Below are 62,645 nucleotides of genomic sequence, written 5' to 3'. Positions count from 1 at the left end.
CTGAGGATATAATAATGTTTTATGTGTCACATCCTCCACGAAAATACCGTATACAGGTACATTAAAAATAAAACTTATAAAAAAAATGAATAAAAATGAATCAATGGTAGTCATAATTAGAGTGTTGGTGCAGCGTTAATGATTAAGGTTACTACGGGAATGCGTCTTGAAAATTATAAAAAAAATAATTTTTTCTTTAGTACCGATAAATATAAATGTTTTCTATAAACTTTATATTAAGTTATATATTCAAGCGAGCACTCCACGTAATATTTTATGCAATGATATGATACGTTTAGTTAATATTTTCTTTTAATGTTGCTATCATTGCACTGCAAAAGTGATTTAAAATATTTCAAAGTAGTCAGGCACATGACTTAAAACTTGATAGATTTTTACATGGTGCAACTGATTCATATAGCAGAAGTTTAATTGGTCCCTAATTGCATCATATTAAAGGACTATTACAAAGAACGCTACGTCAATGAGAAAAAAACAACATTTTTTTATGTTCATCCATTATATAATCATAAAGATTTATATAATCATTCTTAAATAATTACACATGTATAGCCAATTTTGTTTTGTAATTATCTGTTAAAAAGACTCTTCATTCTTAGCCTACTGATATTTTTTACTTTCTGGGTGGAGGGTGGAATGTAAATATGCCATCATCTAGAGTGTCTTTTGTATTTCTCCCAGGACACATTCATTGTTTCAGTGAGTATATCAACATCCGGGAAAACATTCTGGACACATGTGCCACTTTAAATGTCTTGCAATTTTAATTGTCATTTAGCATCTAGATTTAGTGATAGATAAATCACTCCTCCATTACCTTGAAAGGAAGAATCATGTTTATTATATCTTCTAGCATAGTAGACATATTCTAGTATTTTCTCGGGTCTGGCATACATAGCATTTTTATTTTTAGGCCTGCTTTCGATTCAACTACTTTGAATACAGTTGCAAGTACATAAGCCATAGAAAATAATATAAAAATGCTAAATTCATTTTTTTCTCTCGCTTTTTCCTTTTCTAATTAAGACCTTTTTAGTAATATGATAGAAAAAACTGTCGAAACAGGTGGAGATATCTGCCATTATGGAAGCTGTGTAAATCAGGAAACATTTACCCTTAAGTCTTCAGATTTTCTTGTCGGCACTTATAGCCTTTTTATCTTTTATCTTCTAATCACGACTTGTAATTAAAAAGGTTTTTTATACACCGCACGAAAGTAAAGACACATTCAGTATACATTGCAATAGATAAAGCTTCCCATATTAAGATTTACATAAACATAAGACAATCCTGTTGTTGTTCTGCTTCTATTGCAGCTGCCTTTTATATTTGTTAAAATGGACTATATCACTATTGAACGATCTTTTTTATATATTTCAAACAGAGATATCGACTGTATAGAATTAGTTACAAAAAATATTGTGAGGTATTTAAAAACAGTAGTCGACTGACTGTATGAAACTTTGAAAACATTTATCAATTGATTAAACGATCCTTTCTTCTGTAACAAGTTATGATATAAGATTAGACCATAATTCACCATGCATTTGGCAAGACTATATGTAAGTCATACGTCTAAGATGGTAAGTTTATAGAAATATTCAATTAGTTGATGTATCTGTCACGAATTTATCATTTCACTTTACGTAAGACACGACTTGTATAACGGATTTTGTAGGTATGTCAGTTACCTCCTCATTCGTGAAGTTTGATAAATGGATAGATGCCTAGAATAACTAAAGATGTCTCGATATTTCTTTCTGTATTAAATACAAGAGTTTATAATCATTTTTACTAGTTATGTCATCACAGTCCTATCTGGTATTTCCAAAGGTAAATGAAAACTGCTGTAAAGACATGTTTACAGACATATACCTTTGAATGAATGTTTTCTTACTTTGACATTCAAATTGTGTACAAAGTTTCATTTAAGAAGAGTACTCAGATTTCTTAGTCTAAATTACATTTAATCAATATAATTATGATTATGTAAAACGTTTTTTTAGACGCTGGAAGGAGATTCAAGTTTATGGCATTGAAATATTTTCTCTAAAGGGTAATGACTTTAAGCGTTTGCTAGCAATTCAATTAGCTTAATGATGGTTACAATTTATGAAGTTGTTAGAAGCTTTAGGAGATTAAATAATAGATGTTTTAACATCTCTTTTAAAATATTTGATTGGACGAAGGCTGATTAAAATTGTTCTAGACTAAAACTGTTTTAGCTCGCTGAATCAACATTGAACTTTGATGTTAATGCAGTGATTATAGCACAAACATACATGTACATGTATCATTTAAAACGATCGGATGACAACGCAGTTACCTTGTATAAATGGTTTAGCCTTTGTAACACCAGTATCGTATCAATCCTTGCAATCTTGTTTAGTCTATATCTGTGTATTCTGGCAAGGTCGTTTACTATTTCATAGCTCATTAGTTGTCCCTACCGCCTCCGTGGTCGAGGGGTTACAGTCGATGACTTCTAATCCAGTTACCTCTCTGGCGTGGGTTCGATCCCAGGGAGATGCTTTGGTAGTTTAGCACGGAGGAAGGTAGTCTAGTACTGGTGTATCTCTCCAGGAACAATGGTTATGAGACTACCCGCCTATATGACTGAAATACTGCTGGGAAAAGTCGTAAAATGAAACAAACAAATAAACAAAATTGGAATTCCTTAAACGTAGAATGAACTATTCGGTGTTGAAGCTGGTGTAAATCGGCATGATAAAAGTTAATCGTTGTTAAGTTAAAGAGCTTGTAATTGCATGATTATTTTATTTTTTAGTCTATACAAATACATTAAAGTAGATTTGCTTACGAAATTGTTTGTAACTATTACGAATTTCGAACTTATTGTACTGCCGTAGAAGTGCATACACTATACAGCCACTTCTAGGTACCCAACTATGCATTTTAGGCTGTTTAAGAAAGTGATAGGTTTTAACCTCTTTTCGTTGATTTTCTTTAAAATTTAATTTTCATTTTTAACTAAAATACGTTTAATCACAAACCATTTAATAAATATTTATGTTATGATTTAAAAGGTGGTTATTTTCAAACGATATATTAGGACAAAGATTTAAGCAAACTTCATTTAGCATTACTATCATTGAATCGTTCGAATGATCCACTGCCGTTCACTTGAATTAATGGTAGTGTATACAATTACTGAGCACATAGCATAGCTGATTAATAAACTCTTAGACAATCTTGTTAAATATAGCTATATTCAAGGCTAATCGTATTACCTTCCATATGACTGATATGCCTGTTGTGAAATAAATATGAAATTGCTAGTCTCTGACCTTCTCCTTTACTGACCAAAATTCAATATATTTTACCTAGACAGCAGAAGTAGCATAAATTATAATAATTCAGTTATCAGATGTTTGGACTGTTAAATGATATGTTTATAATATGATAAGAACACATATTTGGTCATGCCATCGGTTATTAATTGTCACTTAACTTATGTAACCAATATTGAATTTCTAGTTGCTTTGTTTATGCTTATGAACTTGCTTTTTTTAGGAATTCAGTGCAGCTGTACTACGATGTGAGTTGGGTATATTGAAAGGATTTGAAAACAGCAACATTAAGTTGATGCCTTGGAGAAAACAGCTGTTATATTTGCTCCATTACTTACTCTATAAGTCGACCCAAGAGGCATGGCATATACCGCACTTTATATTGTTAGAAGGCTTATTTGTTATCAATTGTATTACGATACAAATGACAAAACAACAGGAGTTCATAATAAAACTTTGAAACTTCACGTAACTGTATTTTAGATCATTAATTGCAGCATACAGTTACAAGTCATAAAGAAAACTAACAATGAAGTATTATGTTTTCTGTTAACACAATGTGTTTCTCAATCTATTCAAATGCAATTTAGAATTTCAAGTGTTAGTTTGGCTGTAAGTATGAATGCCTTATCTTATACATTGAAGATATTATTAGGACAATGTCATTATACGGCTTTTCATTGGGAGAGTCTCTCATATGCAGTTTTGCAATTTTCTGGTTGCTAGGTATTTAATGCCGCGCCTAATTACGCCATTCTCTTCATAATGACCTTAAGTTTTACTGCCTTGTTTTATTAGATCAGCATGGAAAATGTCAGCCGACAACACTGAACCAGAAAATGATTAAGCTTATTAATCTAAGATCATACTATTGTTCTATGACTTGACTGCGTGTTGTTAAATTTCTACAAGTCTCTGAAAAAAAGTTTTATGATGAACAGATTTTACAAAATATCCTTTTGTTTTTGCAAAGACAACAATACTTATGGTTACGCATTTGCCCATGAAGCCATTGATTTTTCGATTGATGGCAATGTATAATGAATAATATTCATTTCCCACACTTTGAGCGCTGAATCCATTCTTATCATGATGATTCTGCATTCAACGAATATATAAAAACGTTGATTTGCTTGTTTAGACAAATGTGTAGCAATGTATTAGATAACTGTATTTAGCGATGTATAAACATATTCATAGTTTTCATATTAACATAACTGCAAATATACGTAGACAAAGGTATATGTTAATTCCATACTTTTCAGGCTGACTTTTCCATCATACAAAACTGTGCATGCCTTATAGAACATTACAGCTTTTTTAATGAATGGAGAACGTGGGTGCCTCTCCGCTCATTACTGCTGGCACACACGGACACAGGAGTAAAACATCTGACGCCCCGTAAGAAATAGTCCAATGTTCCCTAGCAGATTTCAAATTTACAGTCAACAACCATATCCACTCGGCCATGGACGCCCTTTTATTTCCATTACCATTTTTTTATAAAGAAATTATTTCTATATATAGCATTATTATAGTTTTCCCTGCTACAAATATAATGACTAAGAATTACAACGTTGTTTGGATAATTTAACCTTTATATCATTCAAGCGTTAAATTTCTTTAATATATTTAGGGATGCCCTCTTGTAATTAGAAAATATGGCTTTTCAATCTTAAATTATCTTACTGGAATACGAGACAAATTCAAAATGAACTTGGATTCTTTCATCCGACACTTCTTCATATTATTGATTGAAAATTGAGATATCAGCTCTATGTAACCTTTTTAACGCTGCAGGTAACGTCGTTTAAGTTATTTTGTTACTTTTATTTTAAAAGGATAGTGTGTATGTTTGTATGATATAATGTAAAACATGTACATCAAGAACTGTAACATAGGTTTGCAAACATACAAGAATTGCAAATAGTCTGTATTTGCTCAAAGAATATAATAAAATTGGTGAAACATAAGGCAGTCACACTTACTTTGAAAGCTTGGCATGCTGAAATATGTGTAAAGGGAACAGCTTTTTTTCTTTAGAAAAACTGAAGTGTATCTGAATAATGTTCAATTTCATATAAACGAGTATTTTTATATGTATTTTTTTTTCAAATAAAAGTTAACAAGCTGTAACTAGACTAGCAACACCATTCGTTTTGTGACCATTGTATTGTATTATAGACTAATATGCTGAATACTCATAAATAAAGAATGTCGTCAATTGACCTGCATTCGGTTAATTTTGCTATCCCTCAAATAAATATTTTCAGAAAAAGACATATTAAAATATAATATGTTCTGATTCAAGCAGAAATTTCAGGTCGAGAACGATAAAGTGCACTTTGCAATGTTGTCTAAGAACATGCCCTCTCAACCCGAACCTGCAATATTTTCAATTTTGTCGTTTTGAAGCTCTTTAGGGATTCCGTTTCTTTATATTTTTATTTACATTTACACCATTTATTTCTAATGGCATTTTGCTTGAAAAATATAACAATTGTCCCCTATTACAACCATTCTTACAAATGCATTATCAAAATAATGTATGCAAATTTACCTAAATTTATTTCAATTATCAGTTGGCTACAGAAGTCTCCAAATTTACGAATTTGGCCTTTTTATTAGCAATTTTTGCATTAAGATCAGTCACTAGTACTTTGTGTACTCGTGTAACTGCATATGTTTTGCGACACAAAACCGTTACTGTAACCTTTTATATTATATTGTGTAAATAGTATTGCTGCACATGACCGGCCTGTTTATTATTAAAAATTAATGCGAATATTCTTATAATAAACTTAAGGGTTCGCCACCAAAGTAACTGTCTATGTCAATAGATAAAATAACTTGGTCAAACATGAGCTATAATTAAAATGCTATGTTTAACAATTTAAAGTTATTTCCATAGAAAAGAAAAATGTTCAAGTACTGATCGAACTAAAACGCAATCCAAACCATTTTATATGTGAAATTGTGTTATTCCTCTTGCAATATTCTAGAAATGAGTAAAAAAACACTGTTAGTTGTCTTAGGATTTTATGTAATGAAATGATTACAGGCTCAACATATTTTTGAAACTTTTTCATTTATAAAATGGATCCACAGCTGTAGGTAGTTATTCTGTTTCGTTTACTTGTTTGAAAGAAAATGATATACATTATGTAAGATATTGTTATAACATCTGGAATTCTTTAGCATTTTTGCATTTTACCACATTAAGCATCAGTACAAAATAATCTTCAAATATTCCCTTATATAATATTATACAAGTGAGCCATGATAAATGATGTGGCTTTCACAGATGGCAAAATGACAGAGGCTCACTATTAATAATTGTTTTATTACATGAATAGAAACAATTTTATACATTACTAAAATACAAAGCCTATGTAAGGAAATAAAAAACCGAAATTTTTGTTTTCATTTAATCGCGGGGAAGCAGACCCACCGTAAACAAGATGACGTCAAACGTTCAACGACTATTCCAACATTGCACAGTCGAAAGTAATTCACGTTAATACAAATCATTGCGGTGCTAATTATCATAGTAAAGTATTGATACTTTAATCAAGCGATGATACTTAAAGAGCAAAAGCAACAAGTATTATTTGATGCGCACGCATGATTTAAGATATAAAAACCAGGAACATATGAATATTATGATTGGTTTCCCTATTTGCAAATTCATTGACAAATATATGCGTGTTTATTCTTAATCAATTGTCTATTTATCAAAGTACAAACACATACCAAAGCTTCTATCCATTTAAAACCTATTTATTTATACAGAAACCATGTACTATTTGATTCCAAAAAAAATCATTTACACTATCAACTTTGATAATCACTTTAGTTCATTTATGATTAATATTGTTGTTTTCTTTTTCAATAGCTCGATTCAAAAAATGGATATTGTTTGACCATGATACTTTAATGAAACAGAAACATGTATCCGGATAATATATCATAAACATATACCCGGATTGATATATCATTCACATATATCCGGATAATATATCATAAACATATACCCGTATAGATATATCATAAACATATATCCGGATTGATATATGATAAGGCGTTTATTAGTTATATTTTTATTGTCGTACAAATAGGATAAAGACAGTACGTCGCCTTACTTCCAGAGTGTCGTAACTCCAATTTTGAAAAAATGAGTCTTTGGTATCAAAATGTTCGTAATTGTTTGCTGGTAAGAACAACATCACTCTGGTTCTTGCCTGTAACGATATATTGAATAGGTCAGAGTGCTGTAAGTCCAAAAATTGTGATACAAATAACGTCCATAATATCGTAACTTCTGAACCAATAGTTTGTTAAGATTCCAGTCACGTGAAGCTGTTTTGACAAAATGGCAGATTTTTCAAGGTAACAGGAATGACATTTTGCGTTTTATATTTCTTTATAACATGTAAGTGTTTTGCTTTAAATGTTTTCTAACTATCTACAGATTAATATTTTATTGAACTGTTTCAAATCTTAAAAAGAAATAATAACTACTCTTAACCCTTGACCTAAATTCAAAGCACCGTGCTGTGCTATGAAATTCGGATAGCTTGAAAATCGGATAAATTGAAACAAATTTTCAAAATTCACAAGTATCAGCTGTCTTTATAACTTGATATGTGATTGATTTTATGTTTGATTGATCAATGTTACCTTGTACATACTAGTATCCAGATTAAATATGTACAATAAGTTTTAGCATAAGATTGTTTATACTTTTAACTTACAAACAAAACTCATCAAATGGACAACATACTACTGCCATTCTTAAATTTTGTACAATGTTTTCTTTAACTATATAAGACACATTACTTTACTAGCGCTGAGTGATACGAATAGAATTTACACATAACTTTACCACTCATAACTGATGTTAAATTAGGTTGTGTTTGCTTCATGTTTATTTCATAATTCATAATTTCATAATTTTCATAATTTCATAATTCTGCACTTTCATATAACGATCACAAAAATATCAAGAGTTTTGCTGTCCAAGGCATTATGCAATCCAGAGAGGTTAACAATACCCACTATCATATTTAAAGAAAGACAAAACACTTTTAAAATGGCAGAAGTGTTCATTCCTATATCACTCGTTAGTGTTCTTAAAACAGTACGTCCAAACGTTAAAGACTATATGGTGGGTTAAAGTTGACAATATCCCTATAACAAAAGTTTAAAAGCTGAGAGTTGTCTCACAGGCACGAGTATCGGACATGGGAAGAAAAATATGACCAGATTGATGAAATAACCCGTGTTCATCTTCAAAAGTGTCAAAAACCAAAAAAAAATGTAAATAATGACCCCCTTTAAAAATATACTATAATTAAAGAGAAGGCCGGAAACTCCAGATTCGAGTCAACGAGCAAGGGATTCATTTACCGGGCCGTTATAAAAACAATTGGCCAGACAATTAAAACAATTTTTTTTTCACTATTTCACGTTTGTATTAAGCTTTTAAGCTTCCAAATGAGGCCGACCCAAAGTCTCTAGCCCTTCCCGTTCGTGAAATATCTATCAGGAAACGAGCGAATTCGTGCTTAAAATCCTTGGTAGACAAAATTGCGGCACAACGATTCGGTACGTAAACATAGACCAATACATGTTTGTCATTTGAGTACGGGTCAAAATCACTAAATAATATTACTAAATTCATTAAATGAGACCGCTCACAACTGTCAGTAGCATCTGATACACACGAAATTCGAGTTTCAAACATTAAAACGGTCTTTCAATCGCTTCCTACGCCATTAGGCATCCTTGTGTGAAACGTTGCGGTTTTGTTGCTATTGGCCAATCAGAAGACTCGTTACAAAATATCGAACAGCTGATTGACAATGGCGTACAACGAAATCTAATAACCGTGGAAATGTTTGAAGTTCGAATTCCGCATGTATCAGATGTTACTGACGACTGTGATTGGTCCAACTTTATGTATTTAATAATATTAGTCAGTAAATTCAAGTGATTTTGACCCGTACTCAGCTGACAAACATGTATTAGTCTATGTTTGCGTACCGAATCGTTGTACCGCAATTTTGTCTACCAAACATTTTTAGCACGAATTCGCTCGTTTCCTGATAGATATTTCACGAACGGGAAGGGCTAGAGACTTGTGGTCGGTCTCATTTGGAAGCTTAATACAAAGTTAACTTGAAATAGTAATAAAAAAGTTTGTTTTAATTATCTGGCCAATTGTTTTCATAACGGCCCGTGAAATGAATCCCTTGCTCGTTGGCTCGAATCTGGAGTTTCCGGCCTTCTCTTTAATTATAGTATATTTTTAAAGGGGGTCATTATTTACATTTTTTTTTTGGTTTTTGACACTTTTGAAGATGAACACGGGTTATTTTATCAATCTGGTCATATTTTTTCTTCCCAGGTCCGATACTCGTGCCTGGGAGTTGTCTCAGCTGCACCATTTAGAGTTGAATAAGAGACGTCATTTGCACAACAAATATATAAACAGAATGCCACCCTTTTGACCTACTCAGCTATTTTGCATTACAAATCAAAAGGGTGTCAGTCCATACCTTTTTGCCAACATAATCATTTTCAGTCTTATACTAAAATTTATTATGTAATTGAAACATGCAAAACAAAATTAATCTAAGTTTCTAAGTTAAAAATAATTCTAGTACATCTACTTCCAACTCGTAATGTAATACTACCTGTAATTATCAAGTGATTTGAACCTTTGAACTGAAAATTATCCTTTACCAAAAGTATTTTTAAAAAGAAAAAAAGACATGCTTGGTTAAAAATTTTCATTCGATTGAATCGTAGAACAAACGATTTTGTGAAAAAATTTTACAAAGTCTAAAGACCATATAAAACATTAAGGAATCTTTAAATTGCCATATTTGTTTCATCAAACGTTTGTTGAAGTAAAATAGAATAAATATTTGACTGAAACTCTTAGATATTGAGCATTGCTTTTATACGAATGAGTTATTGGTGTAAACAGTTCAGTTAAAAACATTAAAAGCAAACGTTTACTTAATTTTTATTGTATGTTAGAAATTGTTTGAACAGAAGTTGTATGACACTTTATATATAAATACATGTAGTAATTGAAGAACAGTAGTTCATTGAAACACCATATTAAGATCTGTAGCATCTTTGAAAATTTGTGAGCTTTGAGTTGCGTTTTTATATTCATCTTTTTTTTAACAAAACATTTAGTAATGCTGTTCTTAGAAAAGTAAAATACATAGGTTTATTCTTTTTTATGTTACAGAGAAAGGAACACATTGTTGATGTTCTTTTTCAAAGTTTAAGCAGTAATATCTTTCAAACATTTTTGTGTGTTTTGTAAGTCAAATTGTGTTCAACATGCTGTTTGTCTGCAATGATATAATAAACGAAACCAAAAGTAAATCTGAATTCCAAATATTTTATAGTGAACAATCTTAATGTGAAAATAGCATATCATATGATAAAAGTTTTGGTAAATGTCAATACAATGACGATGTTTCTGAATTTTGTTTTCAGTTTGTTTAACTAAATGTGATACATAACAAAATCAGAAATATCTTATTTTTTTGTTCTTTTGCAAGGCTCATATTTCATGTAAATGGACATAAGATAATGAAGCCCGAGTTCAATTTAAACCTTAAAATGCCTGTTCGTGGCTATACACACTTCACCGCATTGTCTTGATTTCTATTATTGACTTTTAAGACTAAATTTACGGTTTTGATCCTGATGACATTCTATGCTCTGTGGTGCCTAAATAAATGTGGATCCAGACTATTCTTTTAAAGCACCCAATTTCTAGTTACGTCTAAATTTAATTTAATTTCAGTATAAAACAGCAAAATAGTCATTATTTCACACTGGTTACTCCTAAATGTAATGATATTTAGGGTCACATTGCTGTAGCTTATTACAGCATTCTGGTTCTTGTATTTTTTTCAATAAAATATATTTTTCAGTGATTTTTCATTTTTTAATTTAATTTTTAAAAAATCTATCTACAGGTACTTCTTTGTAATTAAAAGTGTAAAAGTTAAAATAATTCTACAAACTATGATATATTTTATATAAAAATTGGTTGAGTAAGTGTAAAGATATAGCCTGTTAAAACTTTGAAGTCGATTTTCTCAAAATGGTAAAAATACGACTTACATCAATATAGAATTAAGGCGACGAGTAGTTTATTTACCTAATGCATACGTAGTAAAAATAACATGATCAGTTGGTAGATAACACATGGGGATAGTATTACATGGCCACGCCATAGGTATTATGTACGCACTCAAAAGTCATGAAGTGTGGTCACAATATTTTTACGTGCGAACGCTTACTTTATACAAATCACTGCCGCGTAAACACTCACGTGCGCAAGCAAAACATACCGGGTGACAATGTAATACATCTTGCGTAGCATTGTTAAAGCTATAACGTGCAGGCAGAATAACTTTTCATATGGTCCCGTAATACTATCGCGCTTGCAAGGAGCAGATTAAATATTTTCTTACTTCTTTCTATTCAACTGTCATTCGTATTATTGAAAATGGATATTTAAAGTTGACTTATTGACTGGATTATATATTTACTTTGATAAAAACATAATCGATCAACATTGAGAGTTTATTACAATGTCACAATGTCAAGACGATTAGAGTAAACGTCTGACAAGATGAATCGATTACCGCTTATAAAAACCGTTAAATATGTACCAAAATACATATACAATTGACAAAGACTTCCCATAAATCAATATTATATGTTACATAATTAGGTACATAATTCTACGAGAGGAATACGATGAAAATATCTTCGGTATTGTTTATATACACAAATTGCCTTGTTTTGTTTACAATTGTCATATATTCACCAAATAAGAATATGGAACCAGAACGATTTTTTATCAACGGACATGCTAAAATTTGATCAGTGTGATTCTACAAAAATTTATATCAAATGGCAGATAGATTAGAAGTGTAAGTTTGTATAATGAAATCTATTAAATGTTTTGTTTTGTAACTAAAAAAAAAACCCACAAGGATTCGAATTAAATGTCTTCATCAGGTAAACTTGTTTACAAGAAATGACGACAACGTCATAAGACGTTAAGGATAACGATGGCAAGGTATAATTATACATAGTTTGGCGTACTAATGCAATGTATAGGACCATAATAGATTGGAACAGTGTAATATCGAGATATATTTTATAAAACATTATACCATTTTTAAGATAAACATAAGTTAAAACTACTTTAATTTCCTGTTAGCTATGTTCTTTTTTGAATAATTTAACAATATTGTGCAAACCATAGGGTTACAATACATAATAGAAAATGAATGTCATTATATCACTTGTAAAATAAGAGTGATTTTTTCTGGTTGTTCTAGTTTAACTTCACCAAAGCACGATTGCAGCTGTTGTCGAACATCGTATAATATATCTGCCACACTGGTATTGCGGGTGATGTAAGAATTCCAAGCAAACCGTTTTGTTGCATTTCTCGATAGACAGGTCGTGCAAACCTGTACAATAACCATTCGACCTGCAAGGTATAACATATAGAAAAGGTTTATGTGACCAAATTGACAAAGAAATGTATTACAGTTACATCATTAATATATAGTTTTCTCTAAAATACTGATATCACAATCATTGCCAAAAGAAATAATATCATGATAATAATAACAGAACGGTGTGACTTTCTGTTGTTTTTTTTAATTAAAATAAAGTTTCTTATTCTCATTCAAAACAACACCAAAAGCTGTTATCATTTTCAGCTAAAACGTTTTGATTTATTTTACTAATCGAATTTTTATGCTGGTATTTAAAGGATTTAAGTGAAATAGAACTAAACCTGAAGGCTCCTAGCCTCTCCATATCTACACTCAGTAGCAAAGTGCTCGCAGTTGTAGGACAATAAATTATATCTATGGCTGCCAACTTTCATCCTTGCTCGCATAACGATATCTGTTTTATCTAAATGCCTAAATGTAAAACAGTATAAACATTTTTTTAATTAAATGAAATGTTGAAACTTAATCAAGTGCAATTAATTTCTATAAATTTTATATATCATAATACCATCCTGGTTAACAATAACTTTTAATCCGTTTGAAAAAAATATTTGAAGGTAGAAAAATAATTAAAAGATTATTAAAAGTGAGTTTTTCCTTTCTTTTCGTAAAATGTAGACTGTGAATGTTCAATACAAAATGCTTACTTAAGTTGTTTGTCAAGGTCATTGTGTCGATAAGTCTTTGAATCTCCTGCGACAGTTCTTATATCGTCTATTCGGACATACCCTTCACCACCTATGTTGGCTTTGTTATTACTTTTTCCCGTAATATCATCAGCATTCGATAACAAATGAATGACATTTCCATCACCTTAAAACAGATATTGTAAATCGCATGATACTTTCTATCTTATGTTAGTTTTATCAGGTTTGGTTTACATGTACATTTGCTGGAGAAAGGACGTTTGTTATCGACGGAAATAGTCATTTGTTTAGTTGGGATCACCTATCCTCTGTCTAATCGATGATATATCCTTTTTTGTTCACAAAATGTAACATATTAACATTCAACGTGACATTTCGATAACAATCACAATCAGATCCTATCTTAACAATTAACCTGTATTTGAAGTCCTGAAAAAAAACGTATCAAATGAATATCGTACTCCGTCTAGTAACGTAAAAGACTAAATTCAAATGAAAACAAGAGCCAGTTAAACCGAGTGATCCTCCACAAGTAGGTTTTTGACACAGAAATGTATGTATACCTTTTGTAGTTTCAGATTGACAATGCAAAGTAAGTGTTCTTTGCACTGCACGTCTACTCAACGAGATCTATCTACCTTCAAAGTTTCTTGTTGATACTTCTGGTAGTTTCATAGTTATGTCCCGGACAAAGTTTAGTGTAAAATTGAAAAAGGGCAATAACTCAAAAAAGGCAAGACAGAGTAACGGTTATTTTGCATTGCATATCTACGTAATGAGATTTATCTACCTACAAAGTTTCAGGTTGATATCTCTTACACTTTCAGAGTTATGTCCGGGACAAAGATCAAAGACGAAGAAGAATAACGAAGGCCAATAACTCCAAATAATAGGCAAGGCATAGTTATGGTTCCTTTGCGCAGCGCAACTACCCAACGAGACCTATCTACCTACAAAGATTCTTGTTCATATATTTTATACTTTTGGAGCTTTGTTCTGAACAATGTTGAAAGTGTCACAATGAACAAAGGGTAATTAACTTCAAAATTAAGGAAAACAGAATGACGGTTCTTTTTCATTGTATTTTTATTTAATAAGATCGTTCTACCTACAAATTTTCTTGTTGATACTCCCCATGGTCTAACAGCTATGCCCAATCAAAGTGAAACAAAGGAACAAAGGACAATTACTCAAAAATTAGGCAAAGCAGAGTTAGGGTTTTTTGCACTGCGCTATTACCCAATGTAATCTATCTACCTAGAAATGTTCATGATGATATCTCTAATTGCTCTGCGCCCACAGGCTCGGTGCTATTTGTGTTTACTTTTTTGTCCATAGGCTCGGATTTTATCAATTAATCCCTTCGATTTACAGCTAGAAATTGCTCTGCGCCCACAGGCTCGGTGCTATTTGTGTTTACTTTTTTTGTCCATAGGCTCGGATTTTATCAATTAATCCCTTCGATTTATAGCTAGAAATAAATACGGATTCAATAACTCATTCCGATTATTATATTGGTCCCCCCTTCGGTGATTCGCAGCATGTCATATTAATGAATGAGAAGCAGAAAGCAGTTCTGCTGTACATAAATTCGAAAGCTATAAAAAGCTATGAATGTTCTGATTTTTGACACTTAGGTTATGAATTTGTTATTTCCCTTTTTAGTTGTACATGAAATTATAATTTGTTACATTTTGAATTACATTTACACAAAGCAAATCAATTAGACTATTAGTGATTGAATTTGTCAATATAAAGAAGATGTCAGGCATAAGACTTTAATAATTTTGCTTTTGATAATTATTCTTTATATATATTTATGAAACTAAATGTTTCATACTAACGTGTTGATATATTGGTTATTTTGAAATAATTATAACTTTAGTATATAAGGTAATATTTCATTGACATCATTGGTAATGCACGAAGGTAAATTATCAACACTGTGTGCTTGGTGACATGTCCGGGGTCCGTACTCGATAGCAACAGCTGTATGGGCGGATGGACCCTCATTAAGCATAGACTATAGATAGCTAGATCGTATCATTGGTAACAACAAACACTTTGATTTGCAGTTTGAAAATGAGGTGCATTGTTTTTTATGAATGGTTTTGAAGCAATTCAGCAAAAAAGTATATTGATCTCCCAATAAATCAATTAAAAATAGTTTTTTATATATCACAAATGTCAAGTAGCTTTTATATCTTTGAATCGCACGAACATGATGTTAGTGAATTTCTTCATACCTGCCTAAAATTCAGGTAACAATCTTCTATCAGTATTGAAAGAAACCATTTTTTAATTTGGCATGAAACAATGCATGTAATATTACTATATTATAATATTAGTCCCTTCTGTTACTATTTGTATATTTGTTAAAATTGTAATAATAAAAAAGAGACTTTGATATTTTTATCATCTTATGTTACTGACTACAGTAGTGACACAAACAGAACACAGTACAGTCATGTCACATAACATTTACAAGTCTTGTAAGTCTTGTTTGTACTCAATGGAGTTACTTTCCTTACCACCTTAACATCTGTCCGTTCGTTATCAATACAACAAAAGCAATTGATTAAAAGAGTCGAGTACAATAAATACTTTCATTTTTGTCCTAAAATTTATTGTTCCTATAATAGCATTAATATCAATTTTATATTATGTTTAGAGATATCGATAATAATCTAAATACAAAAACATTTATCTGAGCGTTTCAAACATAACATTATTACTGCTACGTATGACAAACATATCAGTACATTATAAAAAAAGAAACAATAATATATATTTTACGTATTTACGTATAAAATATATATTTACCAATATATACGGCCCAATGACAATAAATCGTCCGGTAAAATTCTATCAAGTCACCCTCTTCTAAATCACTTATTGAAATCTCTGTTCCTAACAAAAACGCCATCTTCTGATCAGTTATCTCACCTATTAGTTTTAAACAAAAATAATTTTATACACTTTAAAGTCAATCCGTACGAGTCAATATTTTACCGAAATATTGTAAAATATAAACCTTATAAACATATTTTTTTAAATGAGGCCATTCAATATTTGTTTGGCTAAGATAGTATGAATAGCTAGAAAGATATTTCGATACAATCTTTAGTTTATTGATGGTATGTGTTATTTAGTATTAAACAGTTTATTGTAATTCTGCTACAATACCTTCGCTGCCTTCTGACTTTTGAAACATTACTAATATATCTTTCTTTCGTTACTGGCGCCAGTCAGAAACACTTTTTTAATAGATTTATTCATCAACTTATCGTCTTTTTAACTATTAGCTTTGACAGGATGATATCGTCAGTCGTGATCCACGTTTCATATATTATAAATACTGTTTACACCTTTGCTAATGAGTTTAAACACAAACATCGGTAATCTCTGTTTTAATCTTTAAACATGAAAGATTGATAGTTCATCTAATACAAAATGGCATTATTCTACTCGACTTGATGCATTGACACTTAAACGGAACCCGCACATGTTTATCATTGATATCAGTGACAAAAAAGAAAGACTGATTACCAATGTTTATCCATTGTGTTCTCCCGTGTTCAATTAAACCATTGAAAAGGGTGTCTAAATATGGTTAATTGCGTCTGCAATTGAAAAAGCTTGCTGTAATAGAGCTTGAACCCTGTCTGGAAGGTAAAAACGTATAATCATTATTGAAAAGAAAACACTTAACATTTTTGTGTGTTCGTTTATTTTTACTCTATTGATGCATGACAGAATAGCTGTATATGATTATATGTCTAGCAAGCAAAATGATGATTAAGTTAAATCATACGAATATTAATATGTTTGATTTTTGCCAATTTGATGTGGTTAATCACTCGTTAATAACGTTGCTTACGATAGTAAATAATTACTGTATGTAACTATATAGATTTTTTATTAAAAAATCATTCATCATTAAGTAAACATGTAGGTTAGTGTTCATTAGTGAGCATTTTCAAAATTACATTGGTCAAGAGTGGCACATATTTTTTTTATTCATTACATCAGGAAACGGTGGTTCAAGAAAGCTTAGACAGAAACTTATTTAACTCCAAAAAAGTGTGTTTTGTTTATATAAATAAATTGCTTACTTACTTTTGTGAGCAATTAAAAAGAAAAATTAAATCTATATAGAGATTTTCAAATTCATATTTGTTCATTTTGCATGCATATGCCATACACATGTTTGCTTTATATGCATGTAAAGGCCTACTTGTTACACATTGTAATTATCATTGAATGAAAAGAAAATAGTGAAAACGAATCGAATGTTATAGTTTGATTTTGAGGATCATTTCTCTCTAAATTTCAAAACTCCTCCCTATACAAAAAGCGTACATGCGTGCTTCCTTTAGTATATTAGATAAGATGCCTTATGGGGGATTAAATTAAAATTAAAATGTTCATATTGCTTAATGTTTACATGTCATACAATAAACAATTATTTATCTTTAAATAGGTTAAACGAAAATGTAACGCAATTCCAGTTCGTCTGTTTTCATTTCCACCAGTAATACATTTTCCCACTTTATTATTGTTGCATTAAAGTACATAACAAGTAAAATCAGGTTTTTTTTTTTTTTTTTTAGTGTATGTCGATGATTTGTGTTTGTAGTTCATCAAATTGAACCATCATTTTCAAATATCTGTTTCAAACGAAGACAGCTGATTTTAAAGGTTTCTCCCGTTTTGTCGGGTATATCCTGAAACGCGTTTTTATGATAAATGCATTTAGTAGGAGAATTATAATGACATTTCTCACTTTAGTTTACTAGATAATCGATTTTTCAACAGTTGCTTTTTTATTGCTATTTCTAAGATTTTTTTAAACATGTGCATTCAGACTGATCTAAAGCAACCAGGGAGGCAACAGGATAATAGACACCGTAATGATAAATTTATCAAGCGCCGCGTCTATTAGATATGCATTTGGGAACAATTTTGTTCTTGCTTTTATGTATTTTTTTTTGTTTTAACAAAATCACTCTGTTTTCAAATTGTCTCTTACAAATAGCTTTTATGATGTGCATCATGTCACCGAGCTTTAAGGATTTTAAGTAAACGTTTAACTGAAGTGAAAGTACCATGTTTGATTATCATATTATTTTTAATCATTATCTTTTGTGTTACCTTATTAATAACGTGCCAATGAGCCAGTCTATATTCTAATGACGGGGACCAAATTTGGACAGGAAGGAGTATGACTAATATACGTAACGGATATTTTTTGGAGCTACGTGTGCAAAGGAAATATATTTGACAAAACGGGCAAAACGTGTCCTTAATCATGAAAATTATTAATATTTAAGTTATAAACAGATTAACCGAGTGAAAAAAAATGTTTATCTTAAAATGTATCACAAATATTTGCAATAGGTTATTTTAAAGGATTCTATGACGATTGTTCTCTTTTGCCAAGATTTGTTTTTACATTTAGTGGTTCTATACCTAATGTCCAGGTATATATATAATTTTGTGTTTTATCAAGTAGTTTAATCTTTTATTAATGAGTGAACAATACGCAACTAAGAATTGATTGTATTTAACAAATTATACCTCTTATTTGATGTTACAGACATATTTTTGATATTTGTAAAATAACAGAACATGACAATACTTTGTGAATTTATGCAATAGGTTCTACTTTTCCACAAAAAAATGCAACTTAATTACTAAACAAGGAGCACATATCAAGAACATGGAGAAAATATTAGTACTTCGGATATTCAACTGTTATTATACATGTTATAGAGAACAATTGTCAAGGTTGATTTTGTACATTACCTGTGACTGTTCACATTATTTGGCAGCGCCTTTGATGTGCAGAATAACATGTAATGCCTAAGTCACACATTCAGGATTTTTACTGCCGTCCTTTATAGGACCATTCCCGATTAAAATGTGTCAAAAGGGGTTTATCCCAAATCCCGTGATTCGTGATGGGAAAATTTAAAATTTTATCAAAAAATTGTAAAAAAATTTATTTAATCACCCACAACCCAAACAGTATTGTTTTTTGGGGGGCTCCCGATTCCCGCCGTTTTTCCAGCAAATTCGTCCCCATTAAAACCGTCTCAAACCCATTTTGATCCGATTTGTATTTTTGTCCCTGGTAAAAAAAAATCGAACTCTGTTTCCACCAGCGTTTCCCCATTCTCCCCGAATGCTTTCCGAACCCGCGATCAGACGTGACGAGGACAATTAAACCCACCTGACGGAAAACAAACAGTTTTGGGAAAACCCCTTTTTTACGTTTATATTCCCGTTTTATGGTTCCCGTCCATAAGAATTTTCCCAAAATTTTCGCCCTTTTTTAAATTTTAAAAACTATTTTTTTTAAAATGCATTTTGATATGCTTTTTTAATATTACAGCAAACTTGTATAATTCAAAAGTAGTCTCTATAATGCCTAGGTCACAAATAAAACGGGCGCCGTCCGATTAAACGAATTTTATAAAATCGGCAGATTTTTTGATGTCGTGGACGCCGGGCGATTTTAAATCTGATACCTTGCGTGGGGTCATGAATGAAAACAGTCGTCGGGCGATTTTTTGCCGAAATGGATTATTTACAGAAAGAATTGAACGGTTCAGGCGGTCGCCCGCCCGATGTCCGTACGGAAGGGCGCATGTGCGGATTTAAAAAGTTTTAATCTGGGCGGTTGCCCGCGAGGGCGCCGGGCGACAAATGGCATTGACATTTAATGAGAGCATCCCTTTATAAATCAGCCAGTTGTAAATTTAAAGCTAGCAAAGAAAAAGTCAAGCTTGCCAAAGCCCCAAGGGGAAGGCCAAGGAGAAGTGGTCCATGTTGTTGGCACCGAGTCACCAACGGCGTAGAAGGCGAAAATCAATCAGACACTCGCACGAACATTGAAGAAAAAATTAATGTTTACTGGTATTCAAAAGAAACTCACAAATATATTTTTGTGACAATTACAACAATCTTCAAGCTGAAATTACAACAAGTACAAGCAGCCCGATTGCCGGATGACAAAACGATGACCGCCCGGTGCCTGTACATGAATCGTCCAAGTACCGGGCGATAATCGTTTGACTACTTGTCTCTATTCAGGCACCGGGCGGGGCCCGGCCGATGTCTGCCCGGACGCCTTTTAAATCGGACGGTGTTTTAGTAGAACAAAAAATCGCCCGATCAAAAAAAACATCGCCCGGTCGCCGCCCGGCGACCAAGCGATGTCCGCTCGATGATATTTTATACTCAGTGACCCCAAAAATTATCGTCCGGCCGCCGTTAGCTTTTAAGTATTACTTAAAACTCGAAGGCGCCAGCCCGATGAGCAAAATTTTCAGCTGCTGCCGTCCGAAAGTCACTGCCGTCGGACGGACGCCGGCCGATATTGCGACTTTTTGGAGAAACAGACGCCGCCCTGTGACATTTTCTTATTTGTGACCTAGGCCATCTGTATAAGTATTGCAGAACACTTTTTAAAGGATATAAAAAATAATCTGTTTAAAGGGTTTACTTACATTCTTTTTTAAACCCACATGTCTGTTTTTTCCCCTGTCGTTGGAAAAGGTGGGGGAAAAGGGTTTAACAAAAGGGTTAAAGTCAAATTTGATAACGCAAAAAGGGGTGGTCTAACAACCCCAGAAAATATGCCCCATCTGTTTAAGGGGTTAAAGAAATCAAAATTCAAAACTTTTTTTAAAAACAAAGGGGGTTTTCCCAAATAAATATTTTCCAAATATTAACCTTTATTTTGTACAATTTCCTATATTCCCCCTCATTTATACAAAAATAAGCATTGCAAAAAACCCTTTTTTAATAAAATTGGGGGCCCCCAAATTTAAGCTTGAAACAAAATCCCTCCATGAAAACCTAAGAAAGGGACGTTTTTGTTTGGGCATTCAATACATAGAGCGAATATACCGGACATAGTATTTAAAACTTAAATAATTGATTTATTTTAGAACAAGTGAATGTGGTGCACTTTCATAGAAAAAAGTGACGCAAATGGTTGTACATGTCTTTTTATTATGTGTTTAAATAATTTACTTAGGTTCTGTTGTCAAGAAATGTAGGGCATAACATGTACGTGATATGTCGGTTATTATCACAGGTGATTTTATTACACTTGATTCATATACTCCCCACGGACATGTTTTTCAACGTCTTTGCAGATAATGTATCAATTTATTTTTTGTAATGTTATGTTGCCTGGCTGTTGAAGGACATTTATTCTTGCTGTCAATTATTTTTGGAGTAGTTTTCTTTTTTCCCAATTAGTGTTTGTGCTACATATGTGCTGAACATTTAAATGTTCCCTTTGGAATTTATTTTATTTCGCTGCAGACATATTTTCTTTAACTCGATGTAGATGGAACTCTTGGTTCCTTGTTGTAAAATATGTTGTATCTACATGCATCAGTAAGTGAGGCTAACTTTAAGGCATTTCGGTCAAAATGCTTTCCAAATACAGGTTGTCGATAGCAATAAAATGGTTAAAAAACGATAATATAAGTAAGAATTTTATTTATCAGAAATGGAAAACCTAAAGAAAACTCAAAACATGTGCCGTTATTTGTTTATCGAAGATATAAGAAAAAAATATATTTACTTATAATTTGGAAATTCTTTGAGATTGTGCCTTAGGGGGTCATTTCAAATTCTGGCGGGTCCCTAATAATTGCATGCTCTTTTTATTGTTTAGTTTTCTTGTGCTACCTGTTAATATATGTCAGGGCATTAGTCAGCTTTGTCGATCTGTACACTACTATTTTGATTGATATAGCCGAACGCACACGATAACATAATGTTAGGATATCTCGAAAAATTTTGAAAATATATAATTTTGATGAGAGAAATCTAAAAAGCTATTAGAAGTTAATGACTTCAGTAAGAACACTGTTCTTACTAACTTGTTTGTTTTGGGTTAACGTCACATCGACACAGTATAGGTCATATTGCGACGTTCCAGCTTTACTGGTGGAGGAAGACCTCAGGTAATTCCGTGCATTATTCCAGGTACGAACGGGCACCTGAGTAGAACCACCGACGTTCCGTAAGCTAGCTGGATAGCTTCCTCACATGAAAAAATCCAAAGTCCCTGTCGGGATTCGAACCTACAGCGGTGAGGGGCAAGTGGTTTGAAGTCAACGGCCTTAACCACTCGGCCAAGGACGTCCTTTTCTTATTAACTGAAATTAAATAAAACATAATGGCATTTCTCCTCACCATTGAGGTTAATGTGCTACTTGCAATTAACAATGTCACAAACATAGTAGTAGGGTTGCATTGATGTCCTAGTTAAACATAACCAAAAGCATGAATGAGCCGTTTAGAAATGTCAGTATACTTATTAATAAAATTAATAATATAGGCCATGTCTGAACTTTTAAAACAAAAGCAATCTTGCACAATTAATGATAAAGGCCTACAAAACTAAATCAACATAATTTGAACTAACTCAGTAAGTCAATGAAAGTATCAAAATAAAATGCCTTGAGAGATGTACCACCGTTATGCATCCAGAAACAAACTTAATGCAGCCAATATCCATAAGCTTTCATGGTGACTATAACTGTAAAAGATGATTGATGCAAAACAAGATTATTTCAAAGCGACAAGCAATGATATCTCTTTTCCTTAAGCACCATTAAATTGAACTAAATTTGAATTAGTCTAGTGAACAAATGAATATTATTCTTTTACAATGTCAATCGATTTAAAAATATCTCTTTTTCGTTTGTGACGTGTTTATCATTAGATCACTCAAAGAGAAAAGTATTCATTTTAGTTAAGCACAAATGTAAGGGAAGACGTTGAGTCCAGGCGTTGTACTATATTATTTTGTCATACCAATGCTTCAATGCTAATGCAATGCTGTTTTAATGTGGCAAATTAAAGGACGAAAACAAAATGTTGATGCCTGATTAGGAGAGATAACGCAGAGCAGAACACATTTCTACCAACAATGAAATGACAGTATTACATATGCACAATTTATAAATATCCATCAAGACTAATTTAGCTAATGAGAAACAATGTCTTATAGAAGTATAACATCATGCATGTACATACAAGTCTTAAGAGAGCATTTAGTAAATATAACTAAAATGGAAAAACTCGAGACATTTTAGAACTTCTCATATATCACAAATTTTCTAACGTAACATACCTATACACTTATAACTTATAAGTTCTGAAACCCACACTAATCTAAACACTCAAATGATTTAAGTAGACAATATAGTTAAATTGTATGGATTTAATAACATCATACTTTTTTAAAAAAAATAGATGACATTGTTAGTCATATAAAAAAATACCGCATTAAGGAAAATCAAAATAAGTAAAACAAATATATTAAGGCATACCATTTGGTTTTCACTTTCTTAACGTAAACGAAAGGGGTCATGAACACATGGGCTCTCTTTCTGAATGCGTTTATTTCATCATTAAAAAATTGTAAACTAAGAAATAAAAACAATCATGCATATTTACGTACTGAAAGTATATGACATTGTGTGTTTGTATATTCATTTAAAGTGACACTCTTTTTTGGAATATATTGTTCTGCAGTATTAGAATATTCGTTACGCTTTTGATAATAATTGATAGATCAGTCACATTTTGAACTTAATTCTTGACTCACAAGTCACGATTCAATTATTCAAGGTATACTTTTTACAGTGCCAACCTTTTGCAATGACTCAAAATGATCTTCGCAATTTGGGTATCACAACACTTCTATTAGCACTGAATTATTCAAGCAATAACTATTCTAAATGGACATTATTACTTGTCATAATTGATCTCCCTGTCTTGAGAGTTAAAATATTATTGGAATGGAATAATGTGTCTCTTATTGTGTACTAGAATCTCTATATATAAGTTCATATCAAACATTATTTTTGTCATTTCCTTGTTGATAAGATAAATAATATAAAGAGTTTGTCAGATTAACAGTTAAGGTAAGTTTCAATTCTTTTGTTTCCTTAAAATGCAAAAAGGTGGAGACATTTTCTTTACAATAATTGTTCTCAACACTTCTTGATGACTCATGTGCAAAATCAATTAAGAAGATAATGGTATAATGATGCATTTACCTTATTTCCCTTCGGAAATCACATAAGATATTCATGACGCAACTTCTCTAAATGGACATTGTTTGAAAAAATCGTCTGCATCTGTTTCTGCAAATTGTTTTATCATAATTATAGACCACCCAACTTATCTGATTAAAATATCCTTTAATTGTTATTGACTATAACATGACATTTATAATATGCGCTATAGCATGATTGTTGCCGTAAAGTTTCCCTCTTGACTCTTAAAAAAAAACCATAGATTTTCAAGCATCACGTCTTCTTTTTAAAATCTTCTCATTGTTATTGTGACGGAAATGTATCCTATAAGATATATACTTCATTTTTATTACCTCCCCTTAGTATGATTTCGCGATTTGTAAAGGAAAACGATTTATTTTTATGTCAAATATCAGGATATAAATAATAGGTAATTAAAGTAATTTAGTTATATACTTTTGTTATGATATATATTTAAAGAATTGTCAAGTGTGTTTATCATTTTAATTGTTCATCTATTTGTTGCATGGTTTGTACGGAAATCTAATCCAAGTAACAGACGCTCATAAGGTTTAGTTAAAATCAAATTCAAGAAACGTTTTATTATTTTAGCAAATCAAAATTATTGTTTACTGCGGAGATGATGCTTCACAAGCATATAAATAGAGTTGGTACAGCGTGGAAAATTCAGTCTGGTCCTGTCCGTTGGAGAGTTGAAACGAAATCGTAACAACTTACTGGTACTGTACACAGAAATCTCAGATAGCTGGTACTAAAGACGTTTTATGATTTCTGTAAAATTCCTTGGGCATAAATTATATTGGGAAATATATTTTTGTTTAGTTTAGGTTTGGCTCCCTACGGATAAGATCGAGGTTGTAATTATATTTACTAGTACCCACGCATCGTAGATATCTGGTGCTAAAAATACTTTATTGCTTAAGTAAAACCCATTGGGCAAATGTTTGATGCAAGATAAGGGATTTTTGTATTGAAATATTTAAGTGAGAAATACATGTAAATATGTGTTAGATTTAGGAATATAAATTTGTAAAATTATATTTCTTAGTTTTTTCTTCGGATAATTTGATAATTAGTTGAAGATTGTTATTTTTGCATTTTATTATTTCTAGAGTTTTTATTAAGTTGATATCTAATCAAAGGTTAAGGAACTACAAGAAACATTTATATTTGAATATTTCTAATCAATTCGGATACGTATCCCAAGAAAAATTATATATTTGCATTTAAGAATATTGTGATTTTATTTTGTAGTAATAGACAGATAATCAACAGTTCGATACAAGCCTCATTATGTATGTCGAACATATTGTGATGTAATTGTAATTTATTATATTGACGTACTTTACTATTGTGTATAATCTTAATACATCTTTTTGGCATTAATGATCAACACTGATAAAATTCCCTACCCTACCTTGATTAGTCAATCGGTATAAATATTAGATATCAAAATTCTTAAATTAAAGAAACTTGTCTTTTTTACGGTTATAAATTTATTTTTTTAGCATTGATTCTATTATTGTCTGATTGCTTGAAAGTCACAACAAGTCTTCATATATTAACACAATCAATCAAACTATAAGAACAGCCTAAAACAAAATCTTCAAAAAACAAAATATTTAGGATTTTGTTACGGAACAATCAAACATTTGAAAATAAATACGCTATCATTTTTCATATGGATAGACATGTAATGGCAAAAGATCCAGCCTGAAAGATAGATCTAAGGAACGTCATTAAAGAAACAAATGGCATTCAATCACATCATCTGCGAACATTACGTCAATTTGTGTATGTAATTATTTTCTTATCACATTGAATCATGAGTTCCTTCTGTTATGCGATGTTATTTACTATTGTCTAGTATAAATTGAAAATGTGTTTTTCTCCAACAATCGATCAATATATCATACTAATCTGTATTGAGCCGATCGACAAGTATTGTTATCAGATCTATTACAGATGAGAAAAAGAAAACAAATCGTGTTCTCCTGCTTTTAGCGAAATTGCCATAAAGAGTTATTTAAGCCTCTTCCTACATGGATGTCATATATAAATTACGTCGCAGCCGTAAACAAAATAACAATATTGATAACGCAGATTATTTGAAATGACATATAAAAGGCACACACATGTGACACGCCACTTTGTCGCATAATACTGACATACTAGCATCTCTGTTAACCCTAGACAATTCGGTTTTAGTATGTTGATGTTGTGAGAGAACGGTTTTTACAATATGCATTGATATTAAATGTATCAAATAGAAAAAGACTTTAATTTTGTTAATTCGTAAAATGTCTTTCAATACACGGCGAAAACCTTAGGACTGTTGCGGAAGTTGTGAGTTCGGTAAAAACTTAAACTTAAGGAATTGAAAAGTGAAAAAATTCTCATTTGAAATTCTTTCTTACAAAGATTGATAACTTAAAGTATATTTTTTAATTAATGAAAGAAATATTTACTTAGTTTACCTTTTATATGTGTTCTTAACGTTGAAGTTAATAAGACAATGTCATAAAACCATAATAACTATTGAATTTGTCTATAATGGAAGGTCTGCGATACAATGAATAAGTACGTTTATTGTATTAAGTTTCAGACATAACAATACCCGCAAAAGGTTATATAAAGATTTTTTTAGAAGTTTGAGGTTATAGATCCTGTTTAATGTATATTCATATAATTAGCATACGATAAAATGTTATAGACCGAAATAATATTATTCATTAAGTAAATGTCCATTCTAAATCACTTAGAACTGTATAAACCAATATATTTATATGATTTTGCAAATGATATATTTATATTGCTTTTATCGTTACTTGAAATATTTATGGAGGATTCGCCCTTTGTAGACCCAATCGATTTAAATACAGCATAATAAATTTACATAGGATTCTACGTTTGTGTTATGACCACACTTTTTATTAATTAAAAGTATGTTTCAGTTAATAAGTCTCCACACAAAATTATCTTGTCTATCAAGGTATTACCTAATACTTTCTGTATCATTCACCTAGGCATCTGAAACGTAATTAAACAAATAAAGCATTACAATGATACAAGTAGGTCACCATAACAACATATGAGATAACACTGAAGTGAACTAAGTATAATAGCTTTAAAAGTGACATCAGGCTCATATTTTCATTGTCAAGTTGACTGACCAAAGGTTGATATTGAAACATATAGGATAAAAAATATACCCTAAATATGAAAAGACTGCCCCACTTGAATGTTAAAAAACTTTTATGATTGGTATTTACAGAAATTTCATTGGGTCATGTGAGCTATTGAAGTAAATTATAAAATTGAAAGGAATTATGGCAAAATGTAAACCTATTTCGACCTTCACCTGTTCACTCACTATATACCCTGAATTTGGCATATTTTATTGCTTTCTGTAAAAACAACAACAACAAACATATGATATTATATACATTCAACCTAAATGTAATACAGATAAGAAGTAATATAATACCATATACCATTGTTATATATGATATTGATATAGCATGTGACATGTTCTAGCTATTAGTCCGAAGGAAATATCTCATAATCAAATAAAACGAATTTTCCCATATAATTTAAAGGGCAAATAGACTAAAGTGCATACAATTTCTACAGTAGATTTATTCTTAGAAGGAATTAGTGAGGAAAACATTGAAAGAGATTTCTTTATACTTTTCTTTATGTTCAATTAATAAAAGACGAGATATATATTATTCTTATCATAAAAAGCAGATTTTCCATAAAAAAATTGGACGATAACGAATGTATTCCTTTCATGTTTATTTATAGTTAAACTTTACTTTTTGAGTCAGTCCCATGTAATTGCCTTGTCCTAGAGTTATATTGTACGCAGATAAAATACTTGAAATAAAACCATGGTAACTCTGACTTTAAAAAAAAAATATGAATAGTTATAGTTGTCCATTTACAAAGTTAAATATCAATTTTACGTTCCATTCTCGAATTTGCCATAAAGATGAATCTATTATTAGATTAATCATAATTTAACAATAAAGCCAATATGATAAAGAACTAATTTATATCTCGTATATGACTACTAATGTTTAAAAAGTTATTGTCACAAAAAAGGATGATTCTGTTGATAACAACTTTCATTTATTAGAAAAAAAAAAAACATGGACCCAGACAAAATCAATTAAATATTTCCCAATGCAACAATTACTTTGTTATATAATTTCGATCGTACTTACATGTGAGTCTGAATTATATGCTAATAATATTAGCACTTAATGTAAATGTGACACAATATGAAATGCATTGTCCGTTAGGAATTCTCTTAGCAATTGATTGTATGATATCATATGAGATTTTAATGAATATTATAATTGTAATAGAAATTTCATAGTCACAAAACAGATAACAATGATAATGAATCACATTAAAACCAGCACTTATGAAATATGAATATTACTTATTCATTTTGTTTCTGTGTATAATTCTTTATAATGCTATAATTAAGGTCTGCCGTTATCATTTTGAACACTTTATCAAACAATTACTTTTTAAAAGGCGCAAGTAAGGAAACAGACGACATGCCCTACCTGAGGAACAATGTGAAGCGTGTAAGACTTTTTCATTTGATCATATTGCTTTATATTTGGACTGTACCCGAAACAATTAACTGTGATCTTCTATACAACTGTTATTTATAAGGAAAGGAAATGATTTGTGTGATTTTCAAACCAATCATATACAACTCTTATTGTACTGGAAGCAACTTGAAGTTCTATCGAAACATCAAAGAAATGTTTTGTTTGTGTAATAAAATTGTCGTTATATTCTTTGTTATCATATATAATGAGTCTACAGAACAGAACACCTATTTCAGACTAAGCCTGTGCTTCGTCCAATGTGTTGATAGCTGGGTACTCGTTCAGTAGATAATAACTTTATATTTTTGTTTCTAAATACATCAAAAACTCTTTAGAAACTTCATTCCTTCTGGAATTACATGTACCTAGTAATATTTTTAAATATTCAGATATAATAAGTATATTGATTCTTGGTACTGTCTTCTTAATTTAATTTTTGTTTGTTAAAAAAAACATCATCTTGACATTGACTTGCTCTAAGTTTAACTTATCATCTTGCGTTTATATTTAACTACATTAATTATGAGACTTGTTGTAACAATAGGCTAAATAATATAAGGACAGGGTGTTTCAAAAAATATGTCCACATTTTACACAAGTAATAAATCTGTGTTTGGATAAATTTAGTTTTATGACCATGTTAGAGAATAAAACAAAAGATTAGATAAGTATATACAGCAAGTCAATTATAAAATTATCAAAATTTTTTTGTATACATGTATTTGAAATACACTACATAAAACAATAGTTTGCAAAGGCATGAAAACATCGGAACGTGTTACTTCAGGAGATATTTGAAACAGAATCAGGCACTCATTGCTATCATGAATAAATTTAAATAAAATCGGAAGGATAAAAAGAAATACTATGGAATTTTGCCAACGTTCAATAGAAACATAAATGAACTGGTTATATATCTAATGATTTAAAACGTCTTTTACGTTCGAGTTACTGTAAATTAATAAAACGATATCATTAACATGACGCCTTTACAATATTAAGCAAATTTATTTTTTCATTAATTTTCTTTTTCTTTTTTATAGTTTGTTGTTTGCTTCAGTGGAAACATCTAATTTTGTATTACATGTTTGATTATCATTTCAAAGAGCTTTTGAAAACTTTTCTCTGATGATGACTTATTTAGCTCTAAGGAGCATGGTGTCATGTTCATCGAGCTTTGTAATTTGTAAAATAATTGGACGCAGCTGTCTTACAATACGAACATGATCTTGCTATGATTATAATTCAAACGATTTTATTTTAAGACACGCATACATTTAATTGATTTAGTTTACATGATTTGCATTTCCTTTCGAATTACAATTTTAATATACCATTACAGACAAAACAAATTAATCGTGATTTCGCAGTAAGTCATTTCGAAAGACTGGAAATATTATATAAAAATAGATATCAAATGCACATAAGGCTTTAACTTGGAATTGAGCAAGAGGTTGGTTTTGTGCATATTATGTTTTAATACTTGATGTTGAGCACGTTATATGTTACCTATGTGAAGATAAAGAGATTAAATATGAAATAATTTCTCATGATTATAGCAAATATAAGCATAATGATTTTGATTTTTTTTTTTTTGGATAACATTTTTACAAGAACTTTGACTTCACTCATTGCCATAAGAGATGTAAAGATGGGCCCAGTTGTATGGCCGATGTGAACCACAATTATAAAAAAGTATATATAGTGTATATTGATGCTCAGACCAATCAAACAGTTCTGCACAATAATGTTGTTGAAACAATGTTCTTCCACTACGAATATGTACGCATTATATATAAATTATTTGATTGGCTATTGAAATTCATCTTAAATTGTAAGGATAATCGTAGAGTTGAATTGGCATTATAGCATACATATCATTTAATAGATAAAAAAGTTATATAGAATTTATTGAAAATGTACCTGTCATTAGACTCGATGTTCCGTTTTAACCAAAATAGTTGACATTTCGACCATCGAATCAAATGATCCTGTCATTTCAACTTTATCGAAAAGCAATTCCAGTTTCCTGGTCAATTATTGTCCGTAAAATTTGACGAACATAAGATGAATGATAAAATTTTGGACAAACAAAAATATCCCGCCGCCACCAACCGGCTTTTTACATTTTGAGTAGTGTATATTTCAGTACAGGTATTTTTTAATATGCGTTTTTTTAATACCATGCTAATGTTAACAAAGAAATATTCTTGTGTTTTTGGGCTACATACCAATAGTGGTGAAGAAAGATATGTTCTTAAACATAAGTTTAGGATAACGACGAACAAACGAAGAACACATTGCAATTACGAGGGCCATCGGTAATCTTTGAGACTACGTGCTTAGGCGGGCTAAACTGGTTATAAATAAAACGCAAGTATACAATTTATCATCTACTCTTTGTAAATTAAACAATATTTATATATATCCATTATTACTTTTACATTTAAATTGCATCATTTCTTTCCAATTTACCAATTTATACAAATGCTTTTATGGACATGTTTCCCAAATTTGTATTATTTAAAACTTCCTCTTATGCAATTTAACTTTATAAAGCCGAACATGGCGTCTGGTTCCGTGAGTTTGCAATTTTCTATATGATTTAGTATACTTGTCTGACAATTTGACATTTAACTTTATATATATATGACTTCTCAAATGAAACATATAAACTGCATTATTTTGTTAGGTATGATTTGCATTTTCTTTAGAATTCATAGTTTAAAAATATTTTCTTACATAGCAAAACATAAATAAATATTGAGTTTACTTTGAAAGCTGAGAGTTATGAGGAAACACAATTGAATAAAGACGACTGAAGCAGTTAAGCTCCATTTCCTAAAGCTTTTTACAGAAAAGGAAAACATGTGCTCTTAATGATGCTCTTCTAATGACTTGTATAAAAATGAAAAATGTAACCTGTTTGTTACACGAAGAAACAAAAAATAAACGTGAACAAAAAACAACAAAAAAAACAACAAAAACAAATGTTACAATAATACGTATCAAAACGTACGCACAACAATAGTGATTTGACTTCCACTTAAGCATATACTACAATACTCAAAAGCTATAAATATACTCATAACAAAAATGTATAAGTAGAAGACAGTCCATTTATATTGCCAATCATATCTTTTCAGAAACTGTTACATACATTTTTATAACTTTTTAAGAAATAATTTATAACATACGTTTACTTTATTATCTTTTTTTAATTGACTAGTTTAAACAAACATGGCCAGAAAGATTAAAACATATTCAATGTCTTTCAATGTAAAATATACACAGGCGAACAATATGTTTATCCGTAAAATAAAATGAAAAATGAAAGAAAAATGAAATATAGAAAAAAAGAAAAAATAATAAAAATAGATAAGAGAAACACATCAAGTTTTCCTACTGAAAATGATCACATGTTGTTCATAATGACTTCATATTTTTCATGTTTAATTGACTGAACTATGAAGTTTTACTTTACAGAAATCCAATGAATAAAACTATAATAACATTATAACTAAAACTACATAGTCTAATATTCCCCGCACATAATATCATATGCAATGTTGTTTGACATGTTCCTGGACTTGTCTGAATGACCCATTTAAGAGCAAAACATTGAATTATTTTTTTAAACCATGTCCTAACTTAATAATCACTTTTGTTGTCACTATTGTCCTCACTTTCCTCATCGTCCATTTTAAGCTCAATAACACAATTAGTACCTGGGTACACCGGTAAATTCAACTCATATTTTTGTTCAAGTGTTTTGGGGACAATCCGACCTCCAAGAAAGTGATGTTTGCCTTTAAAAAACTTTGCACAGTTTTTAGGAGCGATAAGAGAAATAAGCATATCTGGTTTCAGTCCATTTTCATCGCCGGACTCGATATCCCATCCTGAAACATGGAAATAGCATTAACTACTCGAATGAATTCAAATGAATATTGTAAGATTAACATACTATTAAACAGTTCATTCCTTGTTGTTTTTGCCAAAAGTGGTATTAACGTTATTGAGACAGGCATTAACCAGTACAATATAATACCTTATGTGCCTGAGAAAAAGCTTATTCTTAAGAACATGATATTTAACGAAATGAACCATACATTGTAATGAATCGGAGTTGGGAATTGACATCAAATTGTCAGAAGCTTTACATACCAGACGGTACATCTATACTGCAAATTGGTGATTCGACTTTCTTTAAAGTATCCATTACAGACTCAAAGTCCGTTCTTACAGGACCTGTCGATAGAACAAAATAAAAAAAGACAGTCATTCTATACTTTGTGCAAAAGATAAAAGATTTTGTCTCTTTCTTAAATTACTTAATTTTAAACAAAAAAAATCGTAAAAACCTATACTTTCATTGAAATGACAACAAATTAGCTAAAATAACCTGTGTGTTTGTAACTACAGGAATTAAGAATTTAGACTCACAATACAATTCAAAACTTATCATATACATGGAACATTTTCTTTGCGTATATAATAAATAATGATAAGCAACATGATGTGCGTTTATTTTCTTTTTTTTTTTGATTGAGTGACTGGTTAGTTAATTGGTTGGTGGTCGGTTGAAGGTCATACCGACAATGCAATGGTCATGCTATTTGAATAAAAATTGGGTAAAATTCAGCATAACAAAGCTCAAAATTACCATCAAAGTTAAGTCCAAATAATGCATCAACGACGAAGTTGTACGAGTCTGTAATTAGATGTGCTTCAGACGGACAGAATGATAATAAAGGCATGTCCAAGCCTTCGCATTGTTTATACAGGCGGTTAAATAGAGGCTTGTTCGGTCTCTTTGGATAGAATATTGTTGGCTTATATCCCTGCAATAAATACAACAGAAAACATAAAAAGGAGTATAAACATAAAATATAGATGTAATTTATTTGCATTGATTTGAGTACATATTTTATTTCTTACAGATTAAACGAGTCTGTGCTAGGTGCAAAGTCTAATGCTTTCATTACAAGGTTTACTCTTTTATTCTATTACATTCTATTCAATAAGATCAAATGTAAATGTAAAGCAATTGATCTTAACAGTGGCTGTAAAACGTAAACCTAGATAAGTGACAGATGATAATAAAAATAACAACAACAATATTATTTTTCATATGAAGCAAAATATGAAACAGAAATATTTTATTTAAATCATCTTTGGTTTAAGTGATAGCAAATAAAAAAAAAAAGACAGAACTTGCACACACAGATACTGTACATCCTAAAACTACTGTATCAGTAGTGCAGAAAGACTGAATAAAATACAAACAATAACATACAAACATTTTCAGATGTCTGGCACACACAAGTCCATCCCCGCCATTATTTCCAGGTCCACAACAGACAAGGACAGCATGGTTATCTTTTGTCATCTTTTCAACTGGGTAACACTAAAAAACATGCCATTATTATAGAAGTAACCAACACTTTAACAATCTAAGCATGACAAAATTACCATCAAATTTGATTAAGAGTTTTATGCACATTGCTTTTTATACGATATGGTAAATACTGCGATTGTACTTAGCTGCCCAACTCATAAATGAAAGCTTTTAAAATTATTCAAGACATATTCAATCATGTTGGCGTAAAGTTAGGTGCCTTTGATCTTTTTCAAAGTGTACATCAATCGATAACTGCGGTGCTTCATTATAAGCAACCTTTGTAGGGTTTGTTTATATCAATCTTATCAGAAAATAATTGTCAGGTCTCCATAGTCACAAGCATAATAGGCATTTGCTAATTGCAAAGACAATATCAAATATTCGTAAGGAATAGTTTTCACAAAGGACAATTGAATACTGAACAATTATAGCATCATATCATAGAAGTTGCTGATTTGTTTTGATCATCGTTTCCAAGAAAATAAATATTTTTATTAAAAAATATTTTTTTTACGGAAAACAACGTAAGAGATATAAAGCAATAAAGAAACTCTAGTTTGAAATACAAGTATGATAACTCACATTTGCTATGGCAACAGCAGAACTATATCCCGAAAGCTCCATAAGTTGATCAACACTAAAGGCATATTCTGTGAATAATTCTTGCTCGATTTCTCTGGCCTCTTTCTGACTGAAACAATAAAGATATTCCTATTTTTTGTCGTGAAATACAGATCTTGGTTAAACATTACACTGCTTTTATCACAGCTTTGTAGGTAATTAATTAGTTTTTTTTATTTCATTAACTGGGTTCAATGAATAAGATATTGAAAATAAGAACTGTTTAAGGGTCATAATGAGATGCATGTGTGGGCATGGGTGATTACTACACAAGCTCTTTACCGTAACGAAGTGTTTTGGAGGTTTTTTTACGAAAGGTTTCTTAATATTTCTGTTTTACTGTGTGTTTTTTTAAACTATCGATGCAAAAGGAAGATATATAAATGACATATTTTTTAATAAAACCAAGAAATGTTTAAGGGCAAACCAATCCTGTTAAAGGTTGCGGGTGTTTGAATGTAACGGAAAAGTAAAGCAAAATGAATGATAAAAATAATAAAGAGTATTTTAAATATGGTTCACGGCTAAGGATATATTTTTTAGATTTTAAATATGATAACAAAGATCAACAATGAAGTGTTAAATTCTTTAAAAACATCTCACAATGAATAAAGGAACACATGACCACCAGCAAGGAGCCAAGAGAAACAAAAATAGTGCACAATGGTTAAGCACGGGGGAAGACTTGGTTATCTCTTCTTATATCGTGTTAATTTCTATTTTGATAATTTAATATTCATGTGTCAAGATGTTGATTTATATTCCATTTCTTAAATCCAACTTCCCATGAAAAAATTGGATAGTGTATAAATTTGGTTTTACCTTTAAATATATCCAAATTATGTTGTTAAATTATAGATATTCTTTTAAGCGTTTGTCTAAATGGGAACGTTTTAGGTACATACGCTAAGATAAAATGTCTTGTCAATCTCATTCTACAGACTAATTAAAGCAAATATTAAAATCCTGGATTCTGATGTAGACAGCGCTGAAGCACAGATAGTTTCAACAATAGTTTTATTACAACAGACAGATACATTGTTACATCTTATATTTGATCAGAGCCTAATCTTCAAAATATTTGCACATAAAAGTATAATAAAGTATTTTTCTAGCTACTGTCGTATTAATATGATACATTATAATGAACGTGTACTTCTAAACAGCCTTTAACCGAACATCTCAATTTATGTTTGTTAGGCTTATAGGTCGAAATTCGGTTTTTTAAAGGTTTAAACTGCATGTACCAAATTTTGGTAAATTAAGGTCTGCAGGAGACATGTTCAAAATGGTTGTTTCGGGAGGAAAAGCTGAATTCTAGAGATTAAAAAATAACCGTTTAAACCACTTCTTTTCAGTTCGTGTTGTTCGACATATTTTGCATGACTTTACAAATAATTTACACAAATCGTGTTTATAGAAGCGGTTTAGGAATACTTGAGGGGGCATGTTGAATGTCGCTAGCAATATATTAATAGGATAATTAAAACAAAGTATCTTTGAATGGCTATTGATCTCTTGATTTCTCTTTGTTTCCATCTCCCAAGTGGGTTTCGCCTTACTTCATACTTCTTTTACAGAATATCACTGACATATAAGAAATTAAGATAGTTATGATTTAAGACAGCTGTGTGTCGTTCCACCTTCTCATTATAAGTATATAATTATCTCAGCAGTATTGTTGCTTCACATATTCACTTCTTTCTTTTTACAACATGAGACGGCTCACTGTTAACTCAAGAAAGAATATGATTTAAATATCAAAGACATTTATTGAGTATCTTAATGTGTCTGAAGATAACAAGAATAAACCCCTCTTCTTTATTAAAGCACACAATTTTATAAACTTAAGATGTTTCTGTATGTGAGAGCAAGTTTGAGACAATTGATACAAATAACTGCTTTGTCACTACAATATTACCTCAACAACCAGTTTTTTTTAACTCGAATTTTGTAACATTATGTACCTTAATTAACATGTAAGATATTGAGGAGAGAAACGCATGCCATTTTATTGATTAATGTTTAGGCTCCATTCACAACATATCTTATGTTTTTTCTGCAGTAATTAAAAGTGGATTTGGGTGTCATTTCTCTAGAGGTATAAGTCTTTTCTACATAGTTTGTTGGGTGTTTTCAATTACAGATAGACTATAACTGACTTGAAGTTAAAATAGAGATACTGCAAACAACGTTTTTTTATCCATGTCATGTGAAGCTGTTACATTTGTTTAACCATCTCTATAATCTAGGCGTTGATAATGCAGTGAGAAAATGCATCAATACGAAATGCATATCTTAGGTCTTGATATTTTTTACAATATAAATTGATCCATGTGTGTACAATGGGTTTAGGTTGACGATGTAGAGTCAAACCATGGTCTCTACCGGCCACTGGAGTCAAAATCTTTCTTGCTGTTTCCAACAATTATAATTACAAAATATTGCGGTTTATACGTTTTGCGTACCTAAAACGCCACCTTTCTTGTTAACCTTGTTTTTTATATTTAAGACGTTCCTCGCCACATTGTGTGTGATTTCGGCAGAAAAACACTTTACTTTATTTTTTAAAGTTTTTAAGATTTAGTTGCTTTGAAAGATTTGTTTTAAATTTACTGATAACATAAAATAGGAAAAGGGTGAAAAATGAAGACACATGCAAAACCTGTTTAAACGCCCTGTATAAGAACTACTTGATTTCAAACCACCGTTAGTTTATTGAAGTTTATTCAAGTACGCATTTTACATAAATATTCATAAATTTCCTTTCTACAACACACCTTAAAGGCATGCCCGAATGCGCCGGTTTATTTCGTTCTCGCTTAACAAAAAAGCCCAAACTATAATAAAGCATAAATTTTTTTTGTTTTTACTTCAAAAATAGATTTTGGGGCCCAAAAAACCATTTAAATTTCTTTATTTTTGTTTTTCATACTGGGGTTTAAAAAGGTTTTTAAAAAATATTTATTCATTTAAGGTTTAATTGAAAAAAAACCAAAAAAAAAAATTTTTATATAAATTAAAAAAATTTTAAAAATTTTAAATTTTTTTTTTTAAAAAAGGGCGGGCCCCAAACATTTTAAAATTACAATTACAACAATAATGCAAAATGTTCCCTACAAAATTTTTTCATTTGAAAAAAAAAAAAATTTAAAAAAAAACCAAAAAAAAAATTTCAAAAAAATTTTGAACTTATATAATTGAAAAGGGAAAAGAAACCAAAAAAAAATTGTATAATGGTTCGCACCAAACATGCTTTTTTTTTATGGAATGGTTAAAATCTGAATTTGTTGTTTAATTATACAAATCTATATTAAAATAGAATCAAACTCAAAAGTTTTGTTTAACATTACCTTTTTTTCACAATCTTGAATATATTTTGAATATCTTAAAAATGTATTAAATTCTATATAAAATCAATTTTAAAACATAATCTTACCTAATGTACTTTAATTTTGGCTGTTCAACTTCATCAATTTTATCCTCATGTTTGTCTTCTTTTTGTTTATCCTTTTTATGACTTCCTTTTCTACGAAATGAAAATCGGTTCACGGAAATCTTATCCATCTTATCCATCTATTTCTTTTATAGTTTGAAGTATATTTAAATTATGAATTATTTTTATCTTAAATAGTAGCTGTTTACAAAGTGATTGATTTAAGTAAACATTTAATAAATAAATAAAGAAAGTCTATTGCATAACGTATTCATAATATTTTATCCATTTAAAACCTAGCTTTATTTTTCACATAAACAAGTTATATCAGAATTATTATCAGTTTTAAATCCTTATTTAAGTATCCGAAGAAAAAACATCGTAAACAAATATGGCTACAGTTGTTTCACAAGACGAGAACTAATCCCGCATACAAATGGCAAGCAGACGGCGAACGTCACTTCACATATTTCCAATAACAATATTAGATGTCCTCCTTCACTTTCCAATATAAAACTATAGTAGTGGTTAATCTCCTGCTACGGTATTAAACAAGTTTGAAATATAGAATACACGGATGTGGTATTGTTGTAAGTTAATTACAAATCATACATATGCTGGATTACGATAAATTTGTCATATATATAAAACACCGTGTCAAAAACAGTTAACATTATCGTTATCGATTATAATATTTAAGTCGTACACATAGCTATTCATATCAGTATGATTGAAATTTGTTTTGATTCACGGACTTTCATCATGAAAGTATATTTACTGTCACATATACAATGCAGACACAGTTCCACTTTGTATGAAATCATACGTCGCAGATTTATATGACGTAGAATAAATACTCATAATTAAAACATTTTAGATGTAGTTTGTTTTAATGATATTTTTAAATGTAACAAAATTCAACCACTTGTCGAGCAATCAAAGGTTGTACTTACATGAATCTTTGTATTTATCTATTTCGAGGCAATGGAATACTGATTCACAATATCGAGGAATAAATAATGTGTAAAGGTTTGCTTAGTAATGATGAAAATGTCTGAAGTAATTTTACCAATCAGTCATTGTATGTTTTCGTCATCAGACAAAGGCCAAAGGCAACAATTATTTGGTAAATATAATAAGGAATATTTTCAAATAATCACATCATATAGTTTTTTAGCAGATCCATTTTCCTTTATTTTTTTATAAATCTAGATTCAACAAAGTAGGTTCTTCTCGATTAAGTCCATGCGATTTCAATTGTCCAGGATATATAAAACTATTTAAAGGTTTATGCGATATTTGCCCGTAACATCTGCATATTAAACCTTTATTTTCCATGAATATTCCATGAATGCTGGTGTATATGTTATGGTATTTTTTTGAACTTTGTTTTTGTTTTGTTGTTTTTGTTTGTGTGTTTTTATGAACGTGCATCGGCATAGTTTATATCATATGGCGTCATTATAAACTAAATGCAACACAAGGTCTTAAAACCATCTCACCTGCAGGAGCTAATGGATGGATAAATCCCAGTAACGATAAGCAATTAAGTCGCATCAAACGATCGTTGGTTTCATTTCTGATGCCTCAATTCATAAAAATCAACTGGCTGCATGTAAGAAAGTTTTTTTTATTATAGAAAGATAACTATGAAATGTTATAAACAAACACATAGCAGGGAGTCACATTTTCTTTGTTTAAAATTTAGGTAACAGTTTTTTTTTTGCGATTGGCATCTGGCAATTTGTATTTAATTTTGTAAATTACTAGTATCGGAACTTTTCAAACTTTTTATTTCTACTTGAATGCTGTATAATCACCATTAGCATAATTATTTTGCCTGATTTTCAAATTTGTCTTTTTGACATTTTGTGTGTGATATGCAGTTTTCATAACCTCAAAGCCCCTTTTCAAAATTATATTTTATTTAGTTCTGGTAATTGTTTTCTCGTTACGGAACACGCTTTCTTTTAATTTGGGGAACATACGCCGCTTTTACTCTGAATAACACTAACATGTTACATTAAAAATTCTATGATAACCGTCATATGAATACATCTGCGAATGTTTCTAAGTATAGAAGATCACTATTTTCATGTTTAAATGTTGTATTTTGCTTAAGCCGGTGCTATGGGACATGTACAGTTAATTGCACGTTCCAGTACCGTCTATGAACTTACTCAATCTAACCGAACCTAACATTTTCAATTTTGTCGTTTGGGCATTTCGTTTTCCTCTATGTCCAAAGTGAATGCAAAACAAAAAAGATCTTCGATCATTTTCCTCTACCATGTATCCGAAGAAATCGAAATAAATAGCCATAACTACAAAAAGAAATATAAATCTAGGAAAAGAAATTAAATGTTACAAATAGCATTCAATCGCATTGTCTGAAAAAACCAGTACGTCGATTTGTATATGTTATTATTTCCTTATCACATTGATTTATATTCTTTCTGTATATTTACTATTATCTTTGTTACAAGAGTTATGTGTTTTTGTACTGGAAACAAAGGGTCATATAATTTATTTATCAGTATAAGATTAATTTGTAAAGAGCTATAAGACTCTATGAGATCCGTTTAATGTGTGGAAAAGAAAAACAGAATTGTAATATTGAAATGAGTGTTGCTTAGAAAATACGTTGGGTTGTCCTGTAAAAAAACTAAATCTCAATTAACATCGACAAATAAATACAATACATTTCTATATGTGATGCATATCTTCCGCAACTGCTTCTTAGAATAATATTGAATGTATCAAAGCTATAATAATTATAAAATATACATAAAACAAAACACTGAACACGACGGTTTAACATGACAACATCACTTTGGGACGCGTTAATAACCATGGCATTAAGTTTTAAGCCCCCAACCAAGAAATTTCATATGAGCTTGCATACAGCATACACAAGGTATTATGCTGTATGTTCTAAACATTTTTATAAGTGATTCCCGTAGTTTGTACAATATAAATGATAACGGCAACGGTAATTATTCATTGACATCAATAACGTTGGCGTGATAATTGTATATCGCCCGGGACACTTATTTTCAAACACGATATTTTGCTTCTATTTTAATCAATTAAACAACTTGAACAAAACTTATCTTCATTATCTTTAAGAAAATATCCATAAGTCACACGTGTTGTAAGATTCCTTAATATATGCACAACTTCAACGCTGCTTGCATTTCTTACTGTCCCGGCATCTTTCAATGTTTCTTAGAAAAAAATATGCAAAGACTTAGTCTAATAGTTTTGGAATGACTTCGAATGAAGCAGCGTCATAAAAGTGCATAAACAACATGCCCATAAATAGTCGTACCATGCAGCCAATTTCTATTTTAACGGAAGCAGAATAGTTATTATCTTTATTGAAAACATTTTAGTAGATAGTAGTTTAAACATTTAAGTTTATCAAACAAATTAATTACACCATGTCATAAAACGTAATGGTAGTATAAATCAGGTATTGTATTAAAATATTAATGTCTTAAGTAAGTTTATATTTTTCTTTTATTTATTCAAGTTTTCTTAACACAAAAGCAAAAGACAAGACAAAAAATACAAAGCTTTCATTTGGGTTTTCTTAAATTCATTCGAATAAAATTGGTTAATGTACACCATCTGTTCATATAAACAAAGGCATATTATATTTGTATACACTTTCCTCAATGCAAAACATTTATAAAAACTTATCTGCGAATATTTAGTATATTTAACAATGAATTGTTACGGCAAATGTTGCAGAAAATCATGCAATTCCTGCAGACATTTATTCATCTAAATATAATGTTATCATTATATTTAAATTCTTATATAACGATACATTTTTGTTAAATCAAACATTAGAAAATTAGAGTCTAGACAAAATACATTTATATACAGGCTATAATTAGTTGCTCTCAAACATTTTATTTTTTATATTGCACCAAAATCAAATGTAGAAAACGGCACGTATCTGGTAGATGCCGTTTGTCAACTACATATAGCCATTTCTTTCTTTTTAAAAAAAATATTTTACAGTTTTTCGCAACTAAGTTGTCGGAAAGAATGTGAAAAAATGCAAAAAAAAGCTGTTAAAAAAAAGCTATTTTTGAACAATCCGTTCAATTTAAATTCAGCTTAAATTACATTCTATCTATGTGATTATCGTAATTCGTACAAGGCATAATCAACTCAGTCTCTTAAGAAAGTATACAATGTCAATAAAAATATTCAGTTATTAAAATACTCACTTTTAACTATAGTTTTTCAATTGACCTTTTCATGTGTTAAACAAAATATAGCTTACCATTCTATACTCATTCTTTTTTTAATTTCTGTATGTTCGATGCAACATTATGATAAGTAATATGCATGCTATTTTTTACGATTTGTCCATAAAATGATGATAAAATACCCTTAACTTTAGTCGAAAGATCGAAAAATGTCAGAAAAGGAATTATATTAAGTATTGCTTATCATTGTAAGATATATTATTTATTATATTATGCTCAAAATTTACAAATTTTATTATTCACCGTTAAAGAGTGTAATTTAAAATATGCCTCCGATAAAATTCTACTAGTCCAAAGACATAAAAATGCAATAAAAATACGAGCAGGCGATCAATATAGCATTACGGTGTTTTAAGCATAACAATCAATTATGAGACTATAATCTTGCTATGGGGAAAACAAAACTTGAGATTTCATCTCAATTCACCTTAAGCCTAATACCTTATAACGTTGCTGATGTAATATTTATATACAATAATTGAATACGGAATGTCTATTAGCCTGTAGAAGTTATGTCCTAATAAATAGCACGGAATTTGTCAAATAATGTTAGGGGCAAATCGAAAAACATAATTCAGTATCTCGCTAAGAAAATGTACAGAGACAAATCTCTGAAAGAGGTATCGTTTAGTTATGACGAAATGAGATGTTAATTGAATAGCATCATATCTTATTTAATATTGTAGCGATTTCGACAATCGAATGTAGTAATGTGCAAGCTTACGCATGTACTTCTTTTGCAAATGATAAATTTATTTATCTTTAACATTTGTTTTTACTTTGGTTTACTTTTACAAATGATCCACAGATGTGGACATTATGGACGCACATATTACAGTCCCCTAATTAAGATTCATTCGCATATGAGGCCATCAGAAGTATATATGACGGATTATTATCGTACGAATTTGTAAATTGGATATTTAAAATGTTCTTACTAAAATTAACATACCTAGGGTTATGCACTCAGCTGCACACAGTAGCTGCAACACACAAATTGGCAACACATATGATCACTGATCGCTCTTGTTTTAAGTTTTAATTCGTCTATAATAGTTATTGAGCGGTTAGTGATTTACAATGAAATTACAAAGACAGCATGCTTAACAAATGACCATGCTTTTGAGCGCAGCGGATATCGATATGACAATAACAAGACATATGATATGACTTCTATGATCATTTTTTTAATTGGAAAGAAAATACGACGTCCTATTTTATGTCTTTATTAAAGATATTAAATACTCTTTAATTTCATCCTAGACCAGTTATATGTATATGTTTTGTATGACCTAAAGATGTCAACGGTGAGCCTTAATATCAACCAATTGCATTGTCTGTATTTATATAAAACCATATCGTGGTGAACTTTGATGTGTGATCTTTATGATCTTTTCAAAATTTAGCATTGTCATTGCATTGATTAACTGGTTAACTGTCCTTTATATTCAAAAAATCAAAACTACAAAAATAATTCAAGCCTATAACAATTGCAATCGTTCGTTTTACACGAACTGGAATGTTTCAACAATTTATTAAAAGTTACAAGTCTTGCACAAAGAGAAACTTACCCATCCTAGGACAAAAGATGTACAAATATTTTGTACCGTTCTGAACAGGCTCGGATGAAACTTGACCATAATAGATTGAAAAGGTAACATAATTAAAATTAATATTCTATATGATTTAATCTAAACAAAGTTGGTCCATTTTGCATCTTTATTATTCAAATGCATGGTGAGTAGAACATCTATGTTCATACAGGTTTGCTAGTAATTACTCTTTACTAAGGTCTACATTTAAACTAAATTCTGAATTGGTTGTAGGAGAAATATAAGAACTTTCCGGACATCCCTCGTATATAAAAGAGCTACTATAGATGTGTTGGTGGAAGATTTTATCCATCCCTCGTGTTAACTAGGTAAAATAATCTATAAAGAGTAAGAACAATGGAATTTTCTATGATTTAAAAAAGACAATTTTCGTAACTTCCATCGTAGAACGAAGTGAAAAATAGCCTTGATGCTTCATTAAAATGTAAGATGTCATTATGAATATTTAAAAGCATTTTCGAGTTTTGAAAACATTATTTCCTTAACAAACCTTTGGGATTATATAATTGTATATGATTTCAAGAGATATTGAATGTAATTGAAACCTCCGCAAGAAATAACGTACAGTTATTTATTGCATTAATTCATGTTTTCTTTATGTACTCTAGTAAATTTACATCAACATTTGATTTTTTTTGTCATTGTAACAGTTCCCATTGACAACAGTAACTGATTGGAAAAGAACATTGGCAACTTGAAATTACGTTCGACATCATTTTATCCACTGTACAGCCATCTATTTCAATAATGCCAATTAACATTGACAGGCAGTTCCCTGAAAGCATGTCAGATATAGAATAATCATGTCGGGAGTTCTTTTTGTCGTTGGTGATATTTTTTTTACAATAATTATCAACTCTCTTTTCCAAATTATGATGCATTTTAAATAATTCATTTTCTTAAAATTCTTGTTAAGTCAATAAGTTGCACCAAGTTTCATGTCAAAACCATTTATAGCAAATAAGCTAAGCTCCAGAAGGTTTTTTTGCGAAGTGACGATGGAGTAACGGAAAATGTAACTAGATTTTAACCATTGCTATCAGATAGTTTGAAACAAAATCGTAAACTCTGAGCTGAAATAGATATCTGCTATTTCAATAATTTTACGTTAACCTTTTTCGTTAAATTAATTGTAATACTTTCTTGTCCTTAAATTGTTGTTGTACTAAATACATGATTTATTGGTGACAAAGTTCACGATTTTTAAAAAAATGTTATATCATTGTGAACGACTAAAGTTACATTTACTTTAATGTTATCATTCTTCGGTGTTTCAATGAAATATTCATGAAACAATAATACTCAACAGATTACTTTAGAAACAAGTGTCTGTATGTGTTGAATTTCTAGATAGTGCTAATTCCCTGCAGAACATCTGAATTATCTGATAGATATTTTGTAAGTATTGTAATAATGGAATGTGCTTTTGTATAATTCAAAAACAGATATATTTCAGCACCAAATTTAATGTTGTTATCGATTTAGCCTTTTCAACTCATGTATCTTCCTAGTACACATCTAAGTACTGCCATATAAGTTAAGTTGTATTGATCGGAATCTCTTTCAAACCTATATGTAATTAAAGTAAATAAATTTTTCTTATTTTTGAGGTTAAAAAATTCACTTTTATTGAAGAAAATATCAAACGCCAATATAACCTCATTCGTACAAGTACAGCAATAAGAACCCTTTTGAGGAAAGGAATACATCTGCTTAAGATTAATCAGTAGATATTTGAATTGAAAAGTAATATAATTGTGGAACGGCATAAAAAAACTAATAGATATGTATGATTATATTTCAAAACACAAGAAAAGAAAGTATTGCTGATACTTACAGCTTTATATGTTTCAAGAACATAATCCTTTACGAAATTCATTTAAATTTTCCCGATGCAACATATTTTTTTTTCGGAAATTCGATCGAACAAAATAATATTAAACTCATCTCATGCTTTTATCAATTAATATTAATGCGACATCACATACAATGCATTATCCCTTAGGAAATATCTTAGCAATTGTATGCATTATATATTAATGAACATACCACTTCTAATGTAACTAGAAATTATTCAATGTGAATCTTTTCGTTTTTTGTTTTCATTTCTTTTTTTATAATTTTGAGTATAATATACACTTGATTTCATTATTGTAAACGTTGCAGTTGAAACTAAAAGACATTTTTAGACAATTAATGTGGTATGCGTCATGACATTATATCCATCTGGAATGTATGTAGTTCAAATATTGCGACTAGTTCACAGTAATTAGCAATAATTTTCAGTAATGAAAATAAAGGTATGTCATCTTCTAAATTACGTGTATCTAAATGTTTTGAAATGTGAGAAATAATTCAAAGGTTGGCATAATTTTACTTTTGCATTAATTCTGATAGTTGATAACTTTGGACACATGTGTTTCCGACCATCATGGTTTTTTAACTAATTACTAACCCTAAAGCACTTTCATGTAAACAAGATATTAACGGTGTTCATTTTCTTAAGGAATTAAATGCTTTTTTGAACAGATGGGAATTGTGTAAACTGATTAACTTCCTTAACCATGTTAATTTGAATCATACTTCCTTTTAAGTTACTCAATGAAGCATGTGCATTTTGAAATTAAAGATGTCAACATATATCAGTTTTCTGAATTACTAAAAATTGGATGCCTGTTCTAGGTAATTTAAGGAGAAAAACATATGTGTGTCACGAATCGCACGTATGTATACAAAATGAAATGTGTTGCTGCATAAGTAAAAACTTATATAGAAATTGATTCATGTAAATTTATGACGTTCATATCATGAGAAATACAAAATGAATACATTCGTGAAACGAAATTACAAAAGCAAAATACTGTTTATCATATTATCAGTTATATATGCAACAGCTATGTACGTTTCCCCAAAGAAAATATTAATCATTGATAATACCTTTTATTCGCGAGGCGCACGACTGAAAAAGCTATGAGCAGTTACAGATAAGGAAAGGGATATGATTTGTGTCAAATTGTCTTCAGCAAGACAAATGTGCTGACTTATGTTTTTCTGTTTGATTTGACCATTTCTCCAGTAACTGACAGATATAAATGTGATGGAATTTTGACGTAGGTCTTATTCTACATGGAATGCCATACATTAAATGTCGCACGCAATTTTGACACACCGACTGACCTGTCCTAAACTTAAAAGTGATATACATTTTTTTATACTTTTACAAGTTGACATCTTGGAAGCAATATACATTTGTATTGATATAACTAGGTGCCAGGTTTTGATTAATAAGTATCTGGTAAAACTGGCCCCCTGGGAAGCATTAAAAAAGCAACATTACATGAAAATTGCAGACTGGGTTTGAATGAGTCTGTACATAAGGTTTGTTCATAATGAGTTCAAAATATCGTATGAAAATGAAATAAACTAATAACTGAGCTAAATGTGTTTAAATTGACATGAAATAAAAGTTAATCAGATTCATGCCGCTGAAAAAAGGTACAATAAAACGATGAAAATGAGTTAAAATTACTCTTGAGAGTCAATTATCCTCTGAATATGGAGTTATCCCTGACAACTATACTGATATTTTAAAGCTTAATGAAACGTTGCTTGTATAGCTAAGGCAAGTCGAAAGCGGTACAACTTATTTGTTTAATACTAACCAATACAATACTGGGTTTTGTCCGTGTGATAAAATCCATTTCAAAAATGTTGATCAGAAAGCTCTACTGAACACAACTACTATTTCTTGTTCATATACGAATAATTATTTCTTTAACATTGTCTCTAGTTACTTTTCGATAATGACATTACACATCAGTTGCTTTTAAGTTAGCGCATGAATCGCGTAGCCGTTGTATGTTTGACGTCATCTCCTAAATGTATATATTTTCCGCGCTTTAAAATATTGAAAACAGTCAAAAAGTGTAATATAAACAGAACATCTGTTTTAAAATCGTGCATATGATGAAGCATGCGTCGCAAAAAGATATCACCATTTTCACTTCGAAAAATCTGCATTATTCTCACTTCTCAATATAATTAAGTATGAAGTTGTTATACACTGGTGGGTACAATGCTGAATAATATTGGACTAGTTCACAGTTGTCAAACCTGTATTGTACGAGGCACTTACTTTTATCAAGCATTTATTAACATGAAAAGGTCACATAAAGAATTCATAAAATTGAAAAGCGAAATGTTTTATATATTTTCATAGATTAACCTAAATAATTTTCACAATTTCTTAATTTCTTATTTCTTTTCAAAATATTCCTTTCATTTAAGATTGATATAAACAAAACGAAAATAACGTTTAATCCTTTGCCATTTATTTTATAGACATGTTTGCCCCAAACGTAGTACAATTGGTATATAGACTGCAATTACTCACGGTCACTCGCTTATCATCACACTTTAGAAACGGTAAAAAGAACATAATATCGTCACCTTAGTGCAATAACTGGTTTTCTCCTGTTACATTTAGAAGGACTTAGCACGTTACTGCAATAAGCTGAAGAAACACTATTGGTCTCTGTGGTTTTAATTGTCTATTAAACGCCGATTTGGAGTATCGATGCTTAGGAATTGAGCTTGAATGCCGTTACTGAGGTTGTGAAAACTTATAAAACATGTCACGTGTCCAAGAATCTTGGAAAAAAAATGGATATTTCTCTCCTTTTACAAATAATTGTTACTAATGAAAAATCAGTTATATATGTTAAATTTGTCCTGAATTTAATCATGTGAACGATGGTTATAAAATCATTGCCGAAATTATTCACGTAACTTGATGCTTAGAAAAAAGTTAAGCTGTATAGCTTAAAGTGTATTGAATAGAGAACAAGAAAACATTGTGTATAACAGCTTTCACTTATTTTAAGAAAATTATCCAAAATAAAATCCATTTAACATTTCCTTATACAGCAATTAATAATTTAATTTTCAATTTCGATCGAATAAAATACTACTTAATTCAGTTAATTTGTCATCGTTTGTTACGATTTTGCAATTGAATACATTTAATTAACCAAATGTAATGTTTTATCCCATAGGAAGTGTCCCGACAATACATTTCATGAAAAACAAGAAGCATCTTTAAAAAGATACTCGACCGAAGTCAAACTTGTTAACTTGCATAGGATAAGCTACTACTTACCATGCAAACCGCAAACAGAACATTTTATTTGTCCCCAATAGTTTTATTTCAATTCATTTTACCCGCAATGTTTTCCCCATTAATTGTCATCTTAGATTTAAATAATATTATTTACATTATTTGATTTTAATAAAAATGGAATTTGATTTGAATAGAAATTTATAATAAAACAAAGATTTAGTAGATACTGTATACTTATTCCACAACTTTGCAACTATAAATTAGTCGAAAGTTCGTTTCAATCGTCTTATCCCGGTTCGAGAAGAGAATATAATGACTAGATCAGCTAAGAAGAGAAACCTAATCGAACGCAAAAGTATCAAAAAGGCGATCTGTCATATCTGTTTTCATATATTTATTGAAAAGCTGTTAGAAACATCTAGAAAATATGATTATTGTGTTTTAATTTTTATTCTGACTTATATCTTTTTCGAACACTTCTTTCCATCGCGCAATCGAACAGACTTCTACCTATAACGGAAGCTCTTCTAAAGTATCAATCCAACAGGCTATTAGTGTTAAAATGACCAATAAAAATTCGCCGATATTCATTTCTTTATTGTTAATTTTAGCGGAAGCAAAGGTGAAATCAGACGGCCTTTGGCCAAAAAAAATGAAAATTTACTTTTAATGAGAATTTCATAATCACTATAGAATATTCATTGTGTAGTTTACCTGTTTTAAATATCGAAGATGGTTATTTTACGAATTTCAAATATGAATACATTTCTTCAGCATAATTCTCCTTGCGTTTAATGAAATAAAACGCGTTTTTTTTTTCTTAAAAAAAAACGATTTGCGATTTGTTTTATTAAAGATTAAAACATTACCCTCGTAAAAAACCTTATTAAAAAATAACAGGTATTTCGGATATATATATATTTTAGACATTATATAATAACAGCAGAACAGATATGGCAAGAAGTAAACAAATAACTTCATTAGATGAAAACATTTATAAATGTTTGTTATACATTTAAGGAAAATAATAAACTGAAAAACAAGTTTTGCATAGAGATAAAAATTCCTTCATTTATTAATATATCAGCGTGATTCAACAGACATCGCGTTGTATTTGTTAGGGGCTAACATGTCTGCAATAGAAGAACAAACCTCTTGGGGTTATGGAATTGGCTTCAGAAAATGGATGTTTTTCAAATTGAAAATTAGTCTGCCAATATTACATAATCTGTTGGTGACATTATCTGTAGGATTTTCCAGGAGCAAGATAACATCTTGAGGAACTGCTGATGTTTAATATAGATCCTGTACATTGAAATAGTTCACTGTCAAAAGGTTCTACGAATTCTTTAATCGTAGTATTATTTAAAAAAGAAAACAGCAACAACAGCACTTTTCAGGTATATCATTTCCACATTATTCCCTCTTAAAAAGCTTGTTGGTGACATCGCCGGGGTCATACTCGACAAGAAAAGCTGCATAGTGTGCCTTGTCGGGCAATAAACCTTCATTAAATGAGCCGCGTCACGACAAAACCAACATAATGCGTTAGCGACCAGCATGGATCTGGCAAACGCATTATGTTGGTTTTGTCATGGCGCGGCTCAAATACTTAACTATATGTCGAATACATACATACTAATATGGCAGGATACTGAAGTGTTAAATTCACGAAGATGTATTTGAAAACAATGAATCGACACAAAATAAATCCCAGAGGGAACATAAAAATGTTCAGCACGTATTATTTTACAAGCTTACTGGGAAATTGAAAGATAGATGGTATTTGATATTCAGAAAACATGTTTTGTAAATTGATAAATGAACAAAGAAATGTTTGCAAGCAATATCCGCGGGGATTAGTTGTTCTTTGAATTATTAAAATAATTCTGATAATAATAGACATATCACGTAACTATTATGTCATACTGATACGTATGAGTGATGCAGATCTGATAATTTGAAATATGTTTAGTGCATTTAGAAAAAAAGAAGAAAATTACTGATCAGATTTTACGTTCTCTGAATTTAGACAATTGAATTCTTTATGATGTTTTATTATCCATTTTCACTTCTTTCTGTGAAGTACAACACGATTTTACATCGGATGAATTTTTTGGCAAGTCAATGATAATATAGTTTTAAAATTACTAAAGTTTAATTAGATTTTTAGGATTATTGACATTGACATTCTATAACTGTAAGCTACTTTATGATAATAAGATATTTCTGTAAGTTTTACTTTACTTTTTCCGTTTTGCAAAGCACGTGAAGTTGTTCTGGTCACTTTACTTTTCGTACTGGATAGAGAAAGAACAAAATGCCACGCTAGTTCAAAAAGCTTTGTATGTATATTAAAGCAATTTCATAACAATTGTAGCAAATGTGCTTGAAATCTATCTGATCTATTGACCCTATGAGAAACGCCTTGGGCTATTGGGTGTGAGGTTAATCAGGTTAATTACTATTCATGGATTGAAATAAACTGAAAATATTTTTCCTGACCTCAAACATAGACCTCTGTTTAATCTTGCAGGATTGTTGCTTTAGTTCGTTCAGAGTGTCAATCACTTATTCGAAAAGTAATAAATAGCTTCTAAAATTATTCAGTCATTACTATATCTCACGGCAAATACACAGACAAAGGTATCAGACAAATATGAATTATAGAATACATATTTATGAATAGGTTGTGCTTCCTTATAGTGATAAAAATGATAATAGATATTGTCTACAAACTCTATGGACTTATCGTCAACGAGCGATAAATAACTTACTTTTGTAACTGAGTTTATACTTGGCTTATGCGTTGTGGCTAATCAAAAATATATTTTTGTCTGAAGATATGTTAACTAGATCTTATGGTGTCTTAACATGTCATTAGCTACAAAAGCAGAATGAACATTAACCGTTAAGCATTTAAGGTAGCCATTTTAATGATAGACAAACGGCAATTGTATACATAGTTTACCAAAAATCAAACAGCGTTTTTACAAATTAAGCCTAAGCTGTCATGTTTACTTTCATGCCTGCTGTTGTGTCTGTTGTCTGAATACGTGCGGAAATAAAACATATGACTAACAATAACTGTGTAGATATTTTTAGAAATCGATAATTGAGATACGTAAAATATCTGATTTGTCATTTTAGCACATAATGCATATATATTATGCATATGTCTGAATAAAATGACAAAACTAGAGGGACAAGTTCGCAATATTAATTGTCCATGTCCATAAATAGTATTTGTCTGGTCACTTATTTGCATAACGCTAAATAAACTGAATGATTATACGAGTGACTCATATAGTAATATTGATATTGCTGCATGTAAACTGGATATTTATATAATGCTAATGAAATGATCTGGCGTGTCATTCTACATTCCAGTATAAAGAAAACACCAACAAATAGGAAGAAAAAGGGGAAAAAACATATGTATATTTAACTATATTTTAACTAGATAACTATGTCATATTTACTTTTTAAACTGCATAGTCATTATAGGGGTCATAATTATATAGTTATTTTGATATATGTTTAACGATTCATATAGCGTATTATTTTTAAGTTACACTATTCATAGTCAAGAAATCTACTACAAACAAAATGGATCGATTTGCACTGAAAAAAAACATAGATTTCCCGCAAGTCACTTTGAAATGATTGCCAGCTAATTTTGTTTTCATACAACACTCTTAAAAAAACATTGTTTATTAGTTTTAAACGCAGCATAAGGACTCTTTGTCTTGCGTTATTACGCAATAGTGTATTTAAGTATCAAAGCAATAATACGATAAGTTCGTGAAACTTCTTAATATACGAAAAGGTTTGTAAATACAAATTCATCAGGTCACTCAAATGTTTGCAATTTTTTTATTAAACAATGTATAAAATCGTAATTTTAAAATTTTACCATTTTATGTGTAATACTTAATACTGCTTAAGCCGGTGTTTGGAGTAAAGACAGTAGCTTACACTTTTCTAGTATCGTTCATAAACAGCCTAATCAACCGTCCCTGCAACATTTTTAATTTGACTGTTTTGGACCCTCTTTAGTAATTTGGTTCTTTCTTTTTTGTAAGCAATACAATTAGTTTAACGGTGAAAACATGTTATGGGCTTGTAATGCAGCTTGAGAGATTAAATCAAATATTTGGAATCTCTGTTTCAGTATTAAATTGGTGAATGTTTGGTTTAAATTATCCTAGCTTAAAAGCTTGTTTTATCTCACATGATCAATATTTAATGTTCATATAATTAAGTCATAGCAAAACACATCATCTGAAACAATCTGATAAAGAAGCGATTGCATAGCCCAAGTGTAGTCATTAGTTTGCACCAAAATTACGGTAAGCCATAGTGTTAAGCTCTTTGTTCTTAATCCTTAGCAAAACAATTCTATATAATTAAGTTACACGTAATAGTGCAGAACCAGTACAGCCTTTATCTACTTGTGGTTTGATCATAGGCCACATCGTTCGGTTATTTTATCACTAGATGTTTGAAATTTTAACTAACTACAATGCATAGCTAGGAGATTTGACACGTTCATTTAATATGTTTACCGTGAAATGTGTTGATCTACCAAGGAGTGATTACAAAATATAAATGAAATCATAGCAACTCTTTGCATGAGCATTTAAACTTATCAATCTTACAATTATATTAAGTGATATCTTTAATGTTCAATGTTCTAAAAATCGCACACGTTTAGCGATATGCCTGTTTTAAACATACAAAAATATCATGTATTGGTTCTTATTCAAAACCTTATGGAAAACCTCTAGCAGTACATTACTCACATTAAAAAAACCTGATCGTATGGTACTATTTATTCTTTTTATTAAGTGTTTTTAATTTACAAGTAGTTAGTATATGTTATGTTACCCCAGAAAACGTGATAATCAGAAAGTGCCCATATTCTCGAGTTTTGCCATTTTATTATTGTTGCTTTTTTTCTTTGGCAAGCCACATTGAAAACCAATGCTTTATCTCATATATGTGTTTAATATATCCTCGAATTTGTTATGATTATAATTGATTTAGTATTGGTAGATGTTGAGGATGACTGTCATTTCATGGTTGCTTGAAATTGAAAGTGATTGGCGTTATCACGCCTAATCTCGAAACAAATATACACGTTGTGTGTTGTTTTAATTGTTTTGGTTAATTAAACCGGCAAAACTAATTACGTCAATAAAAAGCAGACAGCTTTTAACTAATATACACATATTAAACTCAGGGACTACATACTTCTCCCTAATGATTTGTCTGTCTGATGTGTAAAATAAATACTGTCTGTGAATGCTTTTATTATAATAAACTTAATACAAACGAAATAGAGAGATTTACTGTAACAGTTGATTGTCTCTGTCATTGAATACTATTTACTTGACTGCTAAAATAATATAATTATATTTCGTCATAAATTTACAATTTACATTACGAATAAATTGAAAGCGATTGTCGACTAGATGCAGGTGATTTGTAAACGTAAATCAAATTGACTGTAATTTCACGTCTCATTAAGTGAAGATATATCCATGTTGCTTTGAAATGATCTCCTTTGCATTTATTGTCATGAAGATTTAGAGTAACACATATTTTTCTACAATTATGTTTATATATTCAAAGTTTTTAAAACTTGTCTTCAGTATTTGTTCATTAATTTCAATTAGTATGTGAATAAATGTATGTATTTTAACAGATTCATTCTGTTGCTTTTATTGACTTACACAGATGCGTTAAACTTTATGTACATACATTTATTTATTTCGTTTTCAGGCTTTTAGCATTTGCTGTAAATATTTAATTTAATATTTGAAATATAAAACAAGCTTCATAAAAAAGGATTCACTTTAGTGTCACAGACACAATTCATCCATCTAATAAGAGCAGCACGGAAAGTGTAAAATCTAATGGAAAGAAATGGAATTGATTTAGTAGTGATGCAAGTGTTTCTCGGAAATTGATTAAAACATATGAAAGTATTCATATAATATCAGAACAGATAAAAAAGACTTATATTGCGTAAACCAGTGATGCAAAAACTGAGTTGACTGAAAAATGTAAAATTGAAAAAGAACAAAAAAAACAACTAAACGGTTTCTTTACGAAATGAATATACATGTGTATAGAGATAGTGCATACAAACGTACATATTTTTAACTTTCTTTGAGCAGTTACACATAAGGAAAGGGATATGATTTGTGTTAAATTGTCTTCAGCAAGATAAATGTGCTAACTTATGTTTTTGTGTTTGATTTGAGCATTTCTCCGTGTAACTGTCAGATATAAATGCGATGGAATTTGGCGTAGACCTTACTTTACATGTTTCATTACATGGCATGACATACATTTAATGTTGCAAGCAATTTTAACACGCCGACAGATCTGTCCTAGACTTATTAGTGATATACATTTACACATTTTTTTACTTGTAAGAGTGACATCTTGGAAACAATATACATTTGTATTAATATTACTAGGTGCAGGTTTTGATTAATAAGTATCTGGTAAAAGTGACCCCCTGGGAAGCATTACAACATTACATGAAAAGTGCAGACTGGGTTTGAATGAGTCTGTACATAAGGTTTGTTCATAATGAGTTCAAAATATCGTATCAACATTAAATAAAATAATAACTGAGCTAATGTCTCTAAATGACATAAAATAAAAGTTAATCAGATTCATGCTGCTGAAAAAAAAAGGTACATTAAAGCGATGAAAATGAGTTAAAATCACTCTAGACAGTCATTTATTTTCTGAATGTGGACTTACACCTGACAACCATACTGATATTTTAAAGCTTAATGAAACGTTGCTTGTATAGCTAAGGCAAGTCGAAAGCAGTACAACTTATTTGTTTAATACTAACCAATACAATACTGGGTTTTGTCCGTGTGATAAAATCCATATCAGAAATGTTGATAAGAAAGCTCTACTGAACACAACTACTATGTCTTGTTCATATACGAATAATTATTTCTTTAACTTTCTCTCTAGTTACTCTTCGATAATGACAGTACACATCAGTTTTAAGTTTGCGCAGCGATCGCGTAGCCGTTGTATGTTAGACGTCATATCCTAAATGTATATAATTCCCGCGCTTTAAAGTATTAAAAACAGTCATAACGTGTAATGTAAACAGAACATCTGTTTGAAAATCGTGCATATGCTATAAGCATGCGTCGAAAAAAATATGCACATTTTCGCTCACGCTTCGAGCTCTCAAAATGGTTATTTATGAAGTTGTTATACAATGATGAGTGCAATGCGTATTAATATTGGACTAGTGTTGTCAAACTTATATTGAACGATGTACTTATCTTTATCATGCATTTATTAACATTCTGGTGCTTCTGATATGAAAAGGTTACACATAGCATTCATAAAATTGAAATACCAAATGTTTTATATATTTTCATAGATTAACGTATATAATATTCACGCTTTCCTTCATTTAAGATTTATATCAACAAAACGAAAATAAAGTTTATTTCCTGGGCATTTATTTTATAGACATGTATGCCTCAAACTTAGTATCACAGGTAAATAGAGTGTAATTACTCAAGGTCACTCACTTATCATTACAATTTAAAAACAGTGAAAAGAACATATCGTCACATTAGTGCAATAACTGGTTAACTCATGTTCAATTTAGAAGGACTTAACACGATATAGGCTTAAGAAAGAATATCGGTATCTGTGGTGTTTATTATCGTTTAAACACCGGTCTAGGAATTGAGCTTGATGGCCGTAACCGAGGTTGTGAAAACTTATAAAACATTATCTTGGAACAAGTGGATCGTCCTCTCCTTTTACAAATTATAACTAATGAAAAATCAGTTAAATATGTTAAATTTGTCCCGAAAAGATGTAGTGACATTAAACATTATTTGTACGACGGTTATAAAAGCATTGTCGAAAATATTCACGTAACTTGATAATAAGAAAAAAAATTAAGCTTTATATATTTATTGAATAGAGAACAAGATAACACTGTGTATACCAGCTTTCACTTATTTTAAGAAAAGTATCCAAAATAAAACCAATTTAAAATGTCCTTATACAGTAATTAAGCATTTAACTTGCAATTTCGATCGAATAAAATACTACTTAATTCACGACAGTATAATTTGGCATCATTTGTCACGATTTTGCCAATAAATCAATTTAATTAACCAAATGTAATGTTTCGTCCCATAGGAAGTGCACCAACTATAGATTTTATGGAAAAAAAATGAAACTTTACTTTTAATGAGAATTTCATAATCACTATAGAATGTACATTGTGTAGATTACCTGTTTAAAACAGTAATTCATTACATCGAAGATGATGGTTTTACGAATTTCAAATATGAATACATTTTTTTCAGCATAATTTCTGTTTGCGTATTTCGAAATAAACGCGTTTTTTTTCTTTTAAAACGATTTGCGATTTGTTCTATTAAAGATTAAAACATTACTCTCGTATTAAAAAAAATATTAGAGAATTACAGGTATATCGGATATTTATATTTTAGACATTATATAAAACAGCAGAACAGATGTGGCAAGAAGTAAACAAATAGCTTCATTTGACGAAAAAATAATAGAAATGTTAGTTATTCATTTAATAAACTAAAAACCAACTACGGTGCCCAACTTCACACCGCTATTTGATGTATAAGTATAACATAAAGATAACAATTGCTCATTTTATTAATATATCAGAGTGATTAAAGAGACAAATGGTTGCATTTGTTAAGGGCAACATGTCTGCAATATAAGAACAAACTTTTTGGGGTTATGAAATTAGTTTCAGAAAATGGATGTGTTTTTTTCTAATTGAAAATTAGTCTGCCCAAATAACGATGTTTGTGACATTATCTGTAAGGTATTGCCAGGAGCAAGATAACATCTCGAGGAGATAACTGCTGATGTTTAATATAGATCAGGATCCATTCTGTTCGCTATCAGTTTCTCTACTTGTAAAAGGGTTTGTAAGCGAACAGCATGGATCCTGATCAGACTGCGCGGATGCGTAGGCTAGTCTGGATCCATGCTGGTCGCAAACGCATTATGTTGGTTTTGCCATGGCACGACGCAAATATATGTCGAACACATACATACTAATATGGCAGTATACTGACCTGTTAAATTCACGAAGATGTATTGGAAAATAACGAATCGACACAAAATAAATCCTAGAGGGAACATAAAAATGTTCAGCACGTATTATTTCACAAACTTTCTAGGAAAATGAAAGATAGATGGTCTTTAATATTCAGAAAACATGTTTTGTAAATTGATAAATGAATAAAGAAATTTGTGCAAGCTATATCCGCGGGGATTAGTTGTTCTATGAATAATTAAAATATTTCTGATAATAATCGACATATCACGTAATTATTATATCATACTGATAACCATGAGTGATACAGATCTGATAATTAGAAAGATGTTTAGTGCATTTAGAAAAAAAGGAGACAATTACTGACCTGATTTTATGTTCTGACTGACTTTTGTGACTGAGTTTATACCGGACTTATGCGTTGTGGTTTATCAAAAATATATTCTTGACTGAAATATGTTAATGGTTTCTTAACACGCCATTAGCTACAAAAGCAGAAAAAAATATTAAGCGTTGAGCATTTAAAATATCTGATTTGTCATGTAAGCACTGAATGTAAATGCATTTATATATTATGCATTATGTCTGAATAAAATGACAAAACTAGTGGGACAGCTTCGCAATATTAATTGTCTATGTCCATAAATAGTATCTGTCAGGTCACTTATTTGCTTATACATTGTTTGTAATAAACTGAATTATTATACGAAATACTCATATAGTAATATTGATATTGTTGCATGTAGACTGGATATTGATATAATGCAAATGAAATGATCGGCGTATTATGGCGTATTATACATTCCACTATAAAAAACACCAACAAACAGGAAGGAAAAGAAAGAAAAAAAAAAAACAACAACAACAACAAAATCATATGTATATTTACCTAGATAACTATGACATGTTTGACATGTTTACTTTTTAGTCAGATAACAAAGGGGCCATAATTATAATGGTATTTTGATATATGTTTAACGATTCATATAGTGTGTTATTTTTTAAGTTAAAATATTTATAGTCAAGAAATCTACTACAAACAAAATAGATCGATTTGCACTGAAAAACATAGATTTTCCGCAAGTCTTATCATAGATTAAAAGCTTGTTTTATCTCAAATGATCAATATTTAATGTTCATATAATTGAGTCATGGCAAAACACATCATCTGAAACAATCTGATAAAGAAGCGATTGCATTACTCAAGTGTAGTAATTGATTTGCACCAAAATGACGGTAAGCCGTAGATTTAAGCTTTTTGTTCTTAATCCTAAGCAAAACAATTCTATATAATTATGTCACACGTGCTAGTGCAGAACCAGGACAGCCTTTATATACGTGTGGTTTGGTCATAGGCCGCATCGTTCGCTTATTTTATCACTAGATGTTTGAAATTTTAACTATTTACAATGAATAATTGTGTCCAGGCATCGAGAGTTGACACGTTCATTTAATATGTTTACCGTGAAATGTGATTACAAAGTATAACTCCAATCATAGCAACTCTTTGCATAAACATTTAAACTTATCAATCTTACAATTATATTAAATGATATCTTTAATGTTCAATGTTCTTAAAATCACACACTTTAAGTTATATGCCTGTTTTAAACATACACAAATATCATGTATTGGTTCCTATTCAAATCTAGTATGAAAAAGGTCTAGCCATACATTACTCACATTAAAAAAACCCTGATCGCATGGTACTATTTATTCTTTTTAAAGTGTTCTTAATTTGTTCGTAATTAGTATATGTAATGTTACCCCAGAAAACGTGATAATCAGAAAGTGCCCATATTCTCGAGTTTTGCCATTTTATAAATTGTTTTTTTTTCTTTGGCAAGCCAAATTCAAAACCAATGCTTTATCTAATAAAAATGTTTAATATATGCTGGAATTTGTTATGATTATAATTGATTTAGTATTGGTAGATGTTGAGGATGACTGTCTTTTCATGGTTGCTTGAAATTGAAAGTGATTGACGTTATCACGACTAATCTCGAAACAAATGTACACGTTGTGTGTTGTTTTTATTGGTTTGTTTAATTAAATCAGCATTACTTATTACGTCAATAAAAAAGCAGACAGCTTTTAACTAATATACACATATTAAACTCAGGGACAACATACTTCTCCCTAATGATTTGTCTGTCTGCTGTGTAAAATAAATACTGTCTGGGAATGCTTTTATTATAATAAACTTAATACAAACGAAATAGAGAGCTTTACTGTAACACTTGATTGTCTCTGTCATTGAATACTATTTACTTGACTGCTAAAATAATATAATTATATTTCGTCATAAATTTACATGACGAATAAATTGAAAGAGATTGTCGACTAGATGAAGGTGATTTGTAAACGTAAATCAAATTAACTGTAATTTCATGTTTCATAAAGAGAAGATATATCCGTGTTGCTTTGAAATGATCTCCTTTGCATCATTTGTCATAAAGATTTAGAGTTACACATTTTTTTTCCTACAATTATGTTAATATCATATAATTAAAGTTTTTAGAAAATATCTTCAGAATTTGTTCATTAATTTCAATTATTATGTGAATAAATGGATGTCTTTTAATAGATTCATTTTGTCGCTTCCATTGACTTACAGAGAGGCGTTAAACTTTATGTACATACATTTATTTACTTAATTTTCAGGCTTTTAGCATTTACTGCGGAAGACCACATCTATAAAAGCAGGAAAAGGTATTGAGATATTTTCTTGTTGATTTATTATATTTAATTGCTTACTCAGATGAGTTTCATGTGATTGAGGCAATAAGCGCATGCGTATTAAAAACTGTCATTGTCTAAAGATGCTAACAATCCATTTGTGTGGAAGAGTGTTTTTCAAGTACTAATGCATTCGCGATATTCTAACAACAGGTTTACGTTTATATTGATATTTCATTTCATCTGTATTCACCTTTTCTGTTTGCATTTATCTTATAAACCAATGTTCACAAATAGACAATACAAACTGACAAATCTAAATTTAATATGCTTCCTATACGAATGGCAATTTCAATTCGAAACACGGCCTTAACGGAAAATAATGATTAGATTGTTTAATGGATGAGATACGGACATTAATGGACATTAAGTACATGTGTTATTAGACTCACATATACATATATGTATCTTACTTATACGCTCGGACATGAGTAACTTACAGCGTACATATAAGTATATTTCACATTAGGTCGTACGTATTGTATCAAAGCTATATATAATTCCTATACCGTATGTGTAGCATGACTTATACTGTACTTAATATATAAAAATTGCTAGATTCCCGTTATCCTATTTAAAAAGAAATTCTTAAAATAGGATAATAGGAATCTAGCCACTTAAAATATCATAACATAGCTGCCGGTTTCTTTTTGCCGCGCCATTTTTTGGCAAATTCAACCCCTATTTTTACGCGCTTTAAAAAAATGAAAAATATCTAAAATTGTCATATTTACTAAAAGGTTTAAAAGTTAATATGTTTTGTTTTTCTATCTTTAATACTTTTTTGTAAAAATGCATTGAAAGTTTGCATTTGCATGGCAAAGTGTGTTTTGCCATGGCATTTCGGCATTTTGCCATGGCAAATAATTTGCCATGGCAAATTAGAATTGCCATGGCAAGGTTTTTCCTACTTTTGCCATGGCAAATTTGCCATGGCAATTATTTTTTTAAAACATCACAAAACATTCTTAAACTTATCCTATGACATGTTATTGGTGCTATTGTTATGTTTTTATTGCAATCTCTAA

General features: G+C 30.3%; 2 protein-coding genes across 2 annotated transcripts; both read right to left on the bottom strand.

Annotated features, from left to right (window-relative positions):
* Positions 1–12,208: 12,208 nt before the first annotated feature.
* Positions 12,209–16,525, bottom strand: LOC132713893 (phospholipase A and acyltransferase 3-like). The gene is made up of 4 exons (XM_060696598.1): positions 16,378–16,525; positions 13,555–13,720; positions 13,189–13,318; positions 12,209–12,876 (listed from the first exon to the last, which is right to left on the bottom strand). Exons 1-4 carry the CDS (start codon positions 16,478–16,480, stop codon positions 12,718–12,720), a joined length of 558 nt encoding a protein of 185 aa, XP_060552581.1. The 5' UTR covers positions 16,481–16,525; the 3' UTR covers positions 12,209–12,717.
* Positions 16,526–32,608: 16,083 nt separating this feature from the next.
* Positions 32,609–39,056, bottom strand: LOC132713892 (NAD(P)H-hydrate epimerase-like). The gene is made up of 6 exons (XM_060696597.1): positions 38,746–39,056; positions 35,268–35,376; positions 34,581–34,691; positions 33,948–34,125; positions 33,449–33,532; positions 32,609–33,183 (listed from the first exon to the last, which is right to left on the bottom strand). Exons 1-6 carry the CDS (start codon positions 38,880–38,882, stop codon positions 32,933–32,935), a joined length of 870 nt encoding a protein of 289 aa, XP_060552580.1. The 5' UTR covers positions 38,883–39,056; the 3' UTR covers positions 32,609–32,932.
* Between the last annotated feature and the right edge of the window lie 23,589 nt (positions 39,057–62,645).

This window comes from Ruditapes philippinarum, unplaced genomic scaffold (assembly GCF_026571515.1).
Source record: "Ruditapes philippinarum isolate M1 unplaced genomic scaffold, ASM2657151v2 ctg8108_1_1_1_1, whole genome shotgun sequence".
NCBI classification, from domain to species: domain Eukaryota; kingdom Metazoa; phylum Mollusca; class Bivalvia; order Venerida; family Veneridae; genus Ruditapes; species Ruditapes philippinarum.
This window is presented reverse-complemented; position numbering and strand designations above follow the sequence as displayed.

Coding starts and splice junctions, on each gene's coding strand:
- LOC132713893 (XM_060696598.1), bottom strand. CDS start 16,480: ATGGCGTTTTTGTTAGGAACAGAGATTTCAATAAGTGATTTAGAAGAG. Junction 13,721..16,377: donor TCATTGGGCCGTATATATTG/GTAAATATATAT, acceptor ATCTGTTTTAAG/GTGATGGAAATGTCATTCAT. Junction 12,877..13,188: donor GAGAGGCTAGGAGCCTTCAG/GTTTAGTTCTAT, acceptor TATACCTTGCAG/GTCGAATGGTTATTGTACAG.
- LOC132713892 (XM_060696597.1), bottom strand. CDS start 38,882: ATGGATAAGATGGATAAGATTTCCGTGAACCGATTTTCATTTCGTAGA. Junction 35,377..38,745: donor CCAAAATTAAAGTACATTAG/GTAAGATTATGT, acceptor TTATTGTTTCAG/TCAGAAAGAGGCCAGAGAAA. Junction 34,126..34,580: donor CCAGACATCTGAAAATGTTT/GTATGTTATTGT, acceptor TATTTATTGCAG/GGATATAAGCCAACAATATT.